General features: G+C 44.0%; 2 protein-coding genes across 14 annotated transcripts in view; one reads left to right on the top strand and one right to left on the bottom strand.

Moving 5' to 3' along the window:
• adap2 (ArfGAP with dual PH domains 2) overlaps nt 1–14,158 on the top strand; it is a 30,801-nt gene extending 16,643 nt beyond the window's left edge. The window contains exons 7-11 of the mRNA XM_070857932.1: nt 6,114–6,197; nt 8,242–8,304; nt 10,043–10,120; nt 10,809–11,037; nt 12,043–14,158. Coding sequence (XP_070714033.1) covers nt 6,114–6,197; nt 8,242–8,304; nt 10,043–10,120; nt 10,809–11,037; nt 12,043–12,074 — 486 coding nt within the window. The 3' untranslated portion in view covers nt 12,075–14,158. The remainder of the gene's footprint in view (nt 1–6,113; nt 6,198–8,241; nt 8,305–10,042; nt 10,121–10,808; nt 11,038–12,042) is intronic.
• A 27,456-nt stretch (nt 14,159–41,614) lies between these two features.
• On the bottom strand, nt 41,615–71,873 carry znf207b (zinc finger protein 207, b). 13 transcript variants are annotated; one of them, XR_011587330.1, is made up of 14 exons: nt 71,697–71,873; nt 70,794–70,920; nt 65,102–65,240; nt 63,834–64,007; nt 63,194–63,251; nt 62,410–62,513; nt 58,707–58,855; nt 58,296–58,400; nt 57,574–57,816; nt 57,224–57,386; nt 50,946–51,592; nt 50,221–50,271; nt 43,244–45,629; nt 41,615–41,993 (listed from the first exon to the last, which is right to left on the bottom strand). XR_011587330.1 is itself a non-coding variant. In XM_070857928.1 (12 exons), exons 1-11 carry the CDS (start codon nt 71,735–71,737, stop codon nt 51,423–51,425), a joined length of 1,473 nt encoding a protein of 490 aa, XP_070714029.1. In that variant the 5' UTR covers nt 71,738–71,873; the 3' UTR covers nt 50,638–51,041; nt 51,400–51,422. The 13 variants fall into 13 exon arrangements, 5 of the variants coding, with proteins under 5 accessions (XP_070714029.1, XP_070714028.1, XP_070714030.1 ...); XR_011587328.1 differs by having other exon boundaries at nt 41,615–43,450; nt 45,540–45,629; XR_011587331.1 differs by having other exon boundaries at nt 41,615–43,388; nt 45,540–45,629.
• Between the last annotated feature and the right edge of the window lie 216 nt (nt 71,874–72,089).

Below are 72,089 nucleotides of genomic sequence, written 5' to 3'. Positions count from 1 at the left end.
AGGGAAATCATGCTTGACAAATCTTCTGGAATTTTTTGAGAATGTAACTAGTAGAGTGGACAAGGGAGGACCAGTGGATGTGGTGCATTTAGACTTTCAAAAGGCTTTTAACAAGGTCCCACACAAGAGATTGGTGTGCAAAATTAAAGCACATGGTATAGAAACATAGAAAATAGGTGCAGGAGCAGGCCATTCAGCCCTTCTAGCCTGCACCGCCATTCAATGAGTTCATGGCTGAACATGAAACTTCAGTACCCCCTTCCTGCTTTCACGCCATACCCCTTGATCCCCCGAGTAGTAAGGACTTCATCTAACTCCCTTTTGAATATATTTAGTGAATTGGCCTCAACTACTTCCTGTGGTAGAAAATTCCATAGGTTCACCACTCTCTGGGTGAAGAAGTTTCTCCTTATCTCGGTCCTAAATGGCTTACCCCTTATCCTTAGACTGTGACCCCTGGTTCTGGACTTCCCCAACATTGGGAACATTCTTCCTGCATCCAACCTGTCGAAACCCGTCAGAATTTTAAACGTTTCTATGAGGTCCCCTCTCACTCTTCTGAACTCCAGTGAATACAAGCCCAGTTGATCCAGTCTTTCTTGATAGGTCAGTCCCACCATCCCGGGAATCAGTCTGGTGAATCTTCGCTGCACTCCCTCAATAGCAAGAATGTCCTTCCTCAAGTTAGGAGACCAAAACTGTACACAATACTCCAGGTGTGGCCTCACCAAGGCCCTGTACAACTGTAGCAACACCTCCCTGCCCCTGTACTCAAATCCCCTCGCTATGAAGGCCAACATGCCATTTGCTTTCTTAACCGCCTGCTGTACCTGCATGCCAACCTTCAATGACTGATGTACCATGACACCCAGGTCTCGTTGCACCTTCCCTTTTCCTAATCTGTCACCATTCAGATAATAGTCTGTCTCTCTGTTTTTACCACCAAAGTGGATAACCTCACATTTATCCACATTATACTTCATCTGCCACGCATTTGCCCACTCACCTAACCTATCCAAGTCACTCTGTAGCTTCATAGCATCCTCCTCGCAGCTCACACTGCCACCCAACTTAGTGTCATCCGCAAATTTGGAGATACTACATTTAATCCCCTCGTCCAAATCATTAATGTACAGTGTAAACAGCTGGGGCCCCAGCACAGAACCCTGCGGTACCCCACTAGTCACTGCCTGCCATTCCGAAAAGTACCCATTTACTCCTACTCTTTGCTTCCTGTCTGACAACCAGTTCTCAATCCACGTCAGCACACTACCCCCAATCCCATGTGCTTTAACTTTGCACATTAATCTCCTGTGTGGGACCTTGTCGAAAGCCTTCTGAAAGTCCAAATATACCACATCAACTGGTACTCCTTTGTCCACTTTATTGGAAACATCCTCAAAAAATTCCAGAAGATTTGTCAAGCATGATCTCCCTTTCACAAATCCATGCTGACTTGGACCTATCATGTCACCATTTTCCAAATGCGCTGCTATGACATCCTTAATAATTGATTCCATCATTTTACCCACTACTGAGGTCAGGCTGACCGGTCTATAATTCCCTGCTTTCTCTCTCCCTCCTTTTTTAAAAAGTGGGGTTACATTGGCTACCCTCCACTCGATAGGAACTGATCCAGAGTCAATGGAATGTTGGAAAATGACTGTCAATGCATCCGCTATTTCCAAGGCCACCTCCTTAAGTACTCTGGGATGCAGTCCATCAGGCCCTGGGGATTTATTGGCCTTCAATCCCATCAATTTCCCCAACACAATTTCCCGACTAATAAAGATTTCCCTCAGTTCCTCCTTCTTACTAGACCCTCTGACCACTTTTATATCCGGAAGGTTGTTTGTGTCCTCCTTAGTGAATACTGAACCAAAGTACTTGTTCAATTGGTCTGCCATTTCTTTGTTCCCCGTTATGACTTCCCCTGATTCTGACTGCAGGGGACCTACGTTTGTCTTTACTAACCTTTTTCTCTTTACATACCTATAGAAACTTTTGCAATCCGCCTTAATGTTCCCTGCAAGCTTCTTCTCGTACTCCATTTTCCCTGCCCTAATCAAACCCTTTGTCCTTCTCTGCTGAGTTCTAAATTTCTCCCAGTCCCCAGGTTCGCTGCTATTTCTGGCCAATGTGTATGCCATTTCCTTGGCTTTAATACTATCCCTGATTTCCCTAGATAGCCACGGTTGAGCCACCTTCCCTTTTTTATTTTTACGCCAGACAGGAATGTACAATTGTTGTAATTCATCCATGCGGTCTCTAAATGTCTGCCATTGCCCATCCACAGTCAACCCCTTAAGTATCATTAGCCAATCTATCTTAGCCAATTCATGCCTCATACCTTCAAAGTTACCCTTCTTTAAGTTCTGGACCATGGTCTTTGAATTAACTGTTTCATTCTCCATCCTAATGCAGAATTCCACCATATTATGGTCACTCTTCCCCAAAGGGCCTCGCACAATGAGATTGCTAATTAATCCTCTCTCATTACACAACACCCAGTCTAAGATGGCCTCCCCCCTAGTTGGTTCCTCGACATATTGGTCTAGAAAACCATCCCTTATGCACTCCAGGAAATCCTCCTCCACCGTATTGCTTCCAGTTTGGCTAGCCCAATCTATGTGCATATTAAAGTCACCCATTATAACTGCTGCACCTTTATTGCATGCACTCCTAATTTCCTGTTTGATGCCCTCCCCAACATCACTACTACTGTTTGGAGGTCTGTACACAACTCCCACTAACGATTTTTGCCCTTTAGTGTTCTGCAGCTCTACCCATATAGATTCCACATCATCCAAGCTAATGTCTTTCCTAACTATTGCATTAATCTCCTCTTTAACCAGCAATGCTACCCCACCTCCTTTTCCTTTTATTCTATCCTTCCTGAATGTTGAATACCCCTGGATGTTGAGTTCCCAGCCCTGATCATCCTGGAGCCACGTCTCTGTAATCCCAATCACATCATATTTGTTAACATCTATTTGCACAGTTAATTCATCCACCTTATTGCGGATACTCCTTGCATTAAGACACAAAGCCTTCAGGCTTGCTTTTTTAACACCCTTTGTCCTTCTAGAATTTTGCTGTACAGTGGCCCTTTTTGTTCTTTGCCTTGGGTTTCTCTGCCCTCCACTTTTCCTCATCTCCTTTCTGTCTTTTGCTTTTGCCTCATTTTTGTCTCCCTCTGTCTCTCTGCATAGCTTCCCATCCCCCTGCAATATTAGTTTAACTCCTCCCCAACAGCACTAGCAAACACTCCCCCTAGGACATTGGTTCCGGTCCTGCCCAGGTGCAGACCGTCCGGTTTGTACTGGTCCCACCTCCCCCAGAACCGGTTCCAATGCCCCAAGAATTTGAATCCCTCCCTGCTGCACCACTGCTCAAGCCATGTATTCATCTGCGCTATCCTGCGATTCCTACTCTGACTAGCACGTGGCACTGGTAGCAATCCCGAGATTACTACTTTTGAGGTCCTACTTTTTAATTTAGCTCCTAGCTCCTTAAATTCTTTTCGTAGGACCTCATCCCTTTTTTTACCTATGTCGTTGGTACCAATGTGCACCACGACAACTGGCTGTTCTCCCTCCCATTTCAGAATGTCCTGCACCCGCTCCGAGACATCCTTGACCCTTGCACCAGAGAGGCAACATACCATCCTGGAGTCTCGGTTGCGTCCGCAGAAACGCCTATCTATTCCCCTCACCATCGAATCCCCTATCACTATCGCGCTCCCACTCTTTTTCCTGCCCTCTTTTGCAGCAGAGCCACCTACGGTGCCATGAACTTGGCTGCTGCTGCCCTCCCCTGATGAGTCATCCTCCCCAACAGTACTCAAAGCAGTGTATCTGTTTTGCAGGGGGATGACCACAGGGGACCCCTGCACTATCTTTCTTGCACTGCTCTTCCTGCTGGTCTTCCATTCCCTATCTGGCTGTGGACCCTTCTCCTGCGGTAAGACCAACTCACTACACGTGATACTCACGTCATTCTCAGCATCGTGGATGCTCCAGAGTGAATCCACCCTCAGCTCCAATTCCACAACGCGGACCGTCAAGAGCTCGAGGCGGATACACTTCCCACACACGTAGCGCCCAGGGACACCGGAAGTGTCCCCGAGTTCCCACATGGTACAGGAGGAGCATATCACATGGCCGAGCTCTCCTGCCATGCCTTAACCTTAGATACACTTAAATTGGTAATAACAATGTTACAGTTCACTTACTGATATAAAAAAGAAAAGAAAAGCTACTCACCAATCACCAGCCAATCACTTACCCCATTGGCTGTGACGTCACTTTTTGATTACTTTCTACTTCTATTTTGCTTTCTCTCCCGCTGTAGCTGCCTTTTGATAGGCTGCTCCCGCGTCTCACCAACTGCTGCTGGCTCTCGATCTCCCGCTGGGCCTTTGATAGGTCGCTCCCCTCTCACCAACTGCCGCTGGGGGTAATGTACTGACATGGATAGAGAACTGGTTGGCAGACAGGAGCAGAGAGTCGGGATAAACGGATCCTTTTCAGAATGACAGGCAGTGACTAGTGGGATGCCGCAGGGCTCAGTGCTGGGACCCCAGCTATTTACAATATACATTAATGATTTGGATGAAGGACTTGAGTGTAATATCTCCAAGTTTGCAGACGACACTAAACTGGGTGGCAGTGTGAGCTGTGAGGAGGATGCTAAGAGGCTGCAGGGTGACTTGGACAGGTTAGGTGTATGGGCAAATGCATGGCAGATGCAGTATAATGTGGATAAATGTGAGGTTATTCACTTTGGGACAAAAACACAAAGGCAGAATATTATCTGAATGGTGGCAGGTTAGGAAAAGGGTAAGTGCAACGAGACCTGGGTGTCATGATACATCAGTCATTGAAAGTTGGCATGCAGGTACAGCAGGCGGTGAAGAAGGCAAATGGCATGTTGGCCTTCATAGCGAGGGGATTTGAGTATAGGAGCAGGGAGGTCTTACTGCAGTTGTACAGGGCCTTGGTGAGGCCTCACCTGGAATATTGTGTTCAGTTTTGGTCTCCAAATCTGAGGAAGGACGTTCTTGCCATTGAGGGAGTGCAGCGAAGGTTCACCAGACTGATTCCCGGGATAGCTGGACTGACATCTGAGCACAGATTGGATCGACTGGGCCTTTATTCTCTGGAGTTTAGAAGGATGAGAGGGGATCTCATAGAAACATATAAAATTCTGACAGGACTGGACAGGTTAGAAGCAGGAAGAATGTTCCCGATGTTGGGGAAGTCCAGAACCAGGGGACACAGTCTAAGGATAAGGGGGAAGCCATTTAGGACTGAGATGAGGAGAAACTTCTACTTCACTCAGAGAGTTGTTAACCTGTGGAATTCTCTACAGCAGAGAGTTGTTGATGCCAGTTCATTGGATAAATTCAAGGGGGAGTTAAATACGGCCCTTACGGCTAAAGGGATCAAGGGATATGGAGATAGCAGGAATGGGGTACTGAGGGAATGATCAGCCATGATCTTATTGAATGCTGGTGCAGGCTTGAAGGGCCGAATGGCCTACTGCTGTGCCTAATTTCTATGTTTCTATGACTCTCTCTCCTGATACTGACTCTCTCTCTGTCCTGATACTGACTCTCTCTCTGTCCTGATACTGACTCTCTCTCTGTCCTGATACTGACTCTCTCTCTGTCCTGATACTGACTCTCTCTCTGTCCTGATACTGACTCTCTCTCTGTCCTGATACTGACTCTCTCTCTGTCCTGATACTGACTCTCTCTCTGTCCTGATACTGACTCTCTCTCTGTCCTGATACTGACTCTCTCTCTGTCCTGATACTGACTCTCTCTCTGTCCTGATACTGACTCTCTCTCTGTCCTGATACTGACTCTCTCTCTGTCCTGATACTGACTCTCTCTCTGTCCTGATACTGACTCTCTCTCTGTCCTGATACTGACTCTCTCTCTGTCCTGATACTGACTCTCTCTCTGTCCTAATACTGACTCTCTCTCTGTCCTAATACTGACTCTCTCTCTGTCCTGATACTGACTCTCTCTCTGTCCTGATACTGACTCTCTCTCTGTCCTGATACTGACTCTCTCTCTGTACTGATACTTACCCTGTGTTTTCCAGGACATTGTTGATTGGTTCAATGCAATTAGAGCAGCTCGTTTCCGGTATCTCAAAGGGGCTTTCCCTACGGCCAGCGATGAAGAAGTGAGTTTATAGTTTGTGTTTGTATTGTGTATCATATATAGACAAACAAATATATACACACTCACACACACACACACACACACACACACCAATGTTCCCTCTAATTTTTTTGTGTATGGTCCCTGTAACTGGCTGCACAGCCCATTCACATTTTTGCGCATGCGCAGTTTCTTCCATTTAAAAGCCAGTGAGCGACCTGTGCGGAAACTCCAGACCGCTGCGCAGTTTAGCGGGAGCATTGACACACACACAAATATAAACACACAAATACACATACACACACAAATATACACAACATCATCATCATAGGCGGTCCCTCGTGTCAACACACACATATACATGCACACATATACAAATGCACAATACAAATACATATACACACATAAATACATATACACAAATACATATATACACAGACACACAAACACACGTAAATACATACACACACAAATACAAATACAAATACATACACACACAAATGCACGTACACATAAATACACACACAGACACATCATCATAGGCGGTCCCTTGTATCGAGGATGACTTGCTTCCACACCAAAAAGGGATGAGTTCACAGGTGTTTCAATGAAGGACCTAATATTCCCGAACTACATGTTGAAGGGTGGAAGATGCCTGTGCGTGGATTTTTTTAACGTGGGGTGACCGTTGCACACCAGCCACCACACGGGCTTGACAGAGCTAGGTATTAGTCCAGTGGCAAGGATTAACCAAGACAACTGGAGACTAGCTCTGCTGCACGGACCTAGTGCGCACACATATCGCAGTGTGGGCTGGCCCATGCTGTCCCTGGGCCCTTGCCTCTTCTGGGCCAATGAACGCGCGCTTCTCCTGGGCCCCGATCACGTCGCTCCGTGATAATTCACCGCTTCTGTGCCCCACCCTCGCCGCTCCTGCTGTACCTGCCCACACTCCAATCAGTGACCTGGACCTTGACGTCCAATCCAGTCGCCCTCTTCACAGCCGTCGCTCTCCAGCACGCGTTGAACCTTGAAGTGGTATGCTCATTTGAAGGCCCCGACCTGCTGATGGTCCTTGCAGGTCAGGGACGCACCAAACACAGACACACAAATACAGCCACACATAAATACATACACATGGTCTTGCACGCTTAACATTGCGCAGTTGGGAGAGTGCCTCGCTAATTAGAACAGCAGGATTTCTATAATACTGCTTTTTAAAAAGGTGGCACCCTCCTGTGGTGAAAGGAAGGATAGCAGGCTTTACCGACTCAAGGATTTTATAGAGGGAGTTATGTGGGTCACTCTGGACAGATGAATTAAGATAAGAACATAAGAAATAGGAATAGAAATAGGCCATACGGCTCCTCGAGCCTGCTCCGCCATTCAATGACTGATCCGATCATGGACTCAGCTGCACTTCCCTGCCCGCTCCCCATAACCCTTTATCCCCTTATCATTCAAGAAATCGTCTATTTCTGACTTAAATTTATTCAATGTCCCAGCTTCCACAGCTCTCTGAGGCAGCGAATTCCACAGATTTACAATCCTCTGAGAGAAGAAATTTCTCCTCATGTCTGTTTTAAATGGGCAACCCCTTATTCTAAGATCATGCCCCCTAGTTCTAGTCTCCCCCATCAGTGGAAACATCCTCTCTGTATCCATCTTGTCAAGCCCCCTCATAACCTTATATGTTTCAATAAGATCACCTCTCATTCTTCTGAATACTAATGAGTAGAGGCACAGCCTACTCAACCGTTCCTCATAAGTCAACCCCCTCATCCTCCCCCGGAATCAACCTATTGAACCTTCTCTGAACTGCCTCCAAAGCAAGTATATCCTTTTGTAAATATGGAAGCCAAAACTGCACGCAGTATTCCAGGTGTGGCCTCACCAATAATTTATTTAGCTGTAGCAAGACTTCCCTGCTTTTATACTCCATCCCCTTTGCAATAAAGATGGTCCGAATGTAATTATCTTGTGAGACAGGTTGAATATTTTGTCATTGTGTCTGAGCAGGCATGTGTCTATGCTGAATTGATGCATGTGTTAATATATTTCCTCAGCTCATACCAAAATTAACAAGGAATTATGCAATGGAGGGATACATGGAGAAAACTGGCCCCACGGTATGTACACTGTGCATTAACCTACAGAATAAATTCCATGTGTTTAATATAGAATTAACAGATGTCTCAAGGGATTGGGCTTGGCAAAATGGATGAGACACTCTCTCCAACCCACTGGAGCATTATCACGTACTGTACAATGTATTGTTCTGCGCTAGGATGAAGCTGTGTCTCTAAGGTTACAAGGCTGTTAAGTAAACACAGGGCGAGGTCATTTAGAGTTTAATTGCTCTTTCCAGGGGAGTTTGGTACTTTGAAAATGATTGTCTTTTTTTAATACTGCCTTTTAAACTGTGACACAGAAATTCGCATGTAGTTAGGTTTGACAGACAAAACTTGCACTAAAGGCTCAAACCTTCAATTATATCTTCGTCAACATGGGAATTTCCCAAATTCAGATGACAGAGAGGGAGTGAATGCTTTCAGGAGTCTGGGCTGAAGCACCACCCCACCCCTTGCCCTATACTGAGGGGCAATATTCCCTTGTGAGCCGCGTGGCTGCACATCGCCCCAGGGACCTCCGCACAGCTAGCGTTTCAATGAGAAAAAACGCACGTGCAGTATTTTGAATGGCCCACGCAGCCCTTTAAAGGAGCCATGCGCCACCAAACAAAATGACCGGGAACATTGCTGGGAGTGGCTCTTTTGTTTCCCAGAGCAGTAGATAGGCAGCGCAGGATAGTGTGGTAATGAAATGGCTGCTTTTACTTCAGACTCTCCTATACATTCTCTCTGGATATAACATTCAATTTAAGAGGGGACCCTGGATAATAATTGCTACTATGTTTGCTCCCATCAGGGGTCCCTCATTCTCTATCCATCTATAGGAGTACAGATTTACAAATCACTAAAAGTAGCGACGCAGGTTAATAAGACTATATAAAAAGCAAACCAAGCACCGGGGTTCATTTCTAGAGATGTAGAACTGAAGAGCAGAAAAGTTATGTTAAACATATATTGAACTTTGGTTAAACCATAGAGTACTGTGCACCATTCTGGTCTCCATATTATAAAAAGGATATAGGGGCACTGGAGAAGTTACAAAGAAGATTTACAAGGATGATACCAGAATGAGAGGTTATAACTTTGAGGAAAGGATGGACAGGCTGGGTTCTTCTCTCTAGAAGGCGGAGGGGTGACCTGATAAGAGATTTTTTAAATTATGAAGGGGTGTGATAGAGGTAGAGAAGGTGTTTCCACTTGTGGGGGAGCCCAAAATTAGGGGCCATAAATACAAGATAGTCTCTAATAAATTCAATAGGAATTCAGGAGAAACTTATTTAAGAAGAAGAAGTAATTGATGCATTTCAGGGAAAGCTAGATAAGTACATGAGGGGGAGAGAAGTAGAAGGTTATGCGAGAAATCTCAGCGGGCAGGCAGCATCTATGGAGAGAAACAGAGTTAATGTTTCGGGTCTGTGAACCTTCAGATTCAAGTATCTGCAGTATTTTGCTTTTGTAGAAGGTTATACTGATAAGCTCAGATGAATTAAGGATGAAGAAGGCTCACGTGGAGCATAAATACTGGCATGGACCGATTGGGCCAAATGATCTGTTTCTGTGCTGTAAATTTGATATAATTCTATGCAACACAAAACATATCGCAGGAAGAAGAGAGAATGGAAAAATACATTATACACATTAAGTTAAATATACATGTGAAATGTACAAGTGTCCAAAGGGACATAAATGGAATCTTTTACTATGTAAATAAACTAACAGTGGCTCTTTCCTTCAGCAAAAGGAACTTTTTAAACGGCGATGGTTTACGCTGGATGCTCAGGATCGCAAGCTGCTGTACTTTAAGGATCCGCTGGTGAGTGACAGACTGCCTGCACAGTGCACACAGAGAGAGCAGCAGCACACCCAGAGGTTAACACGGCACGCAGGGTAACAGGGAAGAGTCGCTAATGTCAGAATGATCTCCGAGGGTTTCGCACAATAGCACTCGGGGAGCAACTTATCTCTCGGCTTTTGCCTGTAATTATTCATCCAAACGAGAGAGAACCCAAGTTGCTCACTGTTCGCTGGGAGGAGCTGGATCAATGGAACATTTTAATGTGTCAGCTGTGGCTCAGTGGGTAGCACACTCGCCTCTCAGTTAGAAGGTTGTGGGTTCAAGTCCTGTTCCAACTGTTGACACTCCACGGCAATACTGAGGAAGTGCTGCATTGTCGGAGGTGCCGTCTTTCGGATGAGACCTTAAACCGAAGCCCTGTCTGCCCTCTCGGGTGGTCATAGAAGATTCCATGGCACTATTTCGAAGAAGAGCAGAGGAGTTATCCTGGCTCAATATTTATCCCTCCACCAAGACAGATTATCTGGTCATTTTCTCATAGCTGTTTGTGGGAGCTTGCTGTGCACAAATTGGCTGCTGTATTTCCTACATTACAACAGTGACTACATTTTTCAAAGTACTTCATTGGCTGAAAAGCACTTTGGGACATCCTGAGGTGGTGAAAGGCGCTATTTAAATACAAATTATTATTTTTTCTTTCTTTCAGAATGCCTATGCACAAGGGGAGGTGTTTATTGGGCATTCGGAGTATAAATATAACGTGACAGAGGGGCTGCCTAGCGGGGTCAAGGGAAACAAATGGAACTTGGGGATAACAATCGAGACACCGGAAAGGAAGTTCCTGTTTACCTGTGAGAATGACCAGGACCACAAGGAATGGATCGCGGCTTTTAAAGAAGTAATTTTCAAGCCGATGTCCCCCCAGGATTACACAGGTAGGAAGGAATGTACCCGCAAGTCTTGTAATGTTCAACGGAGCATCACCGTCCGGTTGAAGATGTCCTTTTGAGTTCAAGGTTGTGGGGTCAAGTCCCACTCCAGAAAATTGAGCACATAAATCTAGGCTAACACTCCACTGCGGTGCTGAGGGAGCGCTACACTGTCGGAAGTGCCGTCTTTCGGATGAGATATTAAACCAAGGCCCAGTCTGCCCTCTCAGGTGGATGTAAAAGATCCCGTGGCACTATTTCGAAGAAGAGCAGGGGAGTTATCCCCGGTGTCCTGGCCAATATTTATCCCTCAATCAACATAACAAAAACAGATTATCTGGTCATTATCAGATTGCTGTTTGTGGGAGCTTGCTGTGCGCAAATTAGCTGCCATGTTTCCCACATTACAACAGTGACTACACTCCAAAAGTACTTCATTGGCTGTAAAGCACTTTGGGACATCCGGTGGTCGTGAAAGGCGCTATATAAATGCAAGTCTTTCTTTTTCTCCCAGTGGTGTCACTTGCCACGCAGACCAGGGCTGTGGACTGAGTGCTGCAACTGCCAGTACTCTTTACCCAAGTGGAATGTAGACAGAGAGCATCGGGAAGCTATTCAACTATGTGGGTCATTGCACTTCAGCGGACTGTGATCCGAGCCGGAACCTTGACTGATGTTGTCTCCCGTGGCTCAGGGGCCACACTGAGCTCAATTGTAATGCCCCCTACAATTGTCCCGCCTGAGATCAGCTACCTCAGCACAGACTCGGGACCCAGCCTGGCATCCCTCTGCTCTGCGGATCTAAGGTATACGCTGGGCAGCGCATTTAACTCACCGGGGATTGCCCGATGCAGATAAGTTTCTTGTTCAATAAAACTTTTCTAACCTTCAAAAACTAGGATATAATCGGGTGAATACATTGCATTGTGAAATATGATGCAGTAAAGCAGTGTGAAAATAAACCAGTTTCTAAGTATGCAGTATGACTAACAGACTGTTTCTTTTTCATAGTCGAGGCTAGCTTAAGGCGGAAGCAGAGGTGATGATAACACAAGAGAGCGATGGCCACTCAGAACAGGCGTCCCACGATCGGAAGATATGCTGTGCTAAATAAGGGAGGCACTTTTCGTTTGGATCAGTCCCTCGCTTCGAACGGACTAACGAACAGAGGGAGCGATGTCATGTATTCACCCAACTGTGTGACATTGTGTGACACTGAGTGCCTACTATACTCCGGGATTTGAACAAAGAGTTACTCATGACTGTACAAAACTATGGCTCCTCCATCAGTGATCCAGCTCCACCATTAGTGACTCTGCCAATAGATGTTTATTTTAAAAAAGACCCCGGTTTAGCGTCTCATCCAAAGGACGGCACCTCCACCTCTGGAATGTCAGCCTAGAATTTGTGTGCTCAAGTCCCTGGATTGGGATTTGAATCCACAACCTCTGACTCAGAGGCGAGTGTGCTACCCACAGAATGGCTGACACTGTGAAAGCACCTGTTAAAATTCAGTTATGAGGCTGGTACTTAAGTGAGGTGATGTTGGAACTGTGCACGCTGGAGACCAGGGACAAAATCACCAAGACTATTTTGCAGTATTTCCTCAGAACCATTTGCCACTGCACCACAAGATTTGAAACTCGGGCAAACTGAAGCCAAAACCCAAAGGACTGCTGACATTATTTCAGAGAGCGATGGCGCTCCCGCTTCTGGGCAATGAATTGATGCCTCAGTTGTGTTGATGTATATTTTGTTACAAGTTGTCTCAGATCGTGATCCATTGTTTGCTCAACAGGAACCCCTGAGATAACGCTTGCAACTTTCCGGCACTGATTGTTTCACTTACTCATTAGTTTCTTTAAAACAAAGGATATTCAGCTTCCCCGTGGCTCAGTGAGTAAAAGCGCTGCCCTCAATGATGCTGAACCACAATAACCAGGCACACTCCAGGCTCAGGGCAGCATTGGGCTTGGCTGCAACGCCTCAGTCAAATAGCCTGCCAGGATTCGGTGTCAAGGCTCACGCAGGAAGAAGAGCCACCAGGACGGAGGCAGCGGGTGAAGGAGAGTTACTGGCCACATCCATGGAACTGCGTGCTGGAGCCCAGAGAGGAGAGGATAAGATTCACCCCATTTTTGAGCGGGGTGGGGGGGGAGGTGTTTCTCTGACCCACACAACATACCTCAGCAAAGAACCTGGGCAGCCCAGCGGTCTGCTTCAGGGTGTGTGAGGTTGCTGATTAGCGAGATTCAGAGAATGATACAGCACAGAAGGCCATATGGCCCATAGTATCTGTGCTGGCTCTTTGAAAGAGCTTTCCACTTAGTCCCACCCACCCTGCTCTTTCCACATAGCCCTGTAAATGTTTCCGTTTCAGTATATATCCAATTCCCATTTGAAAGTTACTATAGAATACCGCCCACCAGGCAAACCATTCCCGGTCATAACAACTCGCTACGTTGGGGGAAAAAAAAGGAATTCTTCTGATTTCACCTCTGGATCTTTTGCAAATTATCTGAGATCTGTGTCCTCTGGTTACCGATCCTCCTGCCACAGGGAGCAGTTTCTCCTTATCTACTCTATCAAAACCCCTTTATAATTTTGATCATTGATGACATTCCCTCTCCCACACATTGAGAATTGTGGATTTGGATTCGAGTCTTACTGCACTACCTTTGAATAGCTGCAGTGTGTTGGAATTACAGAGCGTTAGATCAAGCTCTGCCCCACAGTGCACGCTGACTCACAATACTCATCTCAAACCCAATAAAGTTGTCTGGATTCTTTTTCTCCCTTGTATGGATCTCACATGATGTCTGCATGGTACATTCCTGGCTAGTCAGGATTTCCCATTTTCAGTGATCGCTTCTGGTGAAATGCTGGCCGTTTTGTACTTCGGTAAAATGATTTCTTCAGGAGCTTTCAACAATATTGTGGCTCTCAACGAACACACGCAAAAAAACAGGTGCAGTTTGGGGTCTGAAATGACAGGGAACCCGCAGTCTACAGGCTGCTTCTGTGTCAAATGTTAAAGCAACGACCGACTTGTAAAACCGACCGTTCATTTTTGTTACATTGCACATATTGTTTCACTTTATTAATAAAGAGAATGTCCAAACAGGAAGCTGGAGAAACACGGAATTTGATTTCATTAAATGTTTTGTTTCATTAGTGGCTTTCAGTTTAATCAGAAATCTGCAAGCAGTGTACAGGTGTAGTGAAGGTGCTACAGTTCAGTATACAGGTGTAGTGAAGGTGTTACAGTTCAGTGTACAGGTGTAGTGAAGGTGTTATAGTTCAGTTTACAGATGTAATGAATGTGTTACAGTTCAGTGTACAGGTGTAGTGAAGGTGTTACAGTTCAGTTTACAGATGTAATGAAGGTGTTACAGTTCAGTGTACAGGTGTAGTGAAGGTGTTACAGTTCAGTGTACAGGTGTAGTGAAGGTGTTACAGTTCAGTTTACAGATGTAATGAAGGTGTTACAGTTCAGTGTACAGATGTAGTGAAGATGTTACAGTTCAGTTTACAGATGTAATGAATGTGTTACAGTTCAGTGTACAGATGTAATGAAGGTGTTACAGTTCAGTGTACAGATGTAGTGAAGGTGTTACAGTTCAGTGTACAGATGTAGTGAAGGTGTTACAGTTCAGTTTACAGATGTAATGAAGGTGTTACAGTTCAGTGTACAGGTGTAGTGAAGGTGTTACAGTTGTGTACTGGTGTGATACTCACATGTTCTCAAGGAATGCTTTCTGAAACCTGGTTGGATTCTATATGATGATACCCAGATTGCCCTCACATTCTATTCTGTTTTAGAAGGGAAAGAGCCCACAGCCAAAGACACGCCAGACCATCTCAATCCCCCAGGGCTCCTCCGGCTGCAAGCCACCTTTTAAAAAATGAATTTGCAGGTTGTATGTGTCGCTGGCAAGGCCGGCATTTATTGCCCATCTCTGATAGGTGGTGATATAACTGAGTGCTTTGCTAGGCCACTTCAGAGGGCACTAACATTAGTGTGGGGACTGGAGTTCCAGACGAATGGCAGGTTTCCAGTGAACCGGGTGGGTTTATGCCACAATCGGACAGTTTCAGGGTCACTTTTACTAATACCAGCTTTTTATTTCTAGATATTTAAACTCGAGTTCAAATTCACAAAGTGCCCATGGGTGGGGTGTGATCCACTTGGTTATGAAGTTCTTTGGCACATCCTGAAGGGCACAGTAGGAATGCAAGATCAACTTCTTAATCAGTATTAAATTGGGTCAGTATCGCATTAGATGCTGCATTTGCAAAAAGGGCAGTGGGGAAGAAATTGAGTAGATTGGACCTATACTCTCTGGAGTTTATATCTCATTGAAACATATAAGATTCTGAGGGCGATTAACAGGATTGACTGCATAATACAGAATTCTATCCATCTCTCCCTACCCTTTCCAACTGCTCTGTATCCTGAGTAGTGGCGCTCACTTGGAGGACGAACTCCAAACCATCATCAACACGTTCAACGTAGCGTACGAGAGCATGGGTCTTACATTAAACATCCATAAAACAAAGGTGCTCTATCAACCTGCCCTTGCCATGCAGCACTGCCCCCCAATTATCAAAATCCATGATGAGGCCTTAGACAACGTGGACCATTTTCCATACCTCGGGAGCCTACTGTCAACAAGGGCAGACATTGATGACAAGGTCCAACATCATCTTCAGTGTGCCAGCACAAACTTGGTCCCAAAAAGATTTACAGCCAATTAATTTTTTTTTGAGATGCAGGGTCACTGTTGTAATGTAGGAAACGCAGCAGCCAATTTGCGCATAACAAGGACAGAGCAGATAGAGGGAAACTGTTCCCCTTGACGGAAGGGTTGAGAACCAGAGGACACAGATTTAAGGTGATTGGCTAAAGAACCAAAGGCGACATAAGAAAAAACTTTTTTTTGCAGCGCGTGGTTAGGCTCTGGAATGCACTGCCTGAAATGGTGGTGGGGCAGACTGAGTCACAGCTTTCAGTTAGATAAGTACCTGAAAGAAATGTTTTTGCAGGGCTACAAAGGGCGGGGGAGTGTGGCTAGCTGAGTGTGACTAGCTCTTGCAGAGAGCTGGCACAGGTTCGGTGGGCCAAATGACCTTCTTCTATGATTCTAAGCTCCCACAAACAGAAATGTGAAAATGGCCAGATAATCTGTTTTAGTGATGTTGGTTTAGGGATAAATATTAGCCAGGACACGGGGAACTCTTCTTCAAAATAGTGCTATGGGATCTTTTACGTCCACCTGAGAGAGCAGACGGGGCCTCGGTTTAACATCTCATCTGAAAGATAGCACCTCTATCGGTGTGGAATCGGTATGGGTGGAGCTACGGAATCCCAAGGGGCAGAAAACGCTAGTGGGAGTTGTGTACAGACCTCCAAACAGTAGTAGTGATGTTGGGGAGGGCATCAAACATGAAATTAGGCGTGCAAGCAATAAAGGTGCAGCAGTTATCATGGGTGACTTTAATATGCATATAGATTGGGCTAACCAAACTGGAAACAATACGGTGGAGGGAGGTTTTCCTGGAGTGCATAAGGGATGGTTTTCTAGACCAATATGTCGAGGAACCAACTAGGGGGGAGGCCATCTTAGACTGGGTGTTGTGTAATGAGAGAGGATTAATTAGCAATCTCATTGTGCGAGGCCCCTTGGGGGAGAGTGACCATAATATGGTGGAATTCTACATTAGGATGGAGAATGAAACAGTTAATTCAGAGACCATGGTCCAGAACTTAAAGAAGGATAACTTTGAAGGTATGAGGCATGAATTGGCTAGGATAGATTGGCGAATGATACTTAAGGGGTTGACAGTGGATGGGCAATGGCAGACATTTACAGACCGCATAGATGAACTATAACAATTGTACATCCCTGTCTGGCGTAAAAAAGGGAAGGTGGCTCAACCGTGGCTATCAAGGGAAATCAGGGATAGTATTAAAGCCAAGGAAATGGCATACAAATTGGCCAGAAATAGCAGTGAACCCGGGGACAGGGAGAAATTTAGAACCCAGCAGAGGAGGACAAAGGGTTTGATTAGGGCAGGGAAAATAGACTACGAGAGGAAGCTTGCAGGGAACATTAAAATGGACTGCAAAAGCTTCTATAGATATGTAAAGAGAAAAAGGTTAGTAAAGACAAACGTAGGTCCCCTGCAGTCAGAATCAGGGGAAGTCTTAACGGGGAACAAAGAAATGGCAGACCAATTGAACAAGTACTTTGGTTTGGTATTCACTAAGGAGGACACAAACAACCTTCCGGATATAAAAGGGATCAGAGGGTCTAGTAAGAAGGAGGAACTGAGGGAAATCCTTATTAGTCGGGAAATTGTGTTGGGGAAATTGGTGGGATTGAAGGCCGATAAATCCCCAGGGCCTGATGGTCTGCATCCCAGAGTACTTAAGGAGGTGGCCTTGGAAATAGTGGATTCATTGACAGTCATTTTCCAACATTCCATAGACTCTGGATCAGTTCCTATGGAGTGGAGAGTAGCCAATGTAACCCCAATTTTTAAAAAAGGAGGGAGAGAAAACAGGGAATTACAGACCGGTCAGCCTGACATCGGTAGTGGGTAAAATGATGGAATCAATTATTAAGGATGTCATAGCAGCGCATTTGGAAAGAGGTGACATGATAGGTCCAAGTCAGCATGGATTTGTGAAAGGGAAATCATGCTTGACAAATCTTCTGGAATTTTTTGAGGATGTTTCCAGTAGAGTGGACAAGGGAGAACCAGTTGATGTGGTGTATTTGGACTTTCAGAAGGCTTTCGACAAGGTCCCACACAAAAGATTAATGTGCAAAGTTAAAGCACATGGGATTGGGGGTAGTGTGCTGATGTGGACTGAGAACTGGTTGGCAGACAGAAAGCAAAGAGTAGGAGTAAATGGGTACTTTTCAGAATGGCAGGCAGTGACTAGTGGGGTACTGCAAAGTTCTGTGCTGGGGCCCCAGCTGTTTACATTGTACATTAATGATTTAGACGAGGGGATTAAATGTAGTATCTCCAAATTTGCGGATGACACTAAGTTGGGTGGCAGTGTGAGCTGCGAGGAGGATGCTATGAGGCTGCAGAGTGACTTGGATAGGTTAGGTGAGTGGGCAAATGCATGGCAGATGAAGTATAATGTGGATAAATGTGAGGTTATCCACTTTGGTGGTAAAAACAGAGAGACAGACTATTATCTGAATGGTGACAGATTAGGAAAAGGGGAGGTGCAACGAGACCTGGGTGTCATGGTATATCAGTCATTGAAGGTTGGCATGCAGATACAGCAGGCAGTTAAGAAAGCAAATGGCATGTTGGCCTTCATAGCGAGGGGATTTGAGTACAGGGGCAGGGAGGTGTTGCTACAGTTGTACAGGGCCTTGGTGAGGCCACACCTGGAGTATTGTGTACAGTTTTGGTCTCCTAACTTGAGGAAGGACATTCTTGCTATTGAGGGAGTGCAGCGAAGGTTCACCAGACTGATTCCCAGGATGGTGGGACTGACATATCAAGAAAGACTGGATCAACCGGGCTTGTATTCACTGGAGTTCAGACGAATGAGAGGGGATCTCATAGAAACGTTTAAAATTCTGACGGGTTTAGACAGGGTAGATGCAGGAAGAATGTTCCCAATGTTGGGGAAGTCCAGAACCAGGGGTCACAGTCTAAGGATAAGGGGTAAGCCATTTAGGACCGAGATGAGGAGAAACTTCTTCACCCAGAGAGTGGTGAACCTGTGGAATTCTCTACCACAGAAAGTTGTTGAGGTCAATTCACTAAATATATTCAAAAAGGAGATAGATGTAGTCCTTACTACTAGGGGGATCGAGGGGTATGGCGAGAAAGCAGGAATGGGGTACTGAAGTGGCATATTCAGCCATGAACTCATTGAATGTCGGAGCAGGCTAGAAGGGCCGAATGGCCTACTCCTGCACCTATTTTCTATGTTTTTATGTTTCTGTTTCTGACAGTGCAGCTGGGAATGTCAGCCTAGATTTTATGCTCAAGTGTCTGGAGTGGGATTTGAATCCATAACCTTCTGACGGAGAGGCCAGAGAGAGTCACGGCTGACACAAAACATGAGGGTGTATTTTATACAGACTCGCCCAACAGCATTGTTTTCTTTAGTTGTTCATCTTATCTTCACACTGGATTCTGTTCTCTTTATTTTAACCTCTCTCCCGTTTTCTAATCAAAATGATCACAGCCTGGAGTCCCTAGCAGCTATTTGAATAAATTCATCACTCCAGTACGGTTGTGTGATCTTTGTTGCAGCCCTGTTTCTGGTTGGATAGTCGAGACTCCACTAACATATTCTTCATTTGCATCAACAGCAAATCATCAGATTATCGTTAGCCAGCAATCCTGGTCCTTTACCTCAGCATAATGTAGAATTGGATAAGAAGAAAATGCAGGACATCTTCGATATTGTGTCAGCTTTCCAAGAAAACATCCGGGCACAGCTGCACATATCCCTGAGCGCAGCACTGCAAGGTCAGTATGGAATATTCAGCATACCCCTGCCTGTCCCACTTCATGAGCGAGGAACTGATCATCGACCTCACCGTCGTCTGGTTAGGGAGGAATAAAAATAATCGAGGATTTCCACTCCCGATTGTTGTCTTATTAAGTAGGGCACATGTGGGGGAGGCGATAATGTTCGGGCTCAGTTGCCACAACTACCAGTCAAATAGCCTGCTGCCACGATCAAGGATTGATGCTGGCCGTTGTTCAGTTAGCTGACCTTGGTTGGAGCAGCACCAGACACTACAAGTGTCTCTACACATTGGCTATCCTCGGTCCCCTGCAGGAGGTTGTTTGCTGCTCGTTAGCTCCTCCTTTGCCCCGGAAGGGCAAAGAGAGAATCCGATTCAGTGAGGGGAGTTGTGACAAAAACACCATGTGTTTATATAAAGGCTATAACGCAGTAAATGTTCCAGCTTGTTGCATGGGATGGGAACATAGGAACAGGAGTAGACCATTCAGCCCCTCGAGCCTGTTCCACCATTTAATGAGACCATGGCTGATCTGAGACCCAACTCCATATAATCCACCTTTGGCCCATATCCCTTCATATTGTTGGTTAACAAAAAGCTATCAATCTTAGATTTAAAATTAACAATTGATCCAGCACTAATTGCTGTTGCAGAAGAGATTTCCAAACTTCTACCACGCTTTGTGCATAGAAGTGTTTTTTAATTTCACTCCTGATAGGTCTGGCTCTAATTTTTGGACAGTGTCCCCTAGTCTGAGAATCCCCAACCAGTGGAAACAGTTTCTCTCTGTCTAATCTATCTGTTCCCCTAAATATCTTGAAAACTTCGATCAGATCACCCCTTAACCGTCTAAATTCTAGGGAATACAACCCTAATTTGTGTAATCTCTTCTGGTAACTTAACCCTTGAAGTCCATGTATTATTCTGGCGAAAGCGATGCAGAGTGGTAGCAGCAAAGTCAAGAGAGTTAATGAGTGAAAGGGACAGGGGTTGAGGAGCATTCGAGGGAAAAGGAGAGAGGCGGAGAGGTTTAAGGAGACAGTTTCAGAGGGGGTGCAAACACAGGCAGCCATCTCACAGAGTTAAAGGGCACAGGCTGGGACTGTACAGAGGAGATTGCCAAGGGAAAGTGGAATGAGACCATGGAGAAATTTATAAATTAGAATGAGGATTTTGAATGTTATACGTTGGAGTAGAGGGAACTAGTGAAGGGTCGAGTGTGATGTGTGACTGGGTCTTCCACATTCTACCCCGGAGTGGGACTTGAACACACAAGCGTCTGACATTAAGGTGAGAGGGCTACCCACTGAGCCACATCTGACACTACTTACAGTGGCATGGCACTATTTCAAAGACCAGAGGAGTTCTCTCCGGTGCCCTGGCCAATATTTATCCCACAACCAACACCACTAAAAACAGATCTGGTCAATATCACATTGCTATGTGTGGGACCTTGCTGTGCGCAACTTGGCTGCCGCGAGTCCTACATTACTACAATTCAAAAAGTACTTCATTGGCTGTAAAGCATTTGGGACATTCTGAGGTCGTGAAAGATGCTAAATAAATACAAGTCTTTCTTAAGTTAGCAGATCTTAGGCTTAGCAATAGATGGACTACCATGGCTAACAAGGGAACTAAAGGATAGTGTTAAATCCAAGGAAGAGGCATATAAATTGGTCAGAAAAAGCAACAAACCTGAGGACTGGGAGAATTTTGTAATAAAGCAGAGGAGGACAAAGGGTTTAATTAGGAGGGGGAAAATAGAGTATGAGAGGGAGTTTGCTGGGAACATAAAAACTGACTGCAAAAGCTTCTATAGATATGTGGACAGAAAAAGATTAGTGAAAGCAAACGTAGGTCCCATGCAGTCAGATTCTGGTGAATTTATAATGGGGAACAAATAAATGACGGACCAGTTAAACAAATACTTTGGTTCTGTTTTAACCTTCCGGAAATACTAGGGGACTGAGGGTCTAGTGAGAAGGAAGAACTGAAGAATATCCTTATAAAGCGGGAAATTGATGGGATTGAAGGCTGATAAATCCACGGGGCCTGATAGTCTGCATCCCAGAGTACTTAAGGAAGTGGCCATAGAAATAGTAGATGCATTGGTTATCATTTTCCAACAGTCTATCGACTCTGGGTCAGTTCCTATGGACTGGAGGGTAGCTAATGTAACAGCACTGTTTAAAAAAGGAGGGAGAGAGAAAATGGGTAGACTGGTAGTGGGGAAAATGTTGGAATCAATTATTAAAGATGAAATAGCAGTGCATTTGGAAAGCAGTGACAGGATTGGTCCAAGTCAGCATGGATTTATGAAAGGGAAATCATGCTTGACAAATCTTCTGGAATTGTTTGAGAATATAACTAGAATATAACATCCACAAGGGAGAACCAGTGGATGTGCTGTATTTGGACTTTCAAAAGGCTTTTGACAAGGTCCCACACAAGAGATTGGTGTACAAAATCCAAGCACATAGTATTGGGGGTAATGTACTGATGTGGATAGAGAACTGGTTGGCAGACAGGAAGCAGAGAGTCGGGATAAACGGGTCCTTTTCAGAATGGCAGGCAGTGACTAGTGGAGTGCCGCAGGGCTCAGTGCTGGGACCCCAGCTCTTTACAATATACATTAATGATTTAGGTGAAGGAATTGAGTGTAATATCTCCAAGTTTGCAGATGACATAAACTGGGTGGCGGTGTGAGCTGTGAGGAGGACGCTAAAAGGCTGCAGGGTGACTTGGACAGGTTAAGTGAGTGGGCAAATGCATGGCAGATGCAGCATAATGTGGATAAATGTGAGTTTATCCACTTTGGGGGCAAAAACACAAAGGCAGAATATTATCTGAATGGCGGCAGATTAGGAAAGGAGACCTGGGTGTCATGGTCCACCAGTCATTGAAAGTTGGCATGCAGGTACAGCAGGCGGTGAAGACGGCAAATGGTATGTTGGCCTTCATAGCTAGGGGATTTGAGTATAGGAGCAGGGAGGTCTTACTGCAGTTGTACAGGGCGGCCTCATCTGGAATATTGTGTTCAGTTTTGGTCTCCTAATCTGAGGAAGGACATTCTTGCTATTGATGGAGTGCAGCGAAGGTTCACCAGACTGATTCCCGGGATGGCGGGACTGACATACGGAGAGACTGGATCAACTGGGCCTTTATACACTGGAGTTTAGAAGGATGAGAGGGGTTCTCATAGAAACTTATAAGATTCTGACGGGACTGGACAGGTTAGATGCGGGAAGAATGTTCCCAATGATGGGGAAGTCCAGAACCAGGGAACAGAGTCTTAGGATAGTGGGTAGGCCATTTAGGACTGAGATGAGGAGAAACTTCTTCACTCAGAGTTGTTAACCTGTGGAATTCCCTACCGCAGAGAGTTGTTGATGCCAATTCATTGGATATACTCAAGAGGGAGTTCGATATGGCCTTTACGGTTAAAGGGATCAAGGGGTATGGAGAAAGCAGGAAAGGGGTACTGAGGGAATGATCAGCCATGATCTTATTGAATGCTGGTGCAGGCTTGAAGGGCTGAATGGCCTACTCCTGCACCTATTTTCTATGTTGTCTTAGGATAAAGATCAGCTGAGACCTCTACGTCCGATCGCTTCCAGCAAAGTTTGTGCGATTGTGTGGCCCTCAAACAGGATCAGGCTCAAAGACTGTGATGAATCCCCCCCACCCCAAGCGGTTGAATAGCCCCTCTGGGACTGACTCTGCAGCCTTAAATTGAAGAAGTCTCTCTTGTACAGATTAGCCCTGAAATGACATCATTGTCTCCTGGGGGAAACAAACATTTTGGCCGGAGGGTCAGCGAGCGGGATCGGTGAGACATTTTTGATAGGTCAGGACCCCGCTGTCAACCGCCGCAATGTGCCATTCTCACAGGTGCGTGTGTGATCTCCGATCCTTCCCAACTCGCAGAGGCAGACTACCAAATTAAACTAATTTTGGGTTGTTGACAGACCTTTAATAAAAAGACTTGCATTCATATAGCGCCTTTTACAATCACCGGACGTCTCAAAGCACTTTACAGCCAATGAAGTACTTTTGAAGAGTAGTCATTGTTGTAATGTGGGAAACGCAGCAGCCAATTTGCTTTTTTTTAATGTTACATTGATTGAGAGATAAATATTGGCCACTACACCAGGGATAACTCCCCTGCTCTTCGAGATAGTGCCATGGGATCTTTTACATCCACTTGAGAGAGCAGACGGGGCTTCGGTTTAATGTCTTATCCGAACGACGGCACCTCCCTGGTGCAGTGGCCAATATTTATCTCTCAATCAATGTAACATTAAAAAAAGCAAATTGGCTGCTGCGTTTCCCACATTACAACAATGACTACTCTTCAAAAATACTTCATTGGCTCCCTCAGTGCTGCACTGGAGTGTCAGCCTAGGTTTTTTTGGTGCACAAGTATTTGGAGCAGGGCTTGAACCTACAGCCTTCTGACTCAGAGGCGAGAGTGCCACCCAATGAGCCACAGCTGACACTATAATAATGCTCTTAACCTTACCATTTAACTTCAACTGCTCACCCACAGGGTTCATCCTGCTCAAGGACATCTGTCAACCTGAGGCAGGAGTTGAATGGCTCCGTTGCTCCAGCTGATTACTTGACAGCTTCAAATGTACGGTAAACGCTCCCACTTGACAGATCATCACTTTCCTCAGCCCATTTCCAGCAAGCTTTCTACTCTCCATCCATTCTTGCCTCATAAGAAGAACTCTCAATTTTGACACAATGTTTCTGTCATCGCTACTTCACCTGCCATCTATTCCATCAAGAGATCATGAACTATCATGTGGAAACACAAAACTGCATTACATATCTTCCAGTGATAAACAGATGATACAGGGTAGTCAGGTGCTTTGCTGCCCTGGTTTCTCCAACAGTCAGCAAGACTGGGAGGTGGAAATAACAGAAGATTTATGCAACTATGACATTGGAATTATGTACAAATGTGACAATGTTCAGGGGGTTCCAGCACGGCTTGGTGTGTTAGGATGGAGACGACAAATTGCAGCCTTGGGATGAGTGCCGCCACCATACACAATGTTTCTGTTTATTGCAACACCAACATCCAAAAATTGGATAAACCATGCTTTTCCAAGGGTGCATTTAAACTGGGGGAAGGGATTGGTGACACTTTATTCTGTCACTGATACTGTAACGCTTTTACGTAAATTTACAGCTCGTTTTACAAAACCAGTTTACCCCGCTGTCTGGACAGAGAACAATGCGACAGTAACTCTGATTAATCTGTGCAGTGGAACAATTTAAATGTCTATGAAACATCTTTATATCCAAGTCAGTTTAAATGTTGAAGAACTTCATCAGGGAAAAAAAAACATAAACCAAAACACCCTAGAAATGGATTTAAAATACTTACCTGGAGCCCATGAAATGTCTGCTAAACCCGGTTTGCAATATTTTCAGGACATGAATTAGAGTTGGTATCTAGTAAATCCTGCCCGAACACCCCAGTCCATGGAGCAGTCGATTGCCCAGTGTCGGCTCATTTATTTAGTTATTCACAGCACCAAGGACAGACTCGGATGGGTGGGTACGATTGGTGGGAGAGCATAATTGCATTTAAGCCCAATGAGGATGATTAAAAGGGAGTGTCACAATAGGGAGACAAAAAAAATTCAGAAAATCTTTGGAGAGTTTCAACAGACTGCTTTACCCATTAACAAACTCTGCCTATGCTGAAGGGGAAGGTGGAAAAGAAGAGAAAGGTAATCCTGGGTGCAGGCCTGAGTGGGCAGGCAGGTGACGGAGCAGCCCAGCGTCCAAACACTGTTTGATGGCTGCTGAGTTGGCCATGGTGCTGAGTGAGGAGGGTTGCGTTTTGTGCCACTGCAGAGAACCACCCTCTTAGGCCAGTATTTCAGCATGGCTGGGAAGAGGTGCAGCCAGGTTTTAGGCCACAGCTGACCCTGTATGGCAGCTGTAAGTCCCCTTTGCAACAGATGGCGCAATGTTGAATCTGGCTCTCTGTTGAGCCAGACTCTAAGAAGACTGGTCTCCACGGTGCATCTGGGGAAAGGTTTGGCAGAAATGGCTAGTGGCATCTTGGTAGGTGTGGCTAACCAGGCAACGGTGGCTGCTGATCACGTTGGCAATGCCTTCTTTCAGGCAATGCCATGCGAGGAGTGAAGCACTGTGATTGGTTCTTCAGCAGCACCCCACCTAGCAGAATGACTGGTCCACCCTTCACAGTGGCACTTATGCTTGTGTAGTGAGTTGGTGCAGCCTTCACCAGTGTGCGGCTATCAGTGGAAGGCACATGGCTCTGATCCGGCTGCACCAACATCCCTCCACAGTTCCTCCCCTTCTTGTCAACATGTCAGTTCAGGGCAATTCCCATTGGAAAGCCCATTGGTGCCAGTAAAGGTTTGGGGGAATTAATAATTAAGGCAAACTGGCACAAAGGCTTATAAGAGCTTCATTTCATCAGGGAAAAAAAAACATAACCAAAACACCCTAGAAATAGATTTAAATTACTTACCTGGAGCCCATGAAATGTCTGCTAAACCCGGTTTGCAATATTTTCAGGACATGAATAAGAGTTGGTATCTAGTATGCCCATGATCTACAAACTGCAGTGGGAGATACACCTCGCCCTTTTTAAAATAGATAAATGAAGCTTCCCCCTTGTTTTTGTCATGTATTTCACCGTCTTGCAATGACAATAGTTATGTAACTGTAACTCATGCACACTGTACCTGCACCTGCACCCTTGAAATGCACACCCTGACCACAGGGGGTGAGCTTGCGGGAGACACTCCTCACCTGGGTTTCCAGGTACAAAAGGGGATGCCCCACCCAGGGTCAGCACTCGTTGGTTCTGGGAATAAAGTGAAGGTCACAGAGTGACCGTGTCTGATATATACATGCCTCGTGTGAATTTGTAACAAGGTGCAGAGACACTAAATCTGGCGAAGAGAAACGGGAATCACCGAACCACGAGGATGGCCACCGGTGGCACAGAGGAACGCTACTGTGTGGGTGAGGACTGGGACAACTTTGTGGAAAGAGTCCAGCAGAGCTTTGTCACAAAGGACTGGCTGGAAGAGACAGCGGCTGACAAGCGGAGGGCGCATCTACTGACCAGCTGTGGTCCACAGACGTATGCGCTGATGAAAGACCTGCTCGCACCCCAAAAGCCAGCGGACAAGTACTTTGAAGAGCTCAGCCAGCTGATCAGTGAGCATCTCAAGCCAGCAAGTAGTGTACACACGGCCCGGCACCGGTTCTACTCTCACCGGCGGGAGGGTCAAAACATCTCGGACTTCATGGCGGAACTGCGGCATTTGGCCAGTCTCTAAGTTCTCCGATGCCTGCAGGGGGGAGATGTTAAGGGACTTTTTCATTGAGGGCATTAATCATGCCGGCATTTTCAGGAAGCTTATAAAGACCAAGGACCTGACTTTAGAAGAAGGGGCGGCGTTGATTGCGCAGACCTTTATGGCAGGGGAAGAGGAGACCAAGCTAATTTACGCATGCAGCCCTGGTCTTAAGGTTGCGATGAACCAGGGAGCTAATGTTGTAAAAGTGATCTAGAACCCCGCAGGCAGGCAAGGGCAATTCGACACCGCCCAGGCAGGCAAGGGCAATTCGACACCGCCCAGGTAGCAACAAGTTCCATGGTGGGCCCGCAACAGGGACAATGGAAAGGGGATCGGCAATTCACACCATCACAAGGAACAATGCATCCCGTGATGGGACCAGAGTGCTTAGAAACAGCCAAACAGGCCATCAGAGAGGAATGTCTGGGAATAGTCTTTTTGTTAACAGCAATCTCAGCTCATGCTGGAGATGTGGGGGTAGACACATTGCCAAAAGCGGCAGGTTCCAGCTTTACACCTGTAGGATTTGTAATGTCAGTGGACACTTGGCCAGGATGTGCAAAAAGGCAGTAGCGAGGCTAGTTTGCGAGACAGAGGAACCAGACGAGGGGTCTGCAATGCAGGATGAGGCCTGGGGAACAACCATGGATGCTGAAGTTCAGAGAGCTCATGTGGCTGACGTCCGCAGCTCATACACTAAAACGCCATCCATGATGATGAAAGTCTTACTTGAATGGCATCCCCGGTGCACATGGGGCTGGATACGGGAGCTAGACAGTCACTCATGAGCGCCCAACAATTTGAGAGACTATGGCCACACAGAGCTAGCAGGCCCAAACTGGAATGCATTGAGACGCAACTACGCACGTACACCAAAGAGATCATCCCAGTGCTGGGCAGTGCAAACTTGGTGGTAATGCATAATGGATTACAGAACCGGCTGCCACTCTGGATTGTTCCGGGAAATGGCCCCGCGCTTTTGGGGAGGAGTTGGCTAGCTGAGATGAATTGGAAATGGGGGGATGTGCACAATTGTTTACAATATACATAGATGACCTGGAAGAGGGGACAGAGTGTAGTGTAACAAAATTTGCAGATGACACAAAGATTAGTGGGAAAGCAGGTTGTGTAGAGGACAGAGAGAGGCTGCAAAGAGATTTAGATAGGTTAAGCAAATGGGCTAAGGTTTGGCAGATGGAATAAAATGTCGGAAAATGTGAGGTCATCCACCTTGGGGAAAAAAAAAAAACAGTAAAAGGAAATATTATTTGAATGGGGAGAAATTACAACATGCTGCGGTGCAGAGGGACCTGGGGGTCCTTGTGCATGAATCCCAAAAAGTTAGTTTGCAGGTGCAGCAGGTAATCAGGAAGGCGAATGGAATGTTGGCCTTCATTGCGAGAGGGATGGAGTACAAAAGCAGGGAGGTCTTGCTGCAACTGTACAGGGTATTGGTGAGGCCGCACCTGGAGTATTGCGTGCAGTTTTGGTCACCTTACTTAAGGAAGGATATACTAGCTTTGGAGGGGGTACAGAGACGATTCACTAGGCTGATTCCGGAGATGAGGGGGTTACCTTATGATGATAGATTGAGTAGACTGGGTCTTTACTCATTGGAGTTCAGAAGGATGAGGGGTGATCTTATAGAAACATTTAAAATAATGAAAGGGATAAACAAGATAGAGGCAAAGAGGTTGTTTCCACTGGTCCGGGAGACTCGAACTAGGGGGCACAGCCTCAAAATAAGGGGGAGCCAATTTAAAACCGAGTTAAGAAGTAATTTCTTCTCCCAGTGGGCTGTGAATCTGTGGAATTCTCTGCCCAAGGAAGCAGTTGAGGCTAGCTCATTGAATGTATTCAAATCACAGATAGATTTTTAACCAATAAGGGAATTAAGGGTTACGGGGCGCGGGCAGGTAAATGGAGCTGAGTCCACGGCCAGATCAGCCATGATTTTGTTGAATGGCGGAGCAGGCTCAAGGGGCTGGATTCTTATGTTCTTATGTTTTTACGGCTAAGGGGATCAAGGGCCATGGAGAGAAAGCAGAAAATGGGTACTGAGGGAATGATCAGCCATGATCTTGTTGAATGGCGGTGCAGGCTCGAAGGGCCGAATGGCCTACTCCTGCACCTATTTTCTATGTTTCTATGCACGCCATTTCATCAGTGGAGCGAAGTTCATGCTCGCAGGTAGTGCAAAAATTCAAGTCACTCTTTCAACCCGGTGTCGGAACGTTCAAGGGCACTAAAGTAGTGATACACATCACTCCGGACACCAGACCAGTGCACCACAAAGCCAGAGTGGTGCCGTACATGATGCGTGAGAAAATTGAAAGTGAACTGGACAGGCTGCTCAGAGAGGGCATAATTTCGGCCGTTGAATTCAGCAACTGGGCAAGTTCCATCGTTCCCATCCTCAAAGCAGATGGCTCGGTTAGGATTTGTGGCGACTACAAAGACACCATCAACCGAGTGTCGCTGCAAGACCAATACCCACTTCCGAGAGCGGAGGATCTCTTTGCCACGCTGGCAGGTGGAAAGCTGTTCACGAAGCTGGACCTCACTTCGGCCTACATGACTCAGGAACTGGCGGAAGATTCCAAGCTTCTGACCACAATCACGACGCACAAAGGACTATTTGTCTACAACAGGTGTCCGTTTGGCATTCGTTCGGCAGCGGCTATCTTTCAGCGAAACATGGAAAGTTTGCTCAAGTTCATCCCTGGAATGGTCGTATTCCAAGACAACATCCTTATAACGGGTTGAGACACCGAGGAACACCTCCGCAACCTGGAGGTGCTACGCCGATTGGATCGGGTAGGCTTGTGGCTGAAAAAGGCCAAGTGCATGTTTTTGGCCCCAGAGGTCGAGTTCCTGGGCAGGAGGGTTGCCGCAGACGGGATCCGGCCCACTGAATCAAAAACTGAGGCGCTTCACCGGGTGCCCAGGCCCGGCAATACGTCAGAGTTGCGATCATTCCTGGGACTTTTGAACTATTTTGGGAACTTTCTGCCGAACTTAAGCACATTGTTGGAGCCGTTACACATGCTCCTCCGTAAAGGTTGTGAATGGTTTTGGGGGGATTGTCAAGAACGCAAGGAACCTGCTGTGTTCCAACAAACTGTTGACTTTGTATGACTCCTGTAAAAAACTGGTTTTAAAATGCAATGAGTCATCCTACAGGGTTGGGTGTGTATTGCAGCAGGTTAACGATGACAGCTGACTCCAACCGGTGGCTTACGTCTCCAGGTCGCTCTCCCAGGCAGAGCGTGGATACGGCATGGTCGAGAAGGAGGCGCTCGTGTGTGTGTACGGTGTGAAAAAGATGCACCAGTACCTTTTCGGTAGATAGTTCAAGCTAGAGACGGACCACAAACCATTAACATCCCTGTTGTCCGACAGCAAAGCTGTCAATGCCAATGCGTCAGCTCGCATACAGCGATGGGCCCTCATGCTGGCTGCGTATGACTACACCATACGGCACCGGCCAGGCACCGAAAATTGCGCTGACGCACTCAGCAGGCTCCCACTGGCCACCACCTAGGGGGTGTCAGAGCAGAGTGCCGAGATGGCCATGGCCGTTGAGGTTTTTGACACTGCGGACTCCCTCATTACAGCCCGACAGATCAAACTCTGGACCAACAGGGACCCCCTCCTATCCATGATAAAGAAATGTGTCCTGACTGGGAATTGGGCGCCCGCACACAGGGCGTGCCCCAAGGAAGTCAGGCCGTTTCAGAGACGGATGGACGACCTCTCCATCCCAGTTGACTGCCTGTTATGGGGCAGCCGGGTAGTATGTCCCAGAAAGGAAGGGAAGCGTTCATCAGGGAACTCCACAGCGAGCACCCTGGCATCGTGTTAATGAAGGCCATTGCCCGGTCATATGTATGGTGGCCGGGGATTGACTCAGACCTGGAACACTGGGTTTGCAGGTGCACGACGTGTGCCCAGCTGGACAATGTCCCCAGGGAGGCTCCACTCAGCCCGTGGCCCTGGCCCACCAGGCCATAGTCATGTATTCACGTAGACTATGCGGGCCCGTTCATGGGGAAAATGTTCCTGATCGTTGTCAATGCATACTCGAAGTGGGTCGAGTGCATCATATTGAACTCGTGCACAACATCCATCACCGTGGAGAGTCTGCGTACGACCCAGGCCTGGCCAGACATCCTGGTCAGCGACAATTGCCCGTGTTTTACCATCGATGAATTCCAGGAGTTTATGTCAGGCAATGGGATCAAGCACGTACCGACAGCGCCATTCAAGCCGGCTTCCAATGGCCAGGCGGAACGGGCGGTCCAAGTCATAAAGCAGGGCATGCTGCACAACCAAGGACCCTCCCTTCAGTAGCGCCTATCGCGCCTCCTGCTGGCCTACAGGTCCCGGCCGAACTCGGTCACGGGAGTCCCGCCAGCGGAACTCCTCATGAAACGCACGCTCAAGACGCGGCTGTCCCTCACTCACCCAGACCTGGCAGACATTGTTGAGGGCAAGTGCTAGTGCCAAACCGAGCTCCATGATCGAGGCTCAAGGGGGAGGTGTATAGAAATAGATGACCCGGTATTTGTTCTTAACCATGCTTTGGGGCCTAAATGGCTTGAGGGCACCGTAATTGGCAAAGAAGGAAACAGGGTCATGGTGGTCAGACATGCCGCAAACACTTGGACCAAGTAATGACAAGGTTCAGCAGACACGGAGGAACCGGAAGAAGAGCATGATGAGAAAGCACCCACACCACTGCCAGTGTACGAGCAACAAAGACAGCCCGCAGCATGCACAGTCCCTGCGGCCAACCCGGACAGGCCGGCATCACCTTAAGTGACAGAGATGCGTGCTGAGGTTCAGCCACCAGAGCCACAACTGCGGCGCTCCACGAGAGCACGTCGACCACCCGATAGACTTAACCTCTGAAACTAAAAGACTTATGGGGGGAGGTGATGTTATGTATTTCACCATCTTGCAATGACAATAGTTATGCAACTGTAACTCATGCACACTGTACCTGTACCCTTGAAATGCACACCCTGACCACAGGGGGTGAGCTTGCGGGAGACACTCCTCACCTGGGTTTCCAGATAAAAAAAGGGGAGGTCCCACCCAGGGTCAGCACTCTTTGGTCCTGGGAATAAAGTGAAGGTCACAGAGTGACCGTGTCTGATATATACATGCCTCGTGTGAGTTTGTAACAAGGTGCAGAGACACTACAGTTTTGGCCAGGCGTCTTTATCACCCAGCCCAGTCCTGATGGGAAAATCCAGCGGGAACTGTTCCCCACACAATATTGTGGCCCCATCTATGCCTATTTTCCGGAGCAGACAGGTCATGATATGATAGCAAAATTGGTTACAATATCTCATTTAGGATGAAGCACATTCCATCCATAAAAGCACTTTAGTGCAACGCACCTTATTCTGATCCATCTTGTAACTTTCAAGGACTTAGACTCAGTACAGAAAGTGCCACAGGCTCAACCCACCCAAATTGCAGAAATAAGTTCTCGGAATGTGGGCATCGCTGGTAAGGCTGGCATTTAATGCCCATCCTTAGTTGCCCTGAGGTGGTGGTACAAATGAGTGTTTTGCTCGGCCACTTCAGAAGGCAACCATGGTGGTGTGGGACTGGAGCCAATTCAGGCCACACCAGGTTTCCTTCCCTAAAGAATATTAGTGTACCGATTGAATCAATTCCCCTATCCACTCTTAATACTGGTGTTGATTGGTTTATTTTTACTACTACCATCAACTTCTATCTGCAGCTCACCATCTCCGGAGCGCATTCCAAATCTCAAGTCATTGTTAATTAAGAGTATATAGCAGGAGTAATATTCTGGTCAAATTCTGCTGGTGAGCTGTTGTACCCCCGGGAGCACATATTGGAAATTCGGGAACATGCTGCGAGTGATTTTCAGACTGCTCACTTTCGATTTTACGTGTCCACCTAGCCAGGCTCCTCACTGGCACCACTGTCAGAAACATCAAAGCCTTTTGCTCGTCAAATGTACCACTACAAGTAGATGCCGATCAATTACAAACTTCGTCAACTTTGCCTTTCCTTTGCACCAATTATTTTGAATCATTTACATTTTTGTTTAATAATGTAATTTAAAGACATTCCCTCGCAATTCTACTGAGCTTTGGTAACTGCGTCCTCTGTTGGCCGGTTACATGTATATCTTGTTTCACCCTCTCCACCTGTTTTATAAAACAATTTCTGTAGTTATTTTATCTTTAATTCAATCTTATTTTACACTCATGTAATTGAATAAATACATTTTAAAAAGGAATTTGTAGATGGTCCCCAGTGGCTCAATGTGTGATAGTGAGGCATACAGACCTGGTTTGAACCTTGGTCTATGCCAGGTTAGCTGGGGTAGCAGTAGTGGTGCTATAATTGGCCTCAGCACCCATGGGTTACTGAAGGGAACATTCCGCCGGGGCTTCTGCTCCTGATCGTATCTGGAGCGGTCACGTCTCTGCAGTCGGATGGTCTGAAGCCGGTCATTGTCCAGCTTCATACGTGAAGTATGTCCACTTGGCTGACCTACTAGAGGGGGCACGCTGGGTGGAAGGAGGGCTTCCTCCATGTGTTAAATGTAGAAAATCATTAAACCATTTATAAAGAACACATTTATTCTTTTGTTAGTACTAATTTAAAGCAAGCTTTTTTCCTCTCATCATTTTAGTAATCTACGTTGTACCCTTTCCATGACTCTAATATCCCTCATACCCTATCTGTGAAACCTCCTTTAGCCCTACAATCCTACTCAAACTCTGCATTCCTCAAATTCTGGCCTCTTATGCAGCCGAGTAGGCTGTGTCACCCATACGCCATCCATTGAAATATATAAAGAAAGAACTTGCATTTATAATACCTGTAGTGACTTTTACAACCTCAGGATGTCACAAAGTGCTTCATAGCCATTTAAATACTTTACAAGTTTAGTCACTGTTGTAACGTAGGAAACACGGCAGCCAATTTGTGCATAGCAAGGTCTATACTCTTCAAAATAGTGCCATGGGAGCTTTTGCATTCACCGGAGAGGCCAGATAGACATCGATTTAACATCTCAACCAAAAGACGGCACCTCTGACAATGCAGCAGTCAGTCAGTACTGCACTGGAGTGTCAGCAATGGATTGTGTGCTCAAGTCTCTGGAATGGGACTTGAACCCACAATCTTCTGACTGACAGGTGAGAGTCCAGCCACTGAGTCATAGCTGCCATCTTTCTTAAATCAATGTATGTGCCTAATTGTCATTTTCAACATTGTTTATTAATGTTATGAGTGGATTCTGATTATTTGGTATAAAGTTTGTAAGTCATTATTTGTTTATCCTTCAATAAAAGCTTTAAACTATTGCAAGTGAAGGGCTGGAGTTAATTCCTGGTGACCGCGTTGTTCATTTAACGGATGTGACGTACACGCTTCTCCAATATTGGCTTCAATCCAAATAGTAAAGTGCATTGCTGTGGTAAAAAAGGCACAGCCTTGCATATATCCATCACCTTAGCAAACAGGTATGAATCAAGTGCTGTACAAGAATGAACTTACATTTATACACTTTTAACAGCATGATTTGCAGTCAATTAATTACTTTTGATGTGGATACATTGTTAATGTGCAGAAAATGGTTGCTCCATTTTCAGAACAGCAAGATCCCACAAACTAATGAGAAATGATCAGATTATCTCTAAATCCCAATATAAAACAGGTTTAACATATCTGTTTTTGCCTATTGTCTGATTACATGGTTGTTGGTGGGTGAGGCAGCATTGTTTTGCTTAGTTGCAACATTTCTGAGTCGATGGACTAGCTGCTCGCCTCTGTCCATCCTTTTTGTGGGTTTATATTTTTGGTGTAACTAATTAGCGGAGGTGAAGAATCCAGTGATTGCTCAAGTCTTCTGTGGCAGTATCTAAGCTGATGCAGTACAAGATTAGATTTAATACTGTTTTCGAATATTAGGCAACTACCCAAGGCATTAAAGGAAAAGGCAAGAAACCCTAAGGGCAGCTTCACGTGGTTGGAGAGGTTGAGATTGATTTAACAAAATAGGAGCAGCAGTAGGCTATTTAACCCCTCGAGCCTGCTCCATTTCATCATCATCATAGGTGGTCCCTCGAACGAGGATGACTTGCTTCAATGAAGGACCTGATATTCCAGTCCTGAACTCTAGGGGTGGAAGATGCCTGTGTGTCGATTTTTTTTAACGTGCGGTGACCGTTGCACATCAGCCACCACACGGGCTTGAGAGAGCTAGACCTTTATCCAGTGGCAAGGGTTAACCAGGATGACTGGAGACCTGCTCTGCCATTTAATAAGATCATGGCTGATCTGATCTTGGGCTCATCTCCAATTCCCTGCCTGCTCCCCATAACCCTTCACTCCCTTATTGTTCAAAAATCTATATCTCCACCTTAAATATATTCAGTGAATTCCAGATTTACAACCCTCAGAGAAGAAATTCCTCCTCATCTCAGTTTTAAATAGGTGACCCCTTATTCTGAAACTATGCCCCCTAGTTCTAGATTCCCCTACAAGGGGAAACATCCTCTCTGCATCTACTCTGTCAAGCCCCCTCAGAATCTTATATGTTTCAATAAAATCACCTCTCATTCTTCTAAACTCCAATGAGTATAGGCCCAATCTGCTCAACCTTTCTTCATAAGTCAATACCTTCATCTCAGGAATCAACCTCGTGAACCTTCGCTGAACTTCCTCCAATGCAAGTACAGGTTGAGCGTCCGAAATCCGGAAACCTCAGGATTGAGGCCGTTCTGGATATTTCCGGATCTTGGAACGTCTTTGCCTGGGTTGAGGTAGGCGGGGTCTGGTAGCCAAGGTAAGGGTGGGGGGAGGGGGGGGGAAGAGAAAAGAAGGGGCCGGGATAAGGTTGAGATCGGGCCAGCCGCCAAGGCGAGGTCGGGGGGGGTGGGGGAAGTCTGAATTTCGGAACATGTTTCGATTTCTAGATGACCTCACCACGGATCGACCCAGTGTTGGGATTCCGGAACATTCTGAATTTTGGAACTCCGGATTTCGGACGCTCAACCTGTATATCCTTCCTTAAATAAGACACAAACTGTACACAGCACTCTAGGTGTGGTCTCACCAATACCCGTACAGTTGTAGCAGGACTTGTCTGCTTTTCTACTCCATCCCCTTGACAATAAATGCCAACATTCCATTTGCCTTCCTGATGACTTGCTGTACCTGCATATTAACTTTTGTGTTTCATGCACAAGGGCCCCCAGGTCCCTCTGTACCGCAGCATTTTGCAATTTCTCTCTATTTAAATAATAATTTGCTTTTTTATTTTTCCTACTAAAGAGGATAACCTCACATTATACTTCATCAGCCAAATGCTTGCCCACTCACTTAACCTGTAACATCCGTGGCTAACTAAGGAAATAAGGGATGGTATCAAATTGAAAACAAGGGCATACAAGGTGGCCAAGTCTAGTGGAGGCAAGAGGATTGGGAGACTTTTAAAAGCCAGCAAAGAATGACTAAAAAAATAATAGAGCTAAGATAGATTATGAAAGTAAACTAGCATGAAATATAAAAATACAGTAAGAGTTTATTTTAGCTGCTCTATTCGTAGAAACCATCTGGTTTTATATTTCGTGCTAGTTTACTTTCATAGTTAGCCACGGAAGTTAGACAGGCTAAGTGAGTGGGCAAACTGATTCTACATCTTGATCTTCTGAGCCAATATCATTTCTCAATACTTTACTGATCTCGCCCTTTATTAACGGGGCTACCCCACCTCCTTTTCTTTTCCATCTATCCTTTCAAATTGTCAAATATTCCTGAATATTCAGTTCCCAGCCTTGGTCACCTTGCAGCCACATCTCTGTAATGGCCATCAGATCATACCCATTCATGTCTATTTGTGCCGTCAATTCATGTATCTTGTTAGGAATGCTGCGTGCAGTTGAGCTTTCAATTTTTTTAAAAACCCTTTTTCCCTGCTTTGACCCCACTTTCTGATAAGTTTATACACTCAGTCCTACCCTGCTCTATTGGCTTCTCCTTACTCTTTGACTTTTAAGTTTCCACTCACCTGAACCCTCCTCCCTGTTTAGTTTAAAGCCCTCTCTGCAGCCCTAGTTATTCGATTCGCCAGGACACTAGACACAGCATGGTTCAAGTGAAGCCCGTCCCAATGGAACAGCTCCCTCTTACCCCAGTACTGGTGCCAGTTCCTCATGAACCAAAACCCATTCCTCCCACACCAGTCTTTGAGCCACGTGTTCATCTCTGATCTTATTTACCCTATGCAAATTTGCTCGTGGTTCAGCTAATCAATCCAGAGATTACCTTTGTGGTTTTGCTTTTTCATTTAGCCCTTAGTTTCTCATATTTCCTCAGCAGAACCTCTTTTTTGTTCTACCTATGTTAATGGTACCTACGTGGACGACAAGTGGATCTTCCCCCGCTCACTCCAAGTTCCTCTCCAGCCCAGAGATGTCCTTAACCCTGGCACTGGGCAGGCAACATAGACTTTGGGATTCACATTCTCAGCTGCAGAGAACAGTATCTATCCCCGTAATGATACTGTCCCCTACCACATTTCTTTTTACTCGCTCCCCCCCCACCCCAAACTTGAAAGGTCCCCGATACCACGGTGCTGTAGTCAGTTTGCTCATTGGACAAACAGGGAGCAAGAATTTTGTATCTGTTGGACAAGAGCAAGGGCTGATGCTCCTCCACCACTATCTCCTGGGTCTCCATACGTGCCTTGTTCGTAGTCACACCCTCCTATCCCTGACCAAATTTGAATTAATTAACCCAAGGGGTGCAACTACCCCCAGAACACAGCGTCCAGGTAGCTCTCCCCTTCAGTGTCGGAAGCTCGGACTCCAGAGCCCATCAACACGGAGCCGAAGTTCCTTGAACAGCCAACACTTACTGCAGATGTGGTCGCTGTGGACCTCAATGGAGTCAACCAGCTCCCACACGCAGCAGCAGTAACACATCGCCTGCCCTATACTAATTAAGTTTTGAGGTTTTCAACATTTAGTTTTTAATCCCAGCTCTGAATTCAAACCAATGCCCAAGAAAACTGCTTGCCTGCGATGTCACACTTTCAATCTTTTGACGTCTTATCCTCCCAGGTCATTGGTGCTGTTTGGTGGTCTGCTCCTCTTGCACCGTTTTAAGAGCACAGGGTGATCAACAGGACTTGATGCAAGTTAGGATACGACAGAAGAAAATTTGGAATAGTAGTACATGGATGAGAGAAGACCTAAAGCCACTTGCGCATTTATATACTGGATTTAACATAGCAAACATCTCCAGCAGCTCCAAATAGAATAGGGCAGTCACGCAAGGAGATATTAGTACAGGTGACCAAAAGCTTTGTCAAAGAGTTAAGTTTTAAGGAGCGACTTAAAGGAGATGGAGAGGTTTAGGGAGGAAATTCCACAACTTAAAAGCCTAGGTAGAAGGCGGCATGGTCACCAATGGTGGAGCGATGAAAATCAGGGATGTGCAGACCAGAATTTGAGCAGCAGTTTTCAATAAGCTCAAGATTACAGAGGGTGCAAGGATCAGCGAGGAGAACATTAGAATAGTAGAGCACAGATGAGGGTTTCAGCAGCAGATGATCAAAGTGAGGGGCAGAGATGTGTGATGTTACACAAGTGGAAGTAGATGATCTGGGGGTCAGAGTCTCAGCTCGGGGTCAAATAGGATGCCAAAGTTACGTATCGTCTGGTTCATTCTCAGTGGGCAGGGAGAGAGATGGAGTCGGCGGCTAGGGACTGAAGACAAGGGCTTTGGTCTTCACAAGTTTTAATTGGAGGACATTTCTGCTCATCCAATACTGGATGTTGGACAAGCAACATGAAAACTCAAGAGGCAGTGGAGGTAACGGCGAGGTAGAGATGGGAAACATCATTGTACATGTGGAACTTGACATTGTGTTTCCATAATAAACTTATCTTCACAAAATCTCAGTAAATAACATTGTGATTTCAGTGTGGAATGCAAGACTTAACACAAATGAAGATCGTATTTAACAGGGCGAGGCGCAGGAAGGCAAAGTCGTTTGTACAGTGATGAAAGTGTCCATTTTGATTGTGGTACTGTAACGGAATAGAGCTGTGTGCTAGCAACCCCCCCAAAAATCTCAGTCCAAAAGCCTTCGACAGGTTCTAGGGCTTTGGACTCTGATCAAGTTTCTGTATGGCCTCATAACTCTCAGCCATTTACTTTCCTCGCTCATCACTCCATTATGGTTGATGGTTCAGCCTTCAAAACTGCCATGGCCGAGGTCTTTGTTTCTCATTTCCATGACCAACTTGGTCATCTCCAGCCTCATTCACAAGTTCTCTTGAATCATTAGATCTTGAACTCACTCAAAGATCAACATTTATTTTATTTCAGTGCTTCATAATTGTTCATGGCTCTTGCAAGTTCAATCACAGCTAACAGCACTTACCTTTGATGATTCCATCTGTTGTTGATATCGTCATCTCGTCAAAAGGAACTTTCAAATCTTCATCAGTATCTGTCCACAAGCTGTCTTTGTCACACTTTGCCCCTTCAACACTATAAATTCCAGTTCCACCAAAACCTGATTACTGTTTCCATATATGGGATGATCCTTCTTGCTCCCCTCACTCCGCTAGGATGACAAGCCACCACTCTCCATCTCCACTACAACCATCCCTAATTTAGCAATACTGTAGTTGGTGCTCTACTGTAGCTTTCCTCTTGTTCCTTCAAAGCTCCGATACACTTACTCCTCCATACATAGTCATTATATTGAAACTAGACTCACTGCAGTCTTAGAATCCTTCAATTAAGAAACTCTACTTTCCTCAGTCTTCCTCCAATTCTGAGGTTTTAAAAACCCAAACCTAATGCCACTTAATCAAAACTTCCTGCTTTACCTCATCTCTCCTACTCTTCGGTCTTGGGAGGTCTCCTGTGGGCGCTGGCTTTCACCGCGCTTGCTCCATTTAAAAATCCTGAACGACTATTTTACACATCCTAGGGTTCAGCAGAGACGTAATTAGATGAAAATCAACGAAACAGCATGCCTGATTTTCATACTATTTAAAAAATTTAAGTAAAAAGATTGGCACATTTTAAACCTATTAAAAAATACACAATTCTTCAAGAACAAATTCAATCGAGTCATAACATTCACCCAGGTTTATTTAAACGGGTGCAGGATCTCAATGCTAATCAGATTACGGTAGTTGTATTATTAGAGGACAGGTACACTCAGCTGCCCGCTCACTTAATTTTTCCATCAGCTTGATCTAGTTATTGCAATATCCAGTTAATTACAATGCTAAATGTCCAAAGACCCTTTTTTTGGATAACCAGGAACTAATTGAAGAAGGTGCGTGGGTCAGGACAAAATCAAAACTAAAGGCCGCAGGGGGAAATGGTTAGAAATGGGTTAAATCAATAAAGCTACCAAAGAATGACAATGTAACGCACAGAAATAAGCCATTCAGCCTAACTGGAAAGTGATTTCTTTTTAAAGAGCAGATATCAAACACTTATTTAAATGTGAGTGAAGGCTGATGTCCCTGAAATTACTGAATTACTACAACAGAAATTGGATTGTTTTTAACTCAACATATTTAGTAGGGCACTATTAATAGTATATAAAAATCTTACATCTAACATTTACTAGAATGGTACCATGAGTTCAGTTTTGTACTGAGACTGGAGTTACTCGTAAGAGCAGAGAAGTTTGGGAGACTATTTAATACAAGTGTTCAAAATCAGTAAATAAGGAGCTATTTCCAGTGGCAGGAGGGTCAGTAACCAGTGGATAAAGAGCTACGGTGATTTGCAAAAGAATTAGAGGCAACGAGGATTTTTTTTTTTTTAAATGCAGTGGGGGTTGTCATGATCTGAAATGCATTGCCTGAAAAAGAGTGGTGGAGATTGTCCAGATTCAATAGTAACTTTCAAAAGGGAATTGGATATATAATTGAAAAGGAAAAATGTGCTGGGCTATGGGCAAGGAGCAGGGCTACAGGACTAATTGGATAGCTTTCAAAGAGCGGGCACGGGTGTGATGGGCCGAATCCTTCTGTGCTGTACCATTCTATGATCTGTGTGCATTTCCTGTCAACCTTCTCTATTATAATTTTTTTTATCCGCATATATGTAAACTTGCCACATTAATTACACCCACACGCCACTGAAAGTGCTGCAGCACCACCATCACTGGCAGGAAGGTGCCATTATGGGGCAGCAATTCGCAGTTTCTAAAATAAATGTGGCTGTAGGAATTTATTGCACGCCCAGCTCGATTTATCCATCTCCCACCTTCTGGTACCACTTCACCCAAGTATTCCTGCTCTTGATCGCCCACGTGCAAGGTCACAGGAAATCAAATAAATATACACATATAAAAGAATTGATGTCATTTAAGGGTTGTGATGGCTCAGAGATTTTCCATAGCAATGGGACTGAATCATGATGCATGGCGGCGAGACCCACTGTGAAATTTGTTTCGTCGTATTTACACATCTTGGTTTTGTTCAAAGGTATCTATGGCCTGCAAACATTGCGATAAAGAACAGATTTAGCTGCGACTTCAGATGGGAGTAGAGGGCCTTGGGGAAATCTGCCACAGAATCAGCTCCAGAATAAGTTAATGTTTTGAATTTCAGTTTAATTAAGAAACTCAATTTTGAGAAAAACATCTTGGACCAAGAAACACAATCAGACGAAATTGATAACTTTATTTCAATCAGAAACACTTTTCAAACCTTAAGTTTTCAACAAGAATTGAAAGAAAGGAGCAAAAACTTGTGTAAACTTTGGTGTGAACAAAGACCGTGTCCCCGGCTGGTTGATTGTATAAAGTGCGTAAATAGGAGGTAGTAGACAGAGGCAACTTGAAATCTGGAGACGTGAGGAAATGCTTCAAATGCAGAGTTCAAGATCAGACGAGCTCTGTAACAGGGGTGTCCAAGTTGCAGCCTGTGGGCCACATGAAGGTCCTGAGCCCCAAGCAATCTGGCCCTCAAATCCCAAGTAACTCGGTCCTATTGGCATTTAGTTCGTACATATTGGTTCATCCCATTTGAATCTTATGGACCTGGAGGTTTAAATTAAGTTCTTTAGCTAATGCGATGCCTCGCTGGTAGAAAAATCCCAAATCAGAATACCCAAGATCAATTGCATCAACAACTGAGGGCGTGTGCAAATTAATGAGAGCATTGCTTTAAAATTTTATACATGTACCCCGAGGCTCCATGGTACATAGCTACGTGGCTCACAAAGACAAAATCTTGGACACCCTGCCTTAATACCAGTGTCCTTACGTCAGGCACTTCAAGTGCCCCTTTGCAATCTTGCTCAACAAAAAAACATTTTCTTCTGTACAGCTGAGTAAGATGAGCACCACATGTATTACTGTTCTCAAAAGGGCCATCTCCAGACGCTCATCACAGAACTCATTTCAACTTGGTAAAATCTATAAAGGAAATGCATTTGGCTACAAGACACTTATAACCAACAGTCCATAGTAGTGTTACTCACCACCTCAAATTGAAGGTCAGTCTGAATACTCCAATACGTTGCAGAGTGATGGGGACACAGGTGTGCACCTGTGATTCCCAACAGTGAGCTCCCGATTTCCATCAAGTCACCATGGGCCACTTGCCAAGCAAAGGCCCATCACTTTCCCACAGAAAGAAAGTACACCTCCAAACATACTAGTCCTTTTTCCCCCCCATTTGTGGTATGAATACAGAGATATCTCCACTTCCCAACACAATTCCCTTGCCCGCTCTTACTGTAGAGCAAGAGCAGAAGAGGAAACAGTTCTTAATCTCAGCTCCATCAACTGGGGAAGCTGTGAACCGTGACCTTGAGTCAAATGATGCAACAAGTCTGCCAATGGCCACGGATGAAGGTAGGCTACAAACACTTCTGCCATTTTGTAATTACCACTGGTCTACAATCTCAAACCAAGGTGAAGTGATTTATAAACCTCACAGCACATCAAGCCAGCCAGAATGAGTCAACTACAGTAACTACTTTTTAACATTTTGCAATGTAAAAAAGTTAGCACCCACCAAACCCAGTTAAAAGAGACATCACCACATACACAACATTAATCGGTTGATCCGGTTTTAGTGCTCTGGAAACCTTTGTCAAACCAATCAAGCAGACCAGTAGAACAGAGGGGGAAAAAAATAACCAAACAATATAGTGATTGAAGAGCCCAAATTTTCAGTATAACACTGAATATAATTAATTTGGTTCATTGTTTGAAAGGTATCCTAGAATGTACCGTATTAATGATGAAAAAACACTAGCCTGAAAGGCAAGCGCCGATCTGACCTTTGAAGAAATACATTGATTGAAGAGATCCTGTTCAAACCATTTGCTAAATGCACTCTAAGGAATCGGTTCTCCATTAGGAATTGCTTTTCTTCAGGGGTATGTGAATTCAAATGGTGCTTGGATTCTTCGGCCTCACCCCCCACTGGTCACAATAATTCAGATATCAATAGAAAAAGGTACATTGATAAGACAGACAGGATGCCCCTAGCAAGATTAGAGGAAAGAAAATCAATTTGCATGTGTTACACCCAAGCATGAAAAGGCTCCATAACACAATTGCAATTAAAGTTTTTGCTATTGTGACATGGAGGTATTGGGACAGCACACCCACTTCAGCTCTGGGTATAACAGGACGTTCAACAAAAAAATATCCTACAATTTATCAAAATTATTTGGCAAATCAGCACAATTCTTGACAAGATTAAAGTCGATTATTAAAAAACCAAAATGCAGATTTTGTGCAAATGGACATGATTGGTACAGTTCTATTAAACTGACAGTAAAACCTGTATTAAATGCTACACTTTTTTTTTTAAAAAAAAGGCTGCAAACTTTCATTAGCCAAATATCCATCAACCCGAATCAGCCAGCCCATTTTCATGTAAATGCACAGTACTTTGATTAAGGAAGACAGGAGAGAGTTTAAGAATCAGAAGGGGAAGAGGGCCAGATTTATTTAAAAAAGACAACATGACACGGTCTCCATTTCCAGACTCGACAGCGTGACAACTTTATTACAGGGTAGAATTTCCCAGTAGTCTGCTGCTGAAAAAATGCATTTGCAATATATAGTGTACCACATTATCCAATACACCTCCACATTCTACAACAGGTCACCCCTTGCCAAAGTGACGCTGTCCCCTCCACAACACGAAAAGGTAGTAAAAGTTTTAAAAATACAAGGGAACTTACAAAATAGCTGGCAACAGGTTTAAGGCACTAATTTAATCACGTGATGGAGAAATTTTTTCACTCAGAGGGTGGTGAGCCTGTGGAATTCTCTACCACAGAAGGCTGTGGAGGCCAAGTCGTTGAATATATTTAAGAGGGAGATAGATAGATTTCTAGACATAAAAGGCATCAAGGGGTATGGGGAAAAAGCGGGAATATGGTATTGAGAGAGGATCAGCCATGATCATATTGAATGGCGGTGCAGACTCGAAGGGCCCACTACTGCTCCTATTTTTTATGTTTACTGTCACGAGGGCATTTCATAAACCAATTCTTGGGTAACCACCAGAACTGCTTGGCTTAGCTACTGCCAGTGATTGGTTATTATAAGGGCTGGAGTTGCTACGACTCGAATAGAAAAATGTCCAGGAAAATGCTAATATGCTAGTGTTCCAGTTTGTTTCACTATGTAGTTCACAGCATAGGTGCCCCTATTTGGGGATTTTTTTGACATCAGTTCCAAGGGGAGGTTATGCACTGGCCCACACAACACCAAGCATACACATGTTGCAGCAACTGAATCAAGTGCAATAGACGAGAGGAGATCCAGCAGAGAGTGCTGTTTTTACTCTGACAGAGAAATAGATTGGTCAGTTTGTGTGTGTGGGGTGGGAGGCAGCAAGGAAAAAACTCAACAAAACCATGGGGGGGAGCTTGTCAGTCCCTCTCATTTGTCCCCTCCTTCCAGGAAAGCACCGACTCTTGCAGGGTATGGTCTCTTGGGTGCTATCAGCCATTCTTCCCATGAGCCTAGACAATGGCCATCAGTAGACTATTTGAGTGTGGAGGGCATTGCAGTCAAGCCAGATCCTGTCCAAACCTGAAGACTGCACAAGGAGGACTTTCTGGGAAGGCTTGCTCAATAGTGGTCAGGAGCAGGAATCCCGCTCATTACCACTTCCTGAGCCAAGGGGCACCCCGATCGAGATCAGTGAATTCAATTGACTAAAGAGTAACCGTGGGAATCGCCACTGTGTGGTTCAGTGACCTGCCATTTAATGCATTTACCCACCATGTCTTCTGAAAAGCCACGTAATTCATTGTACAAGTAGGAATGATTTAGATGCCAATCGTAATTGCTGATTAAATGGCTAAATGAAAGTAACATTTAGCCACATCAGAGCTGTCCGTGCTTCTCCAATTCTTACTGGCTCAGTAATATAGCACAAAGTCATTTTGCAGCCACGTGAAGATCACCCAATAAAGGTTTTACCGTCGATCACTGGAAATTTGTTTTAAAAAAAATGCTGTGTTATAGACATGACTTCTGAAGGCGCTCTTTTTTTGAAGGAAAACTTTCACCACTAATAGCCACACTGTTTTAGAGACAACAGATACTTACAGATTAAACTAACCTGTACTGCCAGAGCTCTTGGCATTTCCTTTCCTACACGTTAAAAAGCAAGTGACGGAACGTTGCTGTTATAGTTAACTGAAACAAAAATTATGTTGAAGAAAATCTCAGTTTCGGGTGCAGGGAACTTCCATATTAAAATACGCTGAACAATGAAAACCCAATCATCTGAATGGAAATTGCTGATAAAACCAGTTTGCAACGTTGCAAATTAGAGGGATATATTTTCCATTCAGTGCTGATTTGGTACAAACATTAACATGGTCGCACCAAATTCTAGTCTACCCTATTTTAACACTGGCTTTAACCCAAAGGTTAAAAGTGCCAACTGGAAAACATATCAATGCCTTAAAAAAAAACCTCCAGTAAGTGTTTCAATAATATGGAACTAACCTCAGCAAAAATGAAATACACTAAACCGGCCAAAATGTAAAATACTAGCATCAGGAACCAATTAAGAGCGCTAAAAGTGAATTAACCGAATCCTGTAAACCCCAGTTCGTGGCGTGCTTCAGAAAATAGCCAAAAGATCCCTTATGAAAAAAGAAACACCATCCCAGTCTTGATGCTTATATCCTGAAGCTGTATAACATTTTTACCCTTTTATCCACTCCTCTCAATGCTGGACGCAGACTGCTCCCTCAAAAGTAAAATCCTGCAGTGAATGACATTCATGTCCTGTATCGCTAAGGGACATTATATCTGCAAGGAGAGCGAATATCCACACTCCCAAAGGCCGCCAATCAACAGGTGGAGCAAGAAATCTCCTTTGCATCTCATTCCCCATTGACTGTAAAGTGCCATGCACCAAGCTACAAATCCCACTGTCCCCTCCCCCAAACATGCCATTAAATAGTCCTGCCTATGTGACACAGCTCCTTTATTACTAAGACATCAGTTAACTGTTCTTGGAAAGGAGTGGGAGTAAGATAAGTTTTTAAATCTGAATATAGAAATAGTACATTTTAAGTAAGGGAGCCAGTCAGAAGTTGCAAGTTTCCCACGGTAATTAAATCGAAGATTTCAAAGCTGGGATCAACCTATACAGGCAATTGGGTCCTTTAGAATAAGCCTCAAAGTTCCGAAGATAACATTGTGTGGACTCATTAGAAATAAGCTAAACCAAGCTTACTGCTTTCAAAAGCATGTTCATACAATTGTCAAAATAGAGGCTTCGAAAGATGGTATGAATCTTCTCTCCTGACGGTACCTTGTCACGCTGGGGTAGTTTCATGGGTCAGCACCCTTCCAATACCTATCCCTAGTGGCCATTCATCACAAACATCGATAGCAAGTATTGGCAGTCTATGTCACTGTGTGTGAATTCACCTCCCCCTCCCCCAACCATGGGAGTACTGAAGCCAATTGTAATACCCCTACCAAGATCCCAGCTGAAATTAGCTCACTACAGAACCTGAAACCTACATTACTCAGCTCTGCACTTAGCAAAACTTTAAAAAGAAATATACTTTACCCCAAAATGACTAACTGCTGCTCAACTCCAAATTAATTGTTGACTATAACTCTGCTTCCTCAGAGTACTTGGTATACAGTGGAAGGCTTAATTCACAAGTTTGCTCATTCCCAATTACCTTCCCTTCCCTGAGCAGTTGGTCGAGTGATGGACCCATAAGCCTAGAGTCTTCAGGAGTCTTACTTAAATAGGACAGAAGCTCCCTACCACTCTGCCACAGGCAGAATAGAGCATGCAGGGGGAAATTGAACAAGGATACAAGGGCAGAGAGCAGAAGAAAAGATTAGCGGGTAACAAAAGGGAATCCAAAAACTTTTTATAAACACAAGTAAAAGGATAGTTAAAGGAATGGTGTCGACGATTAGGGACAAAAAAAGGAAATCTTGGGAGACAGAGGGCATGACTGAGTACTTTGCCATCACAGAAGAGGATGGCATTAATGTTCAGTAGATGTGGGGGGAGAGGGAGGAGGAAGGGGAGACATTTTGGATAGGATAAAAATAGATGCTAAACAGGTTGGCATCACAAAGTTAACGAGTCACCCAGTCACAATAGGATGCATGCTAGTTTGCTAAGGGAAGCTAGGGTGGAGATAGCAGAAGCTTTGACCACAATCTTTCAATCCTCTTTGGATTATGGGAGTGGTGCCAGAAGACTGGAGAATTGCAAATGTTACGCCCCTGTTCGAATAAAGGAGGGATAAACCTCTTGTTAGTGGTGAGGAAACTACTAGAGACTATTGTCAAGGACAAAATTAATTCTCACTTGCAGAAACATAAGCGACCTTCAGCACGCATTTGTTAAAGGCAAATCATCAAATCATGTCTGACTAATCCAATGGAGTTCCTTGAACAGAGGGTTGATGAAGACTGCGCAGATGCTGTATATATGGACTTTCAAAAGGCATTTGATAAAGTACCAGGTAACAGACTTATTTGGAAAATAGAAGCATATAGTATTAAAGGGACGTGATAACTTTAGTACATAATTGGATATGGGACAGGAGGCAGAGAGGTAAATGGATTGGAGAGAAGTATGCAGTGGGGTCCCCAAGGTTGTGGCGTTAGGACTATTGCTTTTCTCGTTATACATAAATGACCTGGACTTGGGATTAGGAGTAAAACTTCAAAGTTTGAGGATGATACAAAACTTGGCAACATAGTAAATAGTGAGCAGGATAGTAGCAGACTTCAGGAGAACATGGACACACTAGTGAAATGGACAGATACGTGGCAGATGCAATTTAATGCAGACAAATGTGAAGTGATGCACTTTGGGAGAAACATGGAGAGGCAGTATAATCTAAGTGGTACTTTTTTGAGAGTGCATATTCACAAATCCTTGAAGGTGGCAGGGCAAGTTGATGGCAAGTTAAGCAAACACATGGGAAGCATCATTTTGTGAATAACGGCATTGAATACAAAAACAAGGAATCATGCTAAACTTGCACAAATCACTGGTTAGGCCTCAGCTGGAGTACTGTGTCCAATTTAGGTCACCACACTTTCGGAAGGATGTCAGAGGCTGAGAGAGGGTGCAGAGGAGGTTTACCAGGAAAGAAGTAGTACTTCAGTTATGTGGAGAGATTGGAGAAGTTGGGATTGCTCTCCTCAAAGCAGAGAAGGTTAAGGGGACCTAATGGTATCCAAAACCGAGGTGTTTTGATGGAGCAAGTAGAAAGAAACAGTTTCCTCTGGCAAGTGGGATGGTAACCAGAGGTCATAGAATTAAAATAATTGGCAAAAGAACTAGGAGAAATGAGAAGAAATTATTTCAGAGGGTTATGATGATCTGGAACGCATTACCTGAAAGGCAATTGGACATGTACTTGGAGGATTCATTTGCAGGATGATGGGGAAAAAGCTGTGATGTGGGACTACATTGGACACTCTTTCAAAGAGTCGGCACAGGCACGATTGACCGAATGGCCCGCTTCCGTACTGCAAGGTTCTGTGATTCTGACCTAGACAAGCAAAGTGCGCCAAATACCACAGTGAAGATACCAGTCAGAGTCAGCCTGAGTAAATGTACATAGAGAGGAATAGGCCATTTGGCCTGCCTTGCCATTTGTTAGTCAGGCAACTATCTTTTTAAATGCAGTTTTCTACCCATATTCCTTAATACCTATTTCCTTTAAACAGCTCAACTGACAATGCATTTATAGCTTTCTGGGGAGTGGCCTTGATGTTCTTTTAGTTCTGCAGGCGATGTCTTTTTTTCAGGATCCACTTTTAAGCAGCTTGCTGTAATTTTTAAATTGTCTCCTTGTTCTGAATTCCTCATCTACTACAGATGTTGAATGCTAAATGCCTCACACGCTTAGGGTCACACTGAGGTAATAATCTGAACTCGTGTGAGATGCCAATTAGGTAACTTAACAATTTTTTAAAAATTATCTGCTGAATGATGTAATGTAATTCTATTAAGGGAAGAGCAGCAATGATCATTGCCCATAATTTATTGAGCACAAAAAAAAGTTAGAAAAAAATAAAAACATGCATTGACTGCAGGTGTACAGGTTGCCCATTACGGTGAAGTGTATTTGGATTAAGGTAGAATCTTAATGATTACTCAGTAATAACGCTCTTAAAACACTTTTGGTAACAAAATTGCGGAGAATGACCGAAAGTTATCGTTTTCAGTTCTACTTTGATGGCTGGGTTGAATATTTAAAACTACCCAACCCAAGGTGAAAAGTTCACTCCGTTTTAACCGTGTCTCCAAGTATTTTATACATAGTTAACATCACGCTGGTCTAAGAGTTCAAAAATCAGTGCAACCCAAGCAATGTCCCACTTGCCAGATACAAGGAAATAAGTCATTTAAAAAAAAAAAGCTGGACACAAATTTGAAGGTGTATAATCTCTTGATAAACAACTGCCCCTACCAACTTGGTCTGTGCACTCTAGAAAACTTATTTATTTGAAATGGGCAAAGCAGAAATACTTGACGTTTGGCATATGGGAACATTAAATAGTAATCTAATCTCTGCAAGCATTAGGCCCCCATATCCAGCAAATAGCACTTTGCTCTAAAGTCAAATACAATCACATTACAATATAACAAGTTACTAAAAATCGATTTTTTAAAAAAGGGCCTTCACCAAACTTGCTACAAGTTTGGGGACCGAGAAATCCAACAGCCATAAAAAGCTGTGAAAGCCCCTGGAAAGGAATAAAATGAAATCTGACTTGCCTCAGACTGAGAGGACAATAAGATTCAGCCTCAGCCTGTCCCATGGCAGGGCTACAGGAAGGAAGAAATAAATTCCAATTTTAGCAACACGTTAGGGTGGTCAATTCTACATCCATAAACCATGCATTCACTCCACAATCTTTCCAGAAAGGTTTTTAAATATATATATATAAAAATATAAATAGCTTTTTGTTGCTTTACTAACCTACAGTTTGCCACAATTATGAACAATTTAATGCATACTGAGTTAATGTAAAGCATGCAGAGATATACAGATATGTAGAACCCTGGTTCATTCCAAAAGCATAGCCAATAAAATCCCCCTCCAATGCTTTTACTTCTGCATTAAATCACAGCAACATGCGGTGGTACAAACCTTGAGGCAGTGATCCACAGCTGGTCATGAATAAAGCAACATTAACGTTTCCATCAAGTTTTATTACAATGAGCTTTACAACAGGTACAGAAATTAAGAAATCAGGTACGACCTATTTAGGTTCAAAATGCTTTTGTTAACCCTGCATCCAGCGGGATACAGGGGTACTTTAAACAGTTACATAATCAAAACTCAACTGAACAAGTATTTGGGGGCTGCAACAAGAAATTACATCAGAAGCCCTCACCAAACAATGTTGGGGACAGTAAAGTCCAACAGCACCTAAAATGCTGCGAAGGCCTCGTTTTTGTTTTTAATACAAAAGCAAATTTTAATTTACAGAACTTGCCTTTAAAGGTGGTACTGTACGTTCATGTAACTCCAACGCCTTGAATTTTTTTTATATATAAACGGACCATATTTATTATAGTTCACTTCTAAAAACCTAGATGAAACACGAGAAAAGAAGCTATATAACATGAATTGGAATTACATGGGGGGGGGGGGGGGGAAGAGGGGAGGAAAGGAGAGGAGAGGAGAGGAGAGGAGGAGAGAAAGCAAGAGATACACAAAACACTCCTCGTCAGGGTTTTGCTTTTCAAGAGTATGTTTTTCTTTTCCCCTGCTATGGAGATAAAGCAAGAACAGCATGTCCCGGGGTTTTGCAAGTTTTTTGTGGTCATCATTAGCAGGCAGGAAGAGGTTTACCAGGTTTTCTTTTTTAAAAAAAATGTTAAAGTCACTTATATTCACTGAAGCTTGTCTAGTTAACAGCAAGTTGAGAAAAGGTTGAATCTCCAAACCTATTAATGTAGGTACACCAGCTTCAGTAGCGGCCCCCCTGCGACATTACAGGGGGCCTCATTCCTGACATTCCCATTGGCGGCCGAGGGGGTCCACCCTGGTAAGGAGGCACCATTGGAGGTCCCTGTCCGTATGGAGGCATGCCGCCAGGGAGGTAACCTGGCATGCCCTGGGGAGGGCCACCATACTGGCCTGAAAGAAAATAAAATTGGGAGCGTAAGTACAAACACTAAGGCATACATGTACAAAATTGGGCAAGAGTAAATGTATCTATACAAGCTTAACAGTGCCCCCCAAGCTGACTAGTATTACATTCTACAGGTACAATGTCTGAAATCGGCAACCTTGGGGCAGAGAATGTGCCGATTTTCGGATTTTTCCTGATTTCGGACAAGAAAATCAAGAGTGTATGTATACTACCGAGAAAGTACGAATGGTGGCGTGGGTCAGGTGTCATTCGGCAAAGCTCGGACCAATTGCACGCCATTTAAAACATAGCAGCGAAGTCGATAATTAGTCCGCCAGTTTTTGGACAATAATTCCAGATTTTTATCTTACTGAATATTAAATGGAACTTTCTCAAATTCCGGTTTTTGGACAATTCCGATTTGAGACGTTGTACCTGTAGTGTAATGCAGCACAAGCCACCTTCACCAGTCTGAAAGGGTAAACCCTATAAACTAAATTCTAATAGGTGTTCTTCATGGTTCAAACGAACACATTACAGAAATTTCAAACTCGACACAATACTTTCCTGAATCCTGGTAACCATGAACCAATTTCTAACTTTATCTGCAGAGACTGGAGAAGTTGAGGTTTGTCCCCTCAGAGCAGAGAAGGTTAAGTGGAGATTTGACAAGAGGTCGTCAAAATCATGAGGGGTTTTGCTAAGAGTAAATAAGGAGAAACTGCTTCCAGTGGCAGAAGGGTTGGTAACCGGAGGACATCGATTTATAGTGTTTGGCAAAAGAAATCGAGACGACAAAAGGAAACGTTTACTTTTTATAGAGAGTTGTGATCTGAAATGCACTGCCTGATAGGGTGGTGGAAGTAGATTCAATATTAACATTCACAAGAGAATTGGATAACCATTTGAAATGGGAAAATTGACACGACTATAGGGAAAGATGTGAGTGGGATTAATTGGATAGCGCTACCAAAGAGCCAGTACCTCTGGTGCTATCTCATTCTATGATTTCTGCATTCTTAGGGTTTCATTCTAGAGAGCATTAATCTAATTGTTTATATACAAATATTGTCCCAAGGTGTCCAACAGCATTCATTCATGCCACACATTGAATCCTCCATCCATAAAGATTAACAAAATGGAGTGGTTAGCCAATAAAGCCATATCTTCCCAAATGCAAAATTAACACAGGCCTCTAGCCATAGAAACATAGAAAATAGGTGCAGGAGTCGGCCATTCGAGCCTGCACCACCATTCAATAAGATCATGGCTGATTATTCCCTCAGTACCCTTGATCCCTTTAGCCGTAAGGGCCATATTTAACTCCCTCTTGAATATATCCAATGAACTGGCATCAACAACTCTCTGCGGCAGGGAATTCCACAGGTTAACAACTCTGAGTGAAGAAGTTTCTCCTCATCTCAGTCCTAAATGGCTTACCCCTTATCCTTAGACTGTGTCCCCTGGTTCTGCACTTCCCCAACATCGGGAACATTCTTCCTGCATCTAACCTGTCCAGTCCCGTCAGAATTGTGTGTGTTTCTATGAGATTCCCCCCTCATCCTTCTAAACTCCAGTGAATACAGACCCAGTCGATCTAGTCTCTCCTCATATCAGTCCTGACATCCCGTGAATCAGTCTGGTGAACCTTCGCTGCACTATCTCAATAGCAAGAATGTCCTTCCTCAGATTAGGAGACCAAAACTGAACACAATATTCCAGGTGAGGCCTCACTAAGGCCCTGTACAACTGCAGTAAGACCTCCCTGCTCCCCTCAAATCATTCTGGATCAGTTCCTATGGACTGGAGGGTAGCTAATGTAACACCACTTTTTTTTTAAAAAGGGAGAGAGAGAAAACACGGGGAATTAGACCGGTTAGTCTGACATCAGTAGTGGGCAAAATGTTGGAATCAATTATTAAAGATGAAATAGCATCATTTGGAAAGCAGTGACCGGATCAGTCCAAGTCAGCATGGATTTATGAAAGGGAAATCATGCTTGACAAATCTTGTGAAATTTTTTGAGGATGTAATTCAGAGTGGACATGGGAGAATCAGTGGATGTGGTGTATTTGGACTTTCAAAAGGCTTTTGACTCAAATCCCCTAGCTATGAAGGCAAACACACCATCTTCACCACCTGCTGTATCTGCATGCCAACTTTCAATGACTGATGTACCATGACACCCAGGTCTCGTTGCAAGTCTCCTTTTCCTAATCTGCCACCATTCAGATAATATTCTGCCTTCGTGTTTTTGCCACCAAAGTGGATAACCTCACATTTACCAACATTATACTACATCTGCCATGCATTTGCCCACTCATCTAACCTATCCAAGTCACCCTGCAGCCTCTTAGCATCCTCCTCACAGCTCACACCGCCACCCAGCTTAGTGTCATCTGCAAACTTGGAGATATTACACTCAATTCTTTCATCTAAATCATTAATGTATATTGTAAATAGCTGGGGTCCCAGCACGGAGCCGGGTGGCACCCCACTAGTCACTGCCTGCCATTCTGAAAAGGACCCGTTTATCCAGACTCCTCTCTACTTCCTATCTGCCAACAAGTTTTCTATCCATGTCAGTACATTATCCTCAATACCATGCGCTTTAATTTTGCACACCAATCTCTTGTGTGGCACCTTGTCAAAAGCCTTTTGAAAGTCCAAATACACCACATCCACTGGTTCTCCCTTATCCACTCTACTAGTTACATCCTCAAAAAATTCCAGAAGATTTGTCAAGCATGATTTCCCTTTCATAAATCCATGCTGACTTGGACCGATCCGGTCACTGCTTTCCAAATGATGCCATTTCATCTTTAATAATTGATTCCAACATTTTCCCCACTACTGATGTCAGGCTAACCGGTCTAATTCCCCGTGTTTTCTCTCCCTCCTTTTTTAAAAAAAGTGGTGTTACATTAGCTACCCTCCAGTCCATAGGAACTGATCCAGAATCGATAAGACTGTTGGAAAATGATCACCAATGCATCCACTATTTCTAGGGCCACTTCCTTAAGTACTCTGGGATGCAGACCATCAGGCCCCGGGGATTTATCGGCCTTCAATCCCATCAATTTCCCCAACACAATTTCCCGCCCAATAAGGATATCCTTCAGTTCTTCTTCTCACTAGATCCTCTGTCCCCTAATATTTCCAGAAGGTTATTTGTGTCTTCCTGAAAGAACTGAAGTATTTGTTCAACTGGTCTGCCATTTCTTTGTTCCCCATTATAAATTCACCTGTCTGACTGCAAAGGACCTACGTTTGTCTTCACTAATCTTTTTCTCCACATATCTATAGAAGCTTTTGCAGTCAGTTTTTATGTTCTTGGCAAGCTTCCTCTCACACTCTATTTTCCCCCTCCTAATTAAACCCTTTGTCCTCCTCTGCTGCATTCTAAATTTCTCCTAGTCCTCAGGTTTGCTGCTTTTTCTGGCCAATTTATATACCTCTTACTTGGATTTAACACAATCCCTAACTTCCCTTGTTAGCCACGGTTGAGCCACCTTCCCAGTTTTATTTTTACTCCAGACAGGGATGTACAATTGTTGAAGTTCATCCATGTGATCTTTAAATGTTTGCCATTGCCTGTCCACCATCAACCCTTTAAGTATCATATCATTCACCTGTCTATTCTAGCCAATTCATGTCTCATACCTTCGAAGTTACCTTTCCTTAAGTTCAGGACCTTAGTCTCTGAATTAACTGTGTTACTCTACATCTTAATAAAGAATTCAACCATATTATGGTCACTCGTCCCCAAGGGGCCTCGCACAACAAGATTGCTAATTAGTCTTTTCTCATTACACATCACCTAGTTTAGGATAGCCAGCCCTCTAGTTCGCTCCTCGACATATTGGTCTAGAAAACCATCCCCAATACACTCCAGGAAATCGTCCTCCACCATATTGCTACCAGTTTGGTTAACCCAATCTATATGTAGATTAAAGCCGCCCATGATAATTGCTGTACCTTTATTGCACGCATCCCTAATTTCTTGTTTGTTGCTGTCCCCAACCTCACTACTACTGTTTGGTGGTCTGTACACAACTCCCACTAGCGTTTTCTGCCCTTTGGCATTCCGCAGCTCCACCCATACAGATCCCACATCATCCAAGCTAATGTCCTTCCTTACTATTGTGTTAATTTCGTCTTTAACCAGCAATGCTACCCCACCTCCTTTTCCTTTCTATCTTCCTGAACGTTGAATACCCCTGAATGTCGAGTTCCCAGCCCTGGTCACCCTGGAGCCATGTCTCCGTGATACCAAGTATATCATATTTGTTAATTGCTGCCTGCGCAGTTAATTCGTCCACCTTATTACAAATATTCCTCGCATTGAGGCACAGAGCCTTCAGGCTTGTCTTTTTAACATGCTTTGTCCCTTTAGACTTTTTATTTTTGCCTTGGGGTTTCTCTGCCCTCCACTTTTAGTTTTCTTCTTTCTATCTTTTGCTTCTGTCCCCCTGCATAGGTTCCCACCCCCCTGCCATATTAGTTTAATCCCTCGCCAACAGCATTAGCAAACACTCCCCCTAGGACATTGGTTCTGGTCCTGCCCAGGTGCAGACTGTCCGGTTTGTACTGGTCCCACCTCCCCAGAACCGGTTCCAATATCCCAGGAATTTGAATCCCTCCCTTCTGCACCACTTCTCAAGCCACATATTCATCGGAGCTATACTACAATTCCTACTCTGACTCGCATGTGCCACTGGTAGCAATCTTGAGATTAGTACCTTTGAGGTCCTACTTTTTAAATTTAACTCCTAGCTCCCTAAATTCAGCTTGTAGGACCTCATTCCGTTTTTTTTTTTACCCATATCGTTGGTACCTATATGCGCCACGACAACTGGCTGTTCACCCTCCCCCTCTCCCCCTCCAAAATGTCCCGCTCCGAGACATCCTTGACCCTTGCACCAGGGAGACAACATACCACACGAGTCTCGATTGCGGCTGGAGAAACATCTATCTATTCCCCTTACAATAGAATCCCCTACCACTACAGCTCTCCCACTCTTTTTCCTGCCCTCCTGTGCAGTAGAGCCACCCACGGTGCCATGAACTTGGCTGCTGCTGCCCTCCCCTGATCAGTCATCACCATCCCCCCCCCCCCCCCAACAGTACCCAAAACGGTGTATCTGTTTTGGAGGGGGATGACCGCAGGGGACCATACTGAGTATTTTTGCCTCTATTAGTAACAAATATGAGGGGGCTTGGCACGGTAGATGCAGAGAGAATGTTTCCCCTCGTGGGCGAAATCTGGAACTGGGGGCATAGTTTCAGAATAAGGGGTCGTCCATTTAAAACGGAGGAGGAGGAGGAATTTCTTCTCTGAGGGTCGTGAATCATTGGAATTCTCTACCCGAGAGCTGTGGAGGCGGGGTCATTGAATATATTCAAAGTGGAGATACACAGATTTTTGAATGATAAAGGAGTCAAGGGTTATGGTGAGTGGGCAGGGAAGTGGAGTTGAGGCCAAGATCAGATCAGCCATGATCTTATTGAATGGTGGAGCATGCTTGAGGGATCAAATGGCCTACTTCTGCTCGGATTTCTTATGTTCTTATATAATTAAACCACAACCAATAGAACCCACAAAAAGGATTACAAAAACTATTTTTTTTTTTAACCTGGAGGTGGCATGGGAGGCCTCATTGCTGGTTGCTGAGGTGGCATTCCTTGTTGTGGTGGCATCATGCCACCCACTGGCCCAACCGGTGGTGGCCCCATAGATGCCTGGCCTTGTCGAGGGATGTTGCGTTGGTACTTCGGAAACTGAGCTCTCCTTTCCTCCTAAGGAGCAGAGGAAAGAAAATAGCACAGGCAAGTTATTTATTTATTTATTTTTAAAGAAAGGAACTTTGGACAAGAATCTGCTACTGAATTGTATATTAGTACAGCACACAAGTTAAACCCAGTTAAGAAAGTTTTTTTTTTTTAAATTAAAATAAATAATGATTCTAGAATGATCCACACTTACCAGTGATATATCCTCATCTGGATGGATCAACTTACTAGTTGCACTAGTTGTGGTTAGAGTAGCAGGCTTACTAGTTACAGGGATGGCTGGCTTAACTGCAGCGCTGTTCGACGAACTGGTGGCAGTAGCTGTAGATTGCGTGTATGCTGGGAATGTGGGCTTGGGAGGTTCTGCAGTAGTGGCAGGCGTACTGTTGAGGGGTTTAAAGTCCGTACCCACAGGCCCAGAAACAGACGGCTGGCTCTGTCAAATCAACAAAAAACACAAAACAATTAGATTCATTGCAAATCTAAAGAAACAAAGCAAAACCAAGCCACAAGCAAAGCAAATTTTCCAAATAACATGCTATTCTCAAAATGAAGGTTTACAAGTTTCAATTGTTCTGACAATTCAAATTGACTATCCTCAGAAGTGTCAAGAGGAACAGAAGATGTGAAAGTTTTTTTTACAAAACACATTTTTCTGGCTCAATTTAAACTGGCAAACCTTCAACAGATTCTGCATCAGATATAAAGCTGTAGGATGTGTCTTGGTGATTTTTTAATGTAAAAATGCTAACTCTACAAAGTAGTACAGCACACTACACCAGATTAGCATTACACAGCCCATACACAACTCCAAAAGCCTCTAAAGCTAGTTTACAGCATGCTCAAAAATTATCCTGGCAGGTGAAGCGCTGTGAATTAGTCTAACACCAGAACAGATGGTGACTGCCTGCGTACTTGTGCTGCACTAGGAAACAGAGGTTTAGAGGAAGTTGAGAGATTTGCTGAATTTGATGAAGCTGTAGTGGAGGTTGTAGTTGTGCTCGAAACACGTGTCCCCATCTGAAGCATAAAAAGAGCAGACAATGAAAATCCTCAACATCTGCCAGTACTCTACACTACTAAAGGGTGACCAGCAGAAATTCAACACATTTAAACCTAAAGGAACTGCAATTTCCCAGAAACATTTTACAGCTTAGCCCGAATAAACCCATCCCTAAAGCTAAGTGTCAATTGCAATGAACCATGACCAGCTAAGTACTAAAAGTAAAATTAACCACATATCAGGAATCTGGTTGTAGTAGTTTTGATATTACGCAAGTCAACAGGACTTTCCTTCACTGATAATGCCAGTTAGCATGCACTTACTTGTCCGGCACTGGGGAAGAGCGGCTTTGCAATGGGGGGCTGTGGACCAGGTCCAGGTAATGGTGCTCTACTGGGTATACCAGATGCAGCCACAGGCTGTGACTGGGGCATTGATGGTCCTCCTGGACGGGGAACAGGAGGGGGCATACCTAGAAGAGTAAAAGAAAACTATTAGAAGGAAATCAGACACAGCCGAGACCCATTAGAACAGCTCATTTATAAATCTGCAACTTCCACTCAATTGCTGCAAAATGCTTACTAAATACAAAGAACATGGTTCAGATAATCTAATTCCTTTGACTCTTAATTTACCCACTCGCTGAGAACAGAACATGTTTCAACATTTATTGAAACCATAAAGTACCCTTGTAGTTCTATACATTTTTTTATATAAATGGCATTGAATAAGGTTAGAGAGGAACTGGAGAGGGTGCAGAAGATTTACAAGGATGATACCACAAATGCAAGGATATACATATCAGGAAAGGATCAACAGGTTGGGTCTATTTTCTCTAGAAAAAGGCTGAGGGGTGACCTAATAGATGACTTTAAAATTATGAAAGATTTTGATAAGAGGGGAGAGAGAATGTTTCCACTTGTGGGGGAAGAGCATAACTAGAGGCCATCAATATAAGATAGTCACCAAGAAATCCAATTGGGAATTCAGAAGAAACTTCTTTACCCAAAGGAGTGGCGAGAATGTGGAATTCGCTACCACAAGGAGTGGTTGAAGCAAATCGTACAGATGCATTTAAGGAGAGGCTAGACAAGCATGAGGGAGAAGGGAATAGAGTGTTATGCTGATAGATTTACATGAGGAAAGACGGGAGGAGACTCGAGTGGAGCATAAACACCGGCATGAACTGGTTGGACCGAATGGCCCATTTCTGTGCCGCATACCCTATATAAGGTTCCGTATCAGTTGCATTCTCAAGTATTTACGCAAATAAATATAGCCTCATTTATTAAATGGGTGGCCTTTACTGAAAGAAAGTAAACAGTAAAATGTTAGTGGTGGAGCAGGGATCTAGGTATTCAGATGCACAAGTAATAAAAGGGCACAAGGATAGTGTGATTCTAGGTTTCATTTACAGGGACATTGAATATAAAAGCAAAGATGTTAAATTTGTACAAAATATTGGTATGCAACTGTGCCTAGCCAAGTGTAGCTTTGAGCAGCCAATTATAGGAAATATATTACAGTCACAGACAGAGTATATTGAATATTCATCAGAATTATCAGTTTATAATAGTTGGGGTGAAGTGCCGTAGGACGTTTTACTATGTTAACGGCGCTATATAAATGCATGTTGTTGTTGATGAAAGGCTTTTTAAAAAAACATTACCCCCATTCAAACAGAGACTAAGGGAGAATCCAATAGGTTTTTAGAATGAGGAACAGTTTTGAGAGTTAAATCAATCTGTAATGGGGGCGCAGACTCAATTGTCACAAGTACAAAAGGGCAGCTAGAAGAAATTTTGGGAAAAAAGCTGTGAAAGGGTCACAAAAAGGTTAACTAGAATACGAAATGCTTTACAACAAATGGCTAGAGCCAGAGATTACCAGATTACTTTAAAAGCGCATCTGCCAAGTACAATATTCGAAAGGAAAGTGGAATTAGAGTGAACAGTTCCATTTGAGAACGCAGTACAAACATGACAATCCTTTCTTTGCTGTAAATTCTACAATTCTCATCAGATGGCATATGGGACTAGTCCATATATTATAATACTGGAAGAAATATTGTGATGCACCTTACAACTGGAAATGTTCCTGTGTAAGCCCCTTAATTGATTTATATATCAGGAGAGACTAAAATATCAGCTTCTCTTCAGTACCTAGAGTACACTTGCCTTTTTAAAAGCATCCATAGTTTCTCCATAATTAACTTTAAACTTAAGCATTCTGCAGTTAACTACTACTAATATAGCGTTTCAGCCAGACACAATCTTGGCATTTAAATCTAAAACAGTTTTCAATTACTGAACTCATTAAGTGAATTTAGAGTAAATACTATCATTCTGCCCAATAAAACACGTACTTCGGTTCAAATAAAACACTGTTCCATAGATGCGATGAAATTAAAGACCAAGGGATCCAAAGGTAACCCAACTGAATGTTGCACTAAACTATAAACAGTAACATTTGCACATTTTCATAACATTTAGAAAGATCCGCACAAATGAGCGATGCCATTACTGGTGTCCATAGTAACCCGGAGTAATCCTATTTTCTTTCTTCAAAATAGATGCCATGTTAGCCTATTTCCAACCCAGTGGGTCTACCCCTGTATTCACCAACTCTCTAATTACAGCCATCAACAGTTTGTAGATTTCATCCCTGTCTCCTTTAGCACACGTGGGTATACAACATCAAACTCTGGGGATTTATTGGCTTTTAAGCCTGTTAAGGACAATGGATAACTTCTTGGGTAAGGGCATCAGGGATCTAAATCAATAGCAGTAAATGGGAGTTATGGAATAGATCAGTCATAATCTAACTGAATGGCGGAACGTGGTTAATGGTTGTGGAAGGACAAGGACAGCAGGTGCTTGGTAACATCACCTCCAAATTTCACACCATCCCAACTTCATGGTCACTGGTCAAAATTCTGGTACTCCCTACCGAACAGGGAGTAGTTTCAGTACACCGATTGCAGTGATACCAGAAGACTGTTCATCAGGCCCTTCTTAAGGACAACTAGGGATGTGCAATAAATGCTGACCTTGCCAGTGAAGCCCACATCCCCAGAATTTTATTTTATAAATGACCTACTCCTGTTCCTATGCCTATACAAAATGGTATCAAAGTCATTGTTGTAGACTTCCTTTGATGGGTTGCATGGCATTCTATCAGTGCCTTCGCCAGCTAGGAAGCAATCATTTATGCCACATACATATATTCTTCTGCAGTTCAACCTGGTTTACATCTTTAAGGGATTTTATCTGCTGTTTTATAATCCTTGCTGTTAGACTATGGAATTTCTCAATGCCATTGTTTGTTTCCTACAGCTACGCTGTCTGCACTTCCCTTGGATTGCAGATTCTAATTTTTTTGGCAGCTTCCAATATTCTTCCATTCATTTCTCTCCATAGGCAGTGTAGTTTGCGTTTTTTTTTAAATTACTAATGGATCTCCGGTGATACCCAGAGTCAAAACTAGTTCCCTCAAAGTGCATTAGTGCTGCTGTAAGTATGGGGTTCTGCAGCTCCACCAAATGGCAGAAGGCACCTGCAGACACAACTGCGTCACTGAATGATGACGTTCAAATAAGGATCACCAGATTCATTATACCTGTACAGATTTCTTCTTTATTACTATTTCACATCAAACTACTGCAGACATGGAAATTATTTTTTCCCTTTTGTTTTTAAATAAAAGGCTGTCTTTTCTGTAGAAGTTGGTTTTCTAAAATGATCTTACATAAGTTACAGGTCATAGGAAGTCACTGGAGTCTGTAATTAAACATTTAAGTGAAAATAAGCAACTAGAAAGGTAGCCTGTATCTGAAACAGCACATCTCTTTAAAGAGAAATGCTTTTGCCAAATGAAGTCACAGATCAAAATTGACAAATTGCGTCTTTTGCTAGTTTTGGGAATGCTGGAAGCAAGTGCTTTTGGAAGGCGATGCCTTTATTCAACAGTACCCCCTTATGCATTGTGCTAAATAACCATATTAAATTGATGCTCTGCAATACAGACCTAAGTTGCCACCAACCATTTTCAAATACCCACCAGGATGCATGCCTGGCATCATGGGTGGCATTCCAGGTCCTGGAGGCATCATTCCACCCATGGGCATCATCCTGTGAACACAAGAGTTAACAGAAATCAAATTTTCTGAAATTAAGGCTACATATATAAATATAAGGGCTCAGTGAGTTGCTGATCCACAGAAAACACAAAGGCCCTAAAATCTGTGCTGGGTTAGCTGGTGAGAAGCTATAATTGAGCTGTGTCCCAGGTTGAGAGGGGTGGCAGTCAGCCAGAATTCTTGCTCCTGATCGCTACCAGCAATTCCGGCTGGAAGTGTTGTGTGCAGACGGGGTTGAATTAAGTGGTGAGGCTCCCTACAGAAAACACCAATCTGACACTCGCCGTTGAGGCCCACAGGTGAATCATGGTCACTTCGACATGGTACCAGAACAGCACCCATGGGACAATAAACCAACAAAAGTTAGAAAATGGGATCAGAAATTGTTTAAAACGATATACCCATTAGTGACAAATTTAAAAACAGTTTTGATGGACACATCAGGCAGGCTAGAAGGACAGATTGACTTTTGTCTTCCTGGGGAAGCATCCTGTCCCACCTTAGCAGTGGGAAGGGAGGGGTAAAGAGAAGAAAGCAGGACCATTTTACAGCACAATGAGCTAGAATTCAATGATGACGACACCAGGTGGCCTAATTTTTTTTTTAAATCCTTGTCCTTGTTAACATTGATCACGAGACAACATGAGGAGGTAAACTGCAGAGAACACTGACCCTGGAGGCATTCCTGGTGGCATTCTTGGCATCATGGGAGGACCACCTGGTGGCATCCCTGTGGAGAAGAAATTCAACCATGTAAAAACTGAAGTCACAACGAACCCTGGAATATTGCAGCGCAGAGGAACCTGCTTTGTGACCTTGCTCCAATGGGCTTATCATAGAAATTAAATCTTTTCCTCTGGGTAGAAAAGTGCATATACATTCGCTCTCCCATGGCATAGCTCATGGACGGTCGGGACCCAAGAAATGGCTGTGATGTTTTGCTGCTAACCTGCCTTTATGCCAATGCTTCAAATAGGCAAATATAGGCAGGCAATCATACGCACTTAGAAACTGTCGAGATCAAGGAACATTTGCAACTGCTTGAAAATTCCAGGCTCCAGGTCAGTAATGGGCTTTCTTTTTTAAAGATTATTTTGCTTTTAGATTAGTACATGACATCTGATGGGCGACACGGACATTAACATGCAAGTTACGCTAACCTACAAAGAATTAGTCGTACATACTCTCCCCTCTGGCCAATGTGGTTAACTGGAGCTACAGCAGGAATGTTGCCGCCCAAGTGCAATTAATTCAAACATCACACATTTGTCATGCTAATCAAGGAATTTAAGAGCGAGGTAGCGCGTGTCACCTGGAGGAATTCCTGGTGTGCCCGGCACAGGGCGCATGCCCGGCTGGTTCATACTTGAAATGAAGCTCGGCTGTTGCTGCATTCCTGGCTGCTGGTAGGAAGTCCCAGCTTCCGCATCATCGTCGTCAAACTCGTCAGAATCATCATCTTTCTGCTTCTTTTTTTGACTTTCAGCTGGTGAAAGATATAAAAAAAATTGAACAGTTGTGTCCTGAAACAGCTTAGTTGGAAGCTCAGTGCAACAGATTTGTAATTAGATTTAATCTTTCCTCCAAACATCTTCCCTTCCCGTTGTTCTCCAGTACAGACACTGTCTTACAAGGTTCAATGAAGGGTAGCATGAGCACTCAGTGCATCACCTGAGCAACTATTCATTGCAGGCGAATCTGGACAATGAGTTTCATTGGGTTATTTCACCACAGGCGAACTCACCCCTGTATTTACTACTGTGCGTTTCCAGCAGGACTTGCTGCTATAGCCCCGACCAATTTTTCCTCTTCTCAGTGTGAAAAGACCAAAGGCAGCATCTCTACCATCGCTCTGAGCAAATTTCACTAGCTATGCAGTTCAGGGCCAAACCTGGGGCCTCCTTGTCTGCGTGACCTTCGTGTCACATTACAAAGCGAATTTATTCTCGAAACTAGATTATACATCTTAAAATTAAAACTCCGTTTTGAAAGGATATCCAAGCAAACTATTATGGAATTCAACTACATCAGGCACATGGGTATGGTCTGTACTAGGTTTGCTGGAGTGGTAGTAGAACCCTCAGCATTCGAAAGAGTTCCCATTCCAGATCACTGATCCTACTGGAAAGGTGTATACGTGGATATATGTGGACATCGGGCAAGAACTGGATCAGACTCGGCTATGATGCCCTTTCATACACCCACTTGGACCAGGTCCAATGCCAGTGGAACTCTGCCCCAGCATTTTACATCACCTCCAAGGGGGAATAAATAACATAAATGGGAGGGGAAGTAAGTGTCAGCATTCGCCATCAAGGTTCAACAAGAATAATGACCATTTCCCAACATTACAACAGTAACTACACATCAGAAGTACTTCATTCGCTCTGAAACGCCCTGAAAGGAGCTTTATAATTGCAAGTTATTTTATTTTTTATTTGAGCAAGGTACTTGTGGAACCAGATGTCAGCTAGGAGTTAATGCCGCCTGGAGAGAGGAGAAAATTGATGGAGAAAAGACTTTCTTTGACAACTTCTACATCAACAAATTGTGTCCGTCACACACAGATTATTGTTTTACCTTGAGTCTTCTGTTCAAGCAGTCGCCTCCTCTCCTCCATGTCCTTTTCCGGAATGCCTTCCATTCCATAGATTTCTAATTCTATGTCTGTTCTTCCTGGGATCGCATTTGGGACAGCATCTATTGTTTCCTTGTGAACCTATATAAGTCAGAAATGATTCCACGAATTTCAAACGCCGTTGAAGCAATATGCTACACACATCAAGGCAGTGAAAACATTTTAATTCACCAAATCAATTACCAGGCAATAAAATGATATCCAGATTGTAGAGCAATCTAGCACCCTTAGTAATAAACAGCAATCACAGAAAGATCAGCACAGGAGACTCTTTGGTCCATTGTGCCCGTGTCGGACCTTTGAAAAAGCTATTTAATTAGTGCCATTCCCATAACCCTGCAAATTTGTATTTCAAATCGGCTTCCACCACTCTTTCAAGAATTGTATTCCAGATCAAAACAACGCGCTGCGTAAAATAAATTCTCATCTTGACTCTGGTTCTTCTGCCAAACACCTTAAATCTGTTTACCAATGCTGGTCACCAACCTTTCTGCCAGTGGAAACAGTTTCTTATTTAATTTATCACAACAATTCATAATTTTGACACCTCATCAAATCTCTCCTTAACCTTATCTACTCCGTGATCAACCCCAGCTTCTCCAGTCTCCACTAACTGAAGTCCCTCATCTCAGGTACCATTCTAGTAAATCTGCTTTACACTCTCTCCAAGGCCTTGACATCCTTCCTAAAGTGTGGTGCCAAGAATTAGACAGTGTTATACACAATAGAGTACAGTTGAACCCTCCAGTCCGACACCCTTGGGACCTGACCGGTTCCAGACCAGATAATTTTCCGGAGGTCACGCTGACCCTAGCGGTCAGCAGTACCCTACCTAGACTTACTGGGTAATGCTGACAATGACCCGGACACATTCTGCGCATGCGCAGAAGCCTATTGCGCAGCATTTCTCAGGCCCAGCTTCAGCGCCTCAGTCAGCTGCCACGCTCCTCGTTCCCTCTCTGCACCGACCCAACCTCGGAGGGAACACCGGAGGCAGCAGGGAGAAGAGCAGCAGCCAGCCCCAGGATACAGCACGGGTCATGACACCCCCGCCGGGAATGATGCTGGACCAGGGATGATGCTGGACCAAAGAGTCCCAGACTGGAGGTACAACTTGTATTGGCAAAAGAACCAGAACCGAGATAAAGAGCATGTGTTTATGCAGCGAGTATTACTGTCTCTTAGAATCATAGAAAAATACGACACAAAGATATTCGGCCCATTGTCTCAGTGTCAGTCAAAAAAAAGCTACCAAGCCTAATCCCACCTTCCAGCACTAGGTCCGTAGCCCTGTAGGTTACGGCTCTTTAAGTGCACATCCAAGTACTTTTTAAACTGATGAGGGTTTATGCCCCTACCACCGTTTCAGACAGTGACTTCCAGACCCCCACCACCCACTGGGTGAATTTTTTTCCCCTCTAATCCTTCTACCAACGACTTTAAATCTATGCCCCCTGGTTATTGACCCCTCTGCTAAGGGAAATAGGTTCTTCCTATCTACTCTATCTAGGCCCTTCATAATTTTATATACCTCAATTAAAATCTCCCCATAGTCGTCTGTTCCAAAGAAAACAACCCCAGCCTATTTCTTTCGTCATAGCTAAAAAAAAATTCCAGTCCTGGCAATATCCTTTAAATCTCCTCGCGACCCGCTTCAGTGCAATCACATCTTTCCTGTAATGTGGTGACCAGAACTGCACACACTATTCTAGCTGTGGCCGAACTTGTGTTGTATATAGTTCTAGCATAACTTCCCTGCTTTTATATTCGATGCCTTGGCTAATAAAAGATGAGGAAGCTAGTCCAGGATTCCAATTTTGTGTTTAGCAAGCAATCCAAATCATCCATTTCAAACATCAATCATATTGCAGTGGAGGAACTGCAGATAGAGCCAGATATTTACATGGCTCATTCACGCAGCTATCTTACTTGGAGTACTTTTGTTTACGCCTCCGAGGCAACATGATGAAAAAAGTTAAAATGGACAAGTGCAAGGATGACTCAGTCCTCACCGCACTCTGGAAACAAATGGCCAAAATTAAATTATATTATTTCCATGCACAAATGATAGTGTCTTCCACAATCTAAAACAGAGCACTCTCTATAGTTTAAAGTCTGAGTCACACAAATCAATACGGAAAACATGCTCATCTCAAACTGAACTTCCTGCCATTGCCGCTTCAAAACAAGCAGTGAACTTGTTTCTGATCAAGTCACCAACATTTTTTCCAATGGCAGAAAGATCATAAATTGGTTCATTGTTTAAACAGAAAATCTCACTTTCAAATTATTTTCAAAGTAATAAAAATAAATCACTCATTAATACATGGGATTTTTGTGCTTAGAAGGAAATCTATTTCTATATTTTAAACTCAAAGAACTCCTAGCTGAGCTAAAACATAAGAATTAGGAACAGGAGTAGGCCATCTAGCCCCTCTTAGCTCTTTCTTAACAGTCCAATTAGTATTATATTTCCACCTTCCATACCATTCCAAATGGGAATATTTATGCAGATCTGTACAGAGTAGTTACATATTATTGAATTAGAATCAGAACTGAATTCCCAAAAATGAAAGTATCCCAGTTCATTCCCAAAACTTAATTGTAATGGCTATAATAATAACGACCCGAAACGTTAACTCCGTTTGTCTCCACAGATGCTGCCTGACCCGCTGAGATTTCCAGCATTTTCTGTTTTTATTTCAGATTCCAGCATCTGCAGTATTTTGCATTTGCAATGATTAATTAGGTTAGGCTGTTTTGTTCAAATAAAAACAAACATTAAATAAAGCAAATTCATTTTTGCACAAGGCTGAGGGGACACCCGATATGCAGTACAGTATCAGTTAATAGCCATGTATCTAGTAACGCCTCCTACATCAAATTAGTGTGGCCCATTGTGCAGAGAAGGTATTTTTCCCTCAGAGATCAACCTTTAATAATGGGTCAGATGTAAAAGTGAAAATCTAAAATGGAATCCCTGATGCATAAGCCTTTGGAGACAGTAGAGGTATGGCAGGTAAGTTTTATTCATTTCTGCAAATAACTCAATTCTTGGGAGTGTCTGTCTTAGGTTATTCTTCATTAAAAATATCAAGAAATTATCCAAGAATGTAAACCCTGAACCCTTCTTCACCCACACCAAGCAGGTATGAAAATATAGAAAATATGGTGCACTTATAGTTGAATGTTATAAAAGTGGGCACCAGTATGCAATTTTAAAAAAGGGGCTGAAAAGGGATAAAGTGCCAGGTTTGCTATGTAGTGACATTCTGCAGGCACTGCAGCAAAAATGAGCAGTAACCTCACTGCATTCTGGTACCCTTTTCTACAAATCCAGACAATCTAGGTGGATGACACACCTTTGCTGATTCATATACCACAACCGAAAGTGCACGTGTAATGTTTTTAAAAGCTATGCACAAAGTAAATAATAAACAAATGTAACATTAACAGAAAACTCCCACATAAAATGTGCTCCTTCCTTGAGTGTTACACATTAGAAAATCCTGAATAGTATTGTATTACTGAAATTAGATAGAATTAGATTAGATTAGATAATGTGGATTTGCCTTGCCAGAACCATGCCTGTGCTTGTGAACATCTAATGATCAGTGGGATTTAGTTGCATTTATCAGGTTAGTTCGTCCACACCTCACGGAAGGTCTTTTCCACGATGAAAGTGTAAATCAGTGATTTACCACAAGAATTTTGACTACATTTTCCAGCAGCAGTCCGTCTTCTTGCCCGGTCCAGACATTGGGAAGACTGAAGCCATTGTGTTCAGGCCTCCTCCACAAAGTCCATACCCTCACCACCGATTCCCTTCCCATTTCACTGCCTCAGGCTAAACCAGGTAATTAAACTGTGTAATCCATCATGTCTCCAGCACAAAGACTGCGTCTTTACAAATTGCAAACGTTAATTTTTAAACAACGGTGTTTAGTGTTGGTGAGCAGAGGATGTGTTAAATGCAAAGTAACAAACTGATGTCCTATTGAATGCACTTTACTCACCAGCAATTATATACTGCTAGTTTACTTTAGTGGTATCAGAGGACTTTTAAATGAATCAGCAAGTTAAAGCCTTGGATGTAGCATTTACGATCAAATGTAGACCTAATAAAATGGATTATAATCACCGTACTCCTAACATCTAAAATACAGTTTGCAACTTTGATTATAGAAACATAGAAAATAGGTGCAGGAGTAGGCCATTCGGCCCTTCTAGCCTACACTGCCATTCAATGAGTTCATGGCTGAACATGCAACTTCAGTACCCCATTCCTGCTTTCTCGCCATACCCCTTGATCCCCCTAGTAGTAAGGACTTCATCTAACTCCTTTTTGAATATATTTGTCTTTGTAACTGAATGAGAACATCAAAGACATTGTGGGCAGTTAGAATAGTAGAACGTGGTCTGTCTCTACAATAATCATTGCTCATTTCCAATTTAAGACTTGATACACTTAGAATCCAGATAAGCAGTGACAAGCAATCGACTAAATATCGCTCTCATTATCAAAGTTTAGTCTGCAAGTCCAGAACCCTGATTAAAGCACAATCGACTAAATATCGCTCTCATTATCAAAGTTTAGTCTGCAAGTCCAGAACCCTGATTAAAGCACAAGGCAGCTTGACTATTTCCTTGCTCAAAACGTGGAATGCCAGCCAAATGATCTCATGCTCAAATATAAAGATCTCATACAAGGTTTATATTTAGTTATATCAGGAGCAATAATTAAGTTGAAGAGGCCGCTAAAACAAAAAATGAGTAGTCTACAGAAATCTCATCGTGTACACTTCTTAGCAAGTTAGTCTGATTTATCTTAATAAAAATGCAAAGTAAAAGTAATATTTCTAACAGACTAATGTACAAACAAACTACAAAAAGTTCAAGATTCATCAATACATTATGTGTTGTTGTGATCTGTAATCATTCAAGGCACAGTAATGCTACTTTTATACAGTCCCTGTGTGAACTAGGAGAAATGTAAACCCTTTATAGACATTGCTAAATTCTTCTTTAAGAAAGTGGTTCTCAGAATTTTCCATACAAAGCATAGCTATTCTATTTTTGTCGTAATAGAGGGGCAGCTCTCCAGAACTTCAGCCAAAAGCCATTCTTCATATATAACCTTGAACTTTAGCATCAAAAGGTTAACTCACCATCACAGCCACGTACAATCCAGTAACTATGTATGCACCACCTGATGAGACCAGGAATCTAGCTTTCAAATGAGGTCTCGCCTGTCTATTCAGGCAAAAGATCCCAAGCCACAATTTGAAGAGCTGTCCCAGTGCCATGGCCAACATTCATCTCAACTAGCACCAGAGGTTAATTGATTTATCTCATTTGGAGGTGTTGCAGGCATTTGTGCACAAACTGGCTGCTAATTTATCTCAAGAACAGCAACTACACTTGAAAAGTAATGAGATGGAGGTATTTATGACGAGATGATATGAAAAACACTTTTTCTTTACCTGCTCTGCATGATCCCATGCCACATTACATCGTGCAGTTACTGTTCCAAGCCATATCCAGTAACATTACAATTCAAAGAGATTGAGAATAAAACGATCTTCAATCATCTTAAATGTGTTGGTAAATTAACTAGTAAACAGAACAACTTACCTGCATACAGTGAATAGCGAGACCCGGACCTGTGTACAACTTTTTATGACAAATGTGACATTTGAAATGTTTTGCTTTCTGGTGCTGGATAAGAATCTTCTCATCATCAAAGTCCCTGTTGCAGTACCTGAACAGCTGTGGTCAAGGAAGTGAAAACCAAAGAGCCTGCCTCCTTGTAAAGAAATAAAACACACCCCAACGCAACTCAAATAACGACTTGAATATCGATGGAAGCCATCATGCAGCAGACGTTAGGTTTTAGATGGAGACTCCAACGCACGATCTCACCTTTATTTAGAACCAAAAGTGACACTCAAGAAAATAAATGGCCATAATGTTATAACTATTTTAAGCACATTATCTGGTGAAAATGCAGCTTAAAAAGCCAACCATCTTCAGTGGAAGGGGGGGGGGGGGTGGGGGAACGAATTTAAGTAATTTATAACGTGACAATTCATAGTTTCATCAGTCCACATGCGCATGGTTAACATCAAATAAAAATGTTTTGTTTCAACAAAAAAAGCGGGTTCCTTCGCCTTTAGCCGTCAAGGGCGCGCCCAATGCGAGATAACACGAATGGAGAAATGGCACAGGAAAAAACAGACGCCATTTTAGGGCCGAGTGATGGATGGAGCCACTTCCTCCTCACTCACACACACACCCACCCACAGAGCCACCGCACATGGTCAGCCACAGCCTCTCTCTCCATTGATCAAATACCCTTCACCCACCCCCACGTTAGCTGCGCGACTGCGGGCCGCCCGTCACAAAGGCGCCGGCTGTCGGGCGGCCCTTTGTCCCCTCGCTCTGCCCGCGGCCTGTGTGCGGCTAATGGCGGCCGCGGCCGGCCGTCAATCCTCTCACACACTGCGCGGGGAGATCACCGAACCGCCCCAAGGATACCAGCACCACGGCTTCATCTGCTTCTTCTTCTTTCGGCCCATCCTGTGGCGAATGCGAACTACCCACACACAGAGAGACAGAGACAGAGAGAGAGAGAGTGTAATGCCCCGGCTCTCCGCTTCTACCTCCTGCCGCCGCGGCAACCGCACAACAAAATGGCGCCACTCCCCAGCAATCCCGCCGCACCTCACAGCATCCGCTCCCCTGATTGGCTGCCTCGAAAGTGGCGGTATCCAAGGCAGCCATGCCAAGGCAGGACCTGCGTTCATATAGCGCCTTCCACCACCTCGAGGCCTCCTAGAGCCAATGAAGCATTATTTTCTTTTGAAGTGTCATCATCATCGGCAGTCCCTCGGAATCGAGGAAGACTTGCTTCCACTCTAAAAGTGAGTT

This window comes from Pristiophorus japonicus, chromosome 16, assembly GCF_044704955.1.
Source record: "Pristiophorus japonicus isolate sPriJap1 chromosome 16, sPriJap1.hap1, whole genome shotgun sequence".
Taxonomy (NCBI): domain Eukaryota; kingdom Metazoa; phylum Chordata; class Chondrichthyes; family Pristiophoridae; genus Pristiophorus; species Pristiophorus japonicus.
Note: the sequence above shows the minus strand (reverse complement) of the source record. Positions and strands in the feature narration are given on the sequence as shown.

Excerpts from the sequence above, each read along its gene's own strand:
- znf207b (XM_070857927.1), bottom strand. The coding sequence starts at position 71,737 with ATGGGCCGAAAGAAGAAGAAGCAGATGAAGCCGTGGTGCTG. Across the intron at positions 63,252-63,833 it reads CACACCAGGAATTCCTCCAG|GGATGCCACCAGGTGGTCCT; the intron begins GTGACACGCGCT and ends TCTTCTCCACAG. Across the intron at positions 58,856-62,409 it reads AATGGTTGGTGGCAACTTAG|GTATGCCCCCTCCTGTTCCC; the intron begins GTCTGTATTGCA and ends TTACTCTTCTAG.